Source organism: Camellia sinensis, chromosome 1 (assembly GCF_055761805.1).
Source record: "Camellia sinensis isolate YWXY chromosome 1, ASM5576180v1, whole genome shotgun sequence".
NCBI classification, from domain to species: domain Eukaryota; kingdom Viridiplantae; phylum Streptophyta; class Magnoliopsida; order Ericales; family Theaceae; genus Camellia; species Camellia sinensis.
In genome coordinates, this window is record NC_138961.1 from 190,934,037 (window position 1) to 191,006,125 (window position 72,089).

The window sequence follows — 72,089 nt, forward strand, 5'->3', positions numbered from 1 at the left end:
GTTGATATGCACATTCTGAAAACTTGGACACAATCGTCTCCCTAACCAAATTTGTGTTTCCACATGACAACTTATCCCTTAAATTCCTCTTTAGATGTTCAAGACAAAATCCATGAAAGCAATTAGGGAAAAACCTAGCAATTCCTTCTACAATACCACAATACCGGTCTAATATGAAATTTATCACCCTTTCTAATCCCAATACTTTACATAAATGTTCAAGGAACCAACACCAATTGTCTTTATTCTCAGCATAAACAACAACAAAAGCTATAGGAAAAACACCTACAAAACAAATAGGAATAAGCATATTAGATATACACATGTAGAGAAAATTAGAACAATAAACAACCAGAGAAATTTGACACTACCAACGTCCAAAGAAACTTCACACAGTGGCCAAATCCAGAGAAAATTCACACAATGGCAACCTCTAGAGAAAATTTACTTAGTGACCAACTCTAGAGAAAATTCACACATTGGCAACATCCAGAGAAAATTCACTTAGTGACCAACTATAGAGAAAATTCACACAATGACAATATCCAAAGAAAATTGACTTAGTGACCAACTACAGATAAAATTCACACATTGGCAACATCCAGAGAAAATTCACTTAGTGACCAATTACAGAGGAAATTCACACAATGACAATATCCAGATAAAATTCACTTATTGACCAATTACAGATAAAATTCACCCAATGACAACATCCAGAGAAATTTCACACACCAACCACAATCTAGAGAAAATTCACACAGTGGCCATAACTAGAGAAAATTCACACAGTGGCCACAATTAGAGAAAATTCACACAGTAGCCAAAACTAGAGAAAATTCAAAGTGTCAGAGAAAAATCATATTCACACAATTGCTACATGTATAGAAAATTTACAAACTTAGATAAAATTAGATATATTTACAATTACCTTCATTCCCATCTTTCCCCATCGCAGCAGGCATAACTCCTTTGTATCGTCTTTTCAAATATGTTCTATCAAGAAACAACAATGACCGACAACAACCAGCAATGCATGCATGAAAAGCCACAAACACTCTTTTGAAACACTAGTTATCTTCAAAATCTAACTCAAAAACGACTACCTGGATTGTTCTTCAATGCCTCATCAAAATACCACCGTAATTGATCGAATGACAAACAAAATTCCCCATATGTACTACATTTTGAATTTTCAACCCCCAACCAACCACAGTTATAACTAATTGAGACCTTATACTCGTCCTTCATTTCTTTGACAACATCCACTGGACGAGTTAAAGGTTTTGCACTTACCTCTTCAAGTATCAGCCTAGAAACTAAACTGGAAGTCATCCTAACATGTTTACTAGTACGAACCGCCATACCACACGTATGTTCATTTTTCAAAGTTCTTATGTAAAAGAACCCATTTATTTTTTCAACTGAAACATGTACACGCTACATACGTCTCCTTGATTTTTTATATGTACATTCTGCCGTAACTCTCAACTTGTCATTTTTAACATACGTAAACTGAAAACTAACCTCAATAGCATACTTGCATAAAACAGTACGGAACTCAACCACACCACCCTCAAACTTTTGTCCAACACTCGTAATATTATTTCGCCAATCAGCTGACAATAACACATTTTCTTGGTGAGAACAAAACTTAGAGAGTGAATTTCTCTCAATATTTACCAGCCTATCACATTCATCATGTACAACATCTACCCAATTAGACCCCACTTTATCCTCTTGATCAGAAGTACTACACCTAATAACTGAAACATCAACTATGTCAACACCACGTGCACAAACAACCCTCAACATATTCAGAAAATCAATATTATTTCGAACCATACAATTTGGATGGCCCATAATAGAATATGAAACACACATCGTCTCAGGTTTCAAATTCTCCCATGTTTTACACAAAATGCCAACTAATTCCTCAAAATTCAATTCGCATGAAACATTAATAACAATAGTATTATTCTCATATTTGCACAACAACAACACTGTACTGTCCATCGAAACTGAAAGAAAAAACAAGAAAAATAATTTGTTCAACATAAAAACACTTCACAAGAACAACATAAAAGTTCAGAGAAATTTCTAATAATTATAATTTTCTCTGGATTATAATAACAAGCTTATAATTTTCTTTGGACTCAAATAAAAGTCCAGAGACATTTACAAACGTATATTCACCTTCGAGATAACAAAAACAAAATCACAGAAAACTTAATAAATCCAGAGAGAATCACAGAAAAATTTACTGCTAACTATTAAACACAATCATAGACAAAAATCACATAGAAGATCTGTTATGAAATTATAATTTTCTCTGTGGTTTTTACTGAATTACAAGCTTACAATTTTCTCTGCGTCATTCTGCAATATTGCACTCATATCAAAATCCAGAGAAATTTACAAACTTATATACATTTTTAAGATAACAAAAAACGTTGCACTGTCTATCTAAATTGAAAGAAAAAACATAAAAAATAACTTTTACTCAGAGAAATAAAAACTTATATTCACTTTCTACAAACTTATAATTTTCTCTAAACTACAAACTGAAAGTGAATAACAAACTTATAATTTTCTCTGAACTACAAATAAGAGTCTAGAGAAATTTAAGAACTTACATTCACTTTCTGAGATTCTATCTGTATTAGAAACTTCTAATAATATGTTCATATGAACTTATAATTTTCTCTATAATTTTTGTTGGATTATAATAACAAATTTACAATTTTCTCTAGACTATACCAACAAAAGTGCAGAGAATGAAATTTCTCTGGTTTGAAAAAATAGAGAACAAAACTTATCATTGATCAGCATGTTGATGAAAAACAGAGCACGAAAAATGAACTTTAAACATCAAAATCAACTACACTGTCAACTCTCTTTGAAATTGATCAAAAAACAGAAAATGAAAAATGAACTCCAAAAATCAAAATCAACTCTATCAAGCTGGCCTCTCTCTAAAATTGATCAATAACAGAGAATGAAAAATCAACTCCAAAATGAAAAATCAACTCCAAAAATCATAAACAACTTCACTAAGCTAGCCTCTCTTTTAAATTGATCAAAACTGAAAACAAAAACCTAATGCAAAAATACACTCGAAAAACTAATATGAAATCGGAATCCTTACATAAAATTCAAAACGAAAATCAAAATCCATGTTGAAACTCCATCGAAAACATACCTGATTCAACTCCACTGAAAAACCTACAGGATCAACACACTGTAACACCTACATGATCGTAGCAATCTCTATGTCAAGTCCACTACAACACTTGCAAAATCCCTACGAATTCTCCGACGAAATCTCCACTGCAAAGTCAGTTTCCAAAATCTCTACCATGATGTCAGCAATAGAATATTCAGTTTGTTAAAATCCAAACAAACTTATGTCATAAAGAAGGGTAAATTAGGTATTTTATAACCTAAAATAAGGTTGAGAGACTTTAGTCATCAAAACATATTATTGTGGATCTCTCATCCTATCAAAAATTAGGGAGGGATTTTAGACCAATTTTTTTTTTTTTTTTTTTTTCCAGTTTTGCACATTAATATTCTATCATCATGCTTCTTTATAGACACAAAATTTTCAGTTTTACACAAAAAATAATTCAATTTTTTCAAAATTTTCAAAAAACAATATTATTTTTTTTTTGCACATAATTTTTTTAAAAAAATTTCAATTTAAAAGTTGATATTTTAAAGTTTTGAAACTTAAAATAAATGTCAAATATTATTTTTTTTTATAGATAATCATAAATGATGAACAATCATTATTTGAAGGGTAATTCTAACTGTTAAAAATTTAATAGGATTTGAATGTCCAAAAAATCTTAATTAAAATTTAATGGAATATAAGTTCATAAATTATGCCTTGTGTGTAAATGCTTATTTTTTTAATTTGATTTTTTAGTATTTTGGTTAATTTAGGTTTGATTAAATCATTTGTAAAAAATTTTGACTTTTTTATTTTTTTATAAAAAATATTTATAATTTAAATATAATATTTTATCTTATTAATTTATTTTATTTTATTTTATTTTATTTTTTAATATATATTTTTAGTGTTAACTAAAAGACAACTCACTAGCCATGAATTGAATTGTGATTGGATAATGTATACAAACCAAAGTTTAGTGCTGTAAAGCTAACATTCCACGTGGATTGCTCATCACAAGGGCCTCTGTCCCCACCTACCATTCCCATTCCATTCCCCCACTTATACAACTTCTATATCCTTTTTTATTTAATTAAATTAAATAATAATAAAAACTACATAAACAAATGTGCCAGTCAATGGTAGCCAGCCACTTGATTTATGTTCTGATTGGTAAGTGGGTAAAATAATTATAAAATTATAAAAAAAAAAGATTAAAAAATTTAAAAGTCATACAAAATATTTTTTTTCTCCTTTACTTTTTTGTGTATATATATATATATATATATTTTTTTTTTGTATGAAATCAAAATTATTTCCAAACATTAATTTTTTTCATCTCATATTTTTTTTATAAAAAAAAAACACTAAAAACACTACTTTCCAAAACAAACTTCTCATTTCAATTTTTTTTTTTTTGAAATTCTTATTAATCTTTTTTTAAAAAATGAGAAAAACTATAGAAGTATCAAATAAGGTTAAACATATTAAACACACAAATTAGAATAAATAGAAAATAAATATGTCATAGTAATGAGTAGAGTATATTATGGATAAATTACACTTTGCTCTATTTATGTTGACCACTTTTTCATTTTAGTTCTTAATTTTTTTTTTCATTTTGGTTCTTTATGTTCTAAATTTTTCTCAATTTATTTTTAAAGTTAATTTATGTTCAAAATTAGACAAAAAATATTATAAAATAAAAAAATATAGGATAAATTACAAATACACCTCATGAGGTCTACTTAAAATACAATTTGCCCCGCGTAGTTCTAGAAATTACATCCCGTCTCTTGAAGTTTTTAATTTTACAACAAATAGCTAATTTTATTAATAAATCATCAATTCACTTAATAGTTTTTAATGATATTAGGAATTTATTTCAATTAATAATTTAAGTAATTTTATTATTGTATAAGAGAGTTGTTAGAAATTTCATTTTTCAATTCATTCTGTTAAATTAAAAATTTTGACAATGAGATATTTGTAATTCTCTAAACACAGGGGTAATTGGTATTTTAAGTAAATCTCAGAGGTGTATTTGTAATTTATCTAAAAATATATTATTGCATTGGGGTTTATATTTATATCAGAGACGTGAGTTATATATAATAAAATATTTTTATATCACATGATTATTAATGTGTCATTTTCTGTCTAATTTTTAACAAAAATTAACTTTAGGAATTAACTAAAAAATACTTGAAACATGTAAGCCTAAAGTGAGGAAAAAAAATTTTAAGAATCAAAGTGAAAATATAAAGACTATTTTTTGGGGGGATGTGTATTGGAATATCTGTAACGTACTATGGCGGTGTTTAAGAAGTTCGTTTTTTGATTTTTTTGATTTTTCACTAAAAGACAAATTAGTTGTAAAAAAAAATAATAATAAATTCAAACAAAATATCACATCAAATCTCATAATTATTTTATTTTTTTCTCTCACAAATATCACATCTAACCACAAAAAAATTCAACTATCTTTCCAAACACAATTTTTTTTCTCCTATAATATCCTATAATCAAAAAAATTTACAAAAAAAATCACTTTCCAAACATGCACTATATGTCGAAGTATAAACAAATTAATGAGGGAATGGTTGGTTGGGTTAATATTGCAATGCCTCTAAAAGTCAATAATAAGTAATTTAAAAAAAATTGAAAATTGAAAATTGAAAATTGGTATCTTTCTAGAAAACTTTAGCTTTGTAAAAAACTATAAAAAAAAATCAATATCTAAGCTTTACAAAAAATGAAGTTCATCAAGAAATAAGAAATATCTACAAAAACAATTATCCAAATCTTCTTCAGTATAAAAATAAAAACTTTAAAGACTCAAAAAACCAAACAATGAAAATGATAGTAGTATAATTTTATTGTTAATTTTATTTTTAGCTCACGAGAGTTTTGGAGGCTTGAACTAATCTTTAAATATATGTATTAACTAATTATTGGACCTAAATATTAAGGGTGACCCTAAAGGACAGTGGGGAAGGAAAATTTAAATAATTGATCCATTCCTTTAAATTTCGAATTCATAATTTTTTATATGGAATCAAACCTAATTGGTTAAAAGTGATGTGTAAGTCAATGGGTTGTTTTGGAAAGATGGTAAAAAAGTGATTTTTTGACTTTTAACCAAGCTTTTGGCTTTTTTAGACAAATGATTTGGGAAGTTGGTAAAAAGTGACTTTTGACTTTTTTAATTAATATTTGTTTATGATGTCAAATCATAATAAAATGACTAAACTACCCCCATTTATTTAAAATATTTACAACTGAACCTATGTAACACATTGTGACCCATGAGGAGTAAAATTGTAATTGCACCGTTGGCTAAAAACCAACTTGTCAAATGGAAAAAAAAGCCAACTTTTGGCTTTTGCTACTAACCAAAAAAAGTAGCTTTTAGCCAAGTTCCCAAAATAGCCCAATATATACATTCAAACAAAACCACAGTTCTTGAAAATCAATGAAAAATCTTCTCAATTATCATACTTTTGTCATTTATCTCTTAGACTATTAGGGCTAGTTTGGCATGTAAGTCAAAAAGTCAAAAAATCACTATTTTATTTAAGTCACATATCTTATTTAAATCATATCACCTCTCTAACACATCACATCAAATCCAATCCAAACCCAATAATAAGTCAAAAAGTACACTTTTTTAGGACATCCCAAACCAACCCTTAACATTAATTTACTTTTTCTCAAACTGTCAACTAAGTTAATATTTTTACAAAATATCACAACTGGTTGACACGTGAAAAAATATTTGTACATGCGATTTATTTAGTGTAATTTTATCCAAAAAGCAGTAATTTATCACGATTGATTGCATTTTGAGTGTTTATTGAATATTTATAAAACATTTTTTTTTTGTGTTTTATTATATTATTGAATTTTTGGTCTCTTTATCTATTTTATTATCATTGAGCAAACTAAATACCCTCAATTCATAACGTGTGTGCTTACATATGTGATATTTTTTAAAAAATATTAACGTAATTAATATTTAAGATAGAGTGAAACGAGTGCAATGGTTTGTGGGAACAAATTTTTTTTTTTCAATATTCGTTAAATTATTCATATATATATTGAATTATATATTGTGTTTTTCATTTTTAAGGATAGAAGATAGACAACAAGACATGGTGATGTGCCCCCCTTGTCTTATTTTATCTTGTCATTCTCTTTTTTCGGGCTTGCACATGCGGTACCTTCTTCTTACACAGTTCATCATGTGTATTAATGTTATGTTGATATTCATAGATACATATATCTTCATGGTCCTTCTAGTATTAAACAAAGTTGGACTAGTCATGCCATAAATTGATCTTGTTAGGTTGCGGTCTCTGATTTATGTTTTTCAGTACACCAATTGTGTGGGTGATTTTCTGATTACACTGTCAAACAGGTACCTAGCTGAAAATGAGTTTCCGACGGTGGCTCGTCCACCCGAGAGCACTCCGACGATCAAGTCAGTACTCAATATCTCTCAAAGGTAACCAATAGTATTTAACTCACTAGACAGAATATCAAAAGCATACCTTAAACCTATGAGGATGCCTCCCTTTTATAACCAACACAATTCTAGTCCCAATAGAAGCCTAACTCTAATGGATTTAGGATTACTGCTAATCTTGAACTCCTAGTAGAATTAGGATAAACTCTCTAAGTGTCTCATCTTTACCCAAACTGAAGTCTTTTCCCATTCTAGAACTCTTGTCCCTTATCCGTTTATCCGGATTCCAGTATTGCCGCAGAATACCTCGACAGTGCCCCAAATATCTCGGCAAACATGATCTGCCCACGTAGCACCTCGGCTAATAACCTCGGCTAACAACCTTGGCCATGTGGACTACCCAAAAAATATGTCCCCACAACTACCCCTAGGTTCTATTACCTCGGCAAACTGAGGTGATGGAACCTATATTATCTCTTTCATCTAGCACATTGGCTAAGCTTGTTTCATCATTTATTGTCAAAGTCAGAACTCGTCGGCTCAATATGACCCAGACCTATAGTCTGCTTTCATCAAGACTTTGGAACCAACAACCAAATTCGTTCAAGTTTCTCAGTCGAAACTGTCCTTCTAGCCGAGGTATTTGTTTCATTAAATCAAGAACTTCAAGAGTTTTCTTCATGCACGTACAATTTTTCTACCGTTTCTGCCACGCATCTTTCCTCTACTGAGCTGTGTCTGATACACGTCATTAAGTCGCCTTGCATCTGTGTATTTTGATCAAAATCTCTTCACTCTCTCCGTCTTTTCACTTCTGCATCTTCGTTTTTGTTTAAACTTTCTTTTTCAAATTCTCTATTGCTGTTTTTACGAAGCTGTCTGCAACCAGTTTCACTCTCCCCTCTGGCGAGGCTTCTGCTGGACTTCCTTGCTTACGACCACTTTCTGATCCCGGCGAACTTGACTTCGGCTTCATTGTTTTACTTGTTCATGTCTTTTGATCATTTAACCTGTATCTTGAATTTCACCATGTACTGAATATGTATTGTCTTTGTACCTTGTACTTTTTTGTTACTCAAACAATTTATTCTTCAATGTCAAGCCGAAGTGCCTTCTTTCCTTATCTGAATGCATTTTTTAACTTCTTCTTTCAAGTGTTTTGAATATTTGCCCTCTTTTTAATGCCTTATATGATTCCATACTTAGAATACAATTTGCATGTCTTCAACATACACCTTAACTGTGCAATCTCCTCAGGTTAACATACCTCGGACAAAACTTCCGACCTTACTTATCTCGGTCTCAGTTTAACACTTGAAAATATTGTAACAAATATTTTCAAAAGTGTTGCTTTTACTTCTTAAGGCTTCTGTCTTCCATTATCTTCTAAGTCTTGGTAACATAGTCATCTCGGCATGTGTATAGATACTTCTTTCACTCATAACCTTAGATTTAATTTCAACTTGTAAATTTTCTCAAAATTTCAACAAGTGTTAAATCAATCTTCTTTCTCGGTTTAACTTCAACTTGTAAATTCTCTCATAATTTCAACAAGTGTTAAATATCATCTCGGTTTAACTTCAACTTATAAACTTTTTTCAAGTTTCAACAAGTGTTAAATATCATCTCGGTTTAACTTCAACTTGTAAATTCTCTCAGAATTTCAACAAGTGTTAAACATCATCTCGGTTAAACTTCAACTTGTAAACTTTTCTCAAATTTTAACAAGTGTTAAACATAATCTCGGTTTAACTTCAACTTGTAAACTTTTCTCAAGTTTCAACAAGTGTTAAACATAATCTCGGCTTGTGAAATTCCAACTCCCAAGCATCATTCTTCAGTCCTTTGCCCTCTAATGTGAACTTAAGTTCCACTTGGGTTCTCATTAGGCACGTGGCTTTGACCTTGATATTACTCTATGGACTCTTGTCCCTTATCCGTTTATCTCGGATTCCGGTATTGCCACAATATACCTCGGCAGTGCCCTAAATATCTCGGCAAACATGATCTACCCACGTAGCACCTCGGCTAACAACCTCGGCCAACAACCTCGGCCACGTGCACTACCCAAAAAATATGTCCCCACACCAACCAACCGTTCCAGTTCTGCATTTGTGGGTGGAAATCAGTGTGTTTGGTTTTAATTTTCTAAATTCAGTTTTTTGAAAATTAAATTTTTTATTTTTCGTGTTTTTTTAATTTATTTTTAGTGATTTTTTTTTAAAAATTTAAGTAATTTTTTTACTTTTTTATATACACCTTACTTAGATGTATCTAAATAGTAAAATTTTTGTGAAAAAATATTTTAAAAATTAATAAATACACAAAAATACGAAAAAATATTGAATTTTTATTTTTTTTTTGTATTTTTTGGTATTTAGTATATTTTTTAACGATTTTTTCACAGATATTATATCGTTTAAGTGTATTTATGTTAGGTGTATCTAAATTTTTGTTAAAAATTGTTTAAAATATTAAAAAAATTCATTAAAAACATTAAAATACGAAAAATTAAACAGTAAAATTTTCAAAAAACTATTTTTTAAAAACTGGAACCAAACAAATATTGTTGCCCAAGGTGAAGTTTGGCAATTTTTGTTTGGGATAACTAAATAATTTATCACTGAAAGATGGGGCAAAAAATTACAAGTCACTTGCACCCCATAATCGACATAAACTAACAATTGGAGGCCCCCTAGTCCCTCTATATTGTTGCTCCACACCCTTTTTCCTCAATTTTTTTTAGGTGCAAGTGTACTCCACACTTGTCACTTGTATTGAGCACACATTGCGCTTGCTTACAAGTAACACTTGTATTTAAAAAACATGAAAAATAAAAAAAAAAAGTAAGAAACGGGTGCGAGCTGTAGTAGGGAAGGGCATAGGGTCCTGTTGGCTAGGATTTGGGTTGATTAAGGGGTCTTTTGGAAAGTAGGTTATAATCCACTTCCCAGATTATGACCTACTTTCTCCTCTCACAAAAAATTGATTATAATCAATTTTTAACTAAAAAACTGATTATAATCATCTTCTTAAAATAACTCTAAGGTATTTGGTAGGGATGGAAAAAGGCTTGGATAGAGATAAGTGGGGTGAGGTAGCTGCGGAAATGGGTGGGGAAAGAGTTTGGAGTAGGAGAAGAGGGTAAGAGAGTGGCTAGGGTTGATCAGTAAATGATTGGAGGATGGTCGAATGGTGACCAACGACCAAAGCTGCTGGCCATGAAAAACAATGAAGAAATGGAAAGAAGAGAAAAAGAAGTGGGTATTTTGGTAAATTGATAAGGTGATTTCTACTTCTTGCTTAAATTTTCAACTTCTATTGCAATTGTAATTTTCAAAAAGGTCTCACTAGCTTGTAAAACGTTGTTCCCCTTCTTTTTTTAGTAAATTTAATTATTTTTTATTTTAGAATTTAGAAATCTAATGCATTTGGTAATTAATGCATTTTTTTACGGGGTATTTTAATACTTTTTTTTTTGGGGGGATAAATTATTATATTATCCTTATAACATTGTGGAGTCCTTTTAGGAATACTTATCAGCTTGTTTGTTTCCAGTTTTTAGAAAATAGTTTTCGAAAAATTTTACTTTTTTATTTTTCGTATTTTAACGTTTTGAATGATTTTTTAAAATATTTTAAGAATTTTTTTTTAAATTTTTAGACACACCTAATATAAATACACTTAAAAAGTATAATATTTGTGAAAAAAATATTTTAAAAAATACACTAAATACCAAAACATATAAAAAAATACGAAAATTCAGTATATTTTTTTATATTTTTGTGTATTTATTAATTTTTTAAAATATTTTTTCACAAATATTTTATTATTTAGATACATCTAAATAAGGTGTATCTAAAAAAGTAAAAAAATTACTTAAAATTTAAAAAATATTCACTAAAAACAAAAAAAACAAAAAACTCAATTTTCAAAAAATTAAATTTAGAAAACTAAAACCAAACACACTGTATAATTTTTAGCAATATCTAATCGTTTTCTCCCAAATTTACTAGACAAGTTACTTTAAATATATATATATATATATATATTACGCAGTAGTCATCTCAAACTGACTTATTTGCTTTGGTTTTATTAGCCAAAAAATTAAGGGTTGTTTGAGATAATCTAAATAAGTACATTTTTTTAATTTTTATAAAATATGAGCTGAGTATGGGTTGTGTTTGAAGTGATGTGATAGAGAGGTGATGTGACTTAACTAAGATAATGTGACTTAAATAGGATAGTGACTTTTTGACATTTTTAGGTTATGACAAATAAAGCCTAATTATTTAATTATTTACAAATATGGCTTAATATAAGAAATTTATGCCTAAATTTTAATAGTTAAGTTATAAAATGGGATATAAATGTAAGACAAAAGTATAGGGCTTGCATTAGTGAAATTTACACGTGAGGTCCACTTTTAATTTCGCAAGGTTGGCCAAAAAAAATGTTACAAGAAGTTAGGCACATAGAATTGGGTCAACCCAACAAATGACGGGTCAACATAACTATAGATATTGAAATAGTATAGTTGTGGGTTTCTATCACCCCTCTTTAGGCTAAATAATAAAATTTTAATTAAAATCTAAATTCAAAAATAATTAATCTAATTTCAAAAATAATTAAAAAAATTAAAAAAAAAACTTTAAATTTTTTTTCTCCATCACATTATTTGGTAATTTTTCTTTTATTTTTTTTAGAGATACCTAAAGGTTGAAAAAGTCTAGAGGTTCTCAATTGAAGGCTACAAGGAGGCTACAATCACTAGAGCCAACCCCATATGACCATAAGGCAGTCAGCATAACATTATATACATACATTACACATTTATTTAGTGTTATTAAGAGAGACTTCTAGTTTGGGAATAAGTTATTTTAATAATTTTTTAATTTTTTATAAAAAGATGTATAAAAAAATAAAAAGAGTGATTGGACAATTTATAATAATTTTTTGATTAAAATATATAATTAACAAACGAAAACTTATTAAAAAAATATAATAGTAAGGGTTTTCAATAAAACAATTTAGATTAACTCACAACATTAGATTGAAGTACAAGAACTTCAAGAACAAGTGATTGATTTCAACAAAGATTTGTCTCCTTTATTGGCCCTTACAATAACACTTTTTTTTTTTTTCTCTTCACTATAACAATGTCAATTATGTGTTACAAATCTAAATTTTTAGGAAATTGCTCACTTTTGCATAGAAATCAATTTTAAGTGGTGGTTTGGGGTGGGAATTTTAATACCTTTTTGCTTTTTTAGGAGTTTTAAAAATTTATTTATTTATAGTGAAAAAATTGATATGATATCTGACTTTTTAAACTAATAATAAACTAGCCACCGAAACTTTTAAACGTTGGTGTGCTAATTTAGCCTTAAAAGAGAAGGTAAATTAGCCACCATAACTTTCAAAAGAGAGAGTAAGTAAATCTCAGATAGTATATTTGTAGTTATAATTTATCATTTATTTTAATAATAAACTAGTCACCAAAACTCTTTTAGTGAAAAAGTTGATGTAATATCTAATTTTGGTTTATAATCACAAATACATTCTTTGAGATTTGCTCAAAATATGAATTGTTCATGTGGTCTTAAAAATTAAAAATATCTCATTGCCGCACTTTTTATTTAATAGAATTAACAAAATAAATAAAATTTCTAACTTCTCTCCTATATAACAATAAAATTATCTAAATTGTTAATTAAAATATATTTATGATATCATTAAAAACTATTAATTTATTTGATAATTTTTAATAAAATAAATTATTTATTATACGATTAGAAATTAAAGAAACGAGATGTAATTTATAAAACTATAAGGTGCAATCTTTATTTTAAATAAATATCAGGAGGGCTATTTGTATTTTATAAAAATTAAAAAAAAAATACAATAACCATCTTTGTTTTATAGCCTGTAGAAAATTTAATGTATAAAGAGAAATAGAGAATTGTATTATTGATTGATATTTGATTGTTATCTATTACAATGATTCATGATTCCTATATATAGAAGAGGGTGAGTGTGTAGTAGGTAAGTGGGTTAGGTTTAGTGGAGTAGGTTTAAGTGGGTGAAGGTTTAGTGGAGTAGGTGAAGTGGTAGTGGTGTGGTGGGTTAGGTTTAGTGGAGTAGGTTTAAGTGGGTGAAGTAGGTGGAGGGTTAGGTTTAGTGGAGTAGGTTTAAGTGGGTGAAGTAGGTGGAGAGTAGGTGGATTTTAACAGCCCCCCGCAAACTCAAGGGGGATAGGAACTAACCAACTTGAGTTTGGAGAGAGTAACAAAACAAGAAAATACATAAAAATAAAAGAGGATAAGAGACACTGTATGGTCGTGTCAGACCATTGGTGAAGATACTGGATGGTGGTGTCATAACGTTGTAGAGGACACTGTATGGGGGTGTCATAACGGTGTAGAGGACACTGGATGGCGGTGTCAGACCGATGTAGAAGACAGTTTATGGGGTCATGTCGGACCGTTGTAGCAGTCAATGTTGTGACAACAGTTGTGACAGTTTACGGAGTCTTGCTGGACCCTTGTAGAAACTAACCGGAATCAATGTCGGGACAGTTTACAGAGTCTTGTCGGACCCATAAAGGAGCTAACCGGAATCAATGTCGGGACAGTTTACAGAGTCTTGTCGGACCCTTATAAAGTCGTACCCTCAAAAGGTGTGCCCAATCTTTCAAAAGGCGTGCCATCAAAAGGCGTGCCCAATCCATAAAAAGGCGTGCCATCAAAAGGCGTGCCCATGTTTTCAAAAGGCGTGCCATCAAAAGACGTGCCATCAAAAGGCGTGCCCAATCCATAAAAAGGTGCGCCAGACACACGGCGATGCACGTGATCGACAGAACGCGTGTCGGCCTCTTTGTCATGGTCTTTATAAACCGAAGCGGAGGCTGAGGCTTGGAAGCAGAGACAAAAACCTGCTAGAAAAACTCTGAAAAACTCTTCGTTTTCTGAGAGAGATTTCTGAGAGAGATACTCTGTAACACTCTGTTTTCTGAGAGAGATTTCTGAGAGAGATACTCTGTAACACTCTGTTGTCTGAGAGAGATTTCTGAGAGAGATACTCTGTAACACTCTGTTTTCTGAGAGAGATTTCTGAGAGAGACACTCTGTAACACTCTGTTGTCCAGAAAATGGCTTCGTCTTCCCGTGGTCTGCTCACTCTCTTTCCAGACCTTAACGAGTCAACAAGAGAGATAACTGGTGCGGGGGCCAGTGAACCTCAACCAAGCGCCCCAGGGTTTGCTCCGTTGAACTTTCCTATGCGGTCTGTGGAGCAAAAAATGGCAGTGCAAACTGACATTGAAGCCAATCAGTATACTTTGAAGTCCTGTGTGGAGACGATGACGGCAGTCACAAACTTGTCGCACCGGCTGCAGAGTAGGACAAATGAGGTGCAGCATTTAAACGGCCAATTGGCTCTGCTCCAGCGCATGTATAAGGATGCGCGAGCAGAGATAAGTGTGCTGAAGGCGGAAAACAAGGAGCTGAAGCGGAAGGCTACCGTGATGTTCCGATTTGGAGGTCCACCATATGCTGTAGTGGAGGAGCAGGGTGGAGTGAACGTGCTCGGTGGAGTAGGTAGTATGGAGGCAGCGCCGGTAAGGGACACCCAAGAGAAAAGCAAGAAGAAGAGACCTGCAGCAGAGTAGAGAAGAAAAATCCCACTGTGGGTGCGGGTGTGTTGTGGTGGTTTGTTTGTTTGTTGGTTTTTTTTTTTTTTTTTTTGTGTAAAATTGTGATCGGGGTTGATCCCTGAGATGAATAAAATATGATTTGGTGTGCAAAGCTATATGGTATGAAGGGAATTGGAAAAAGATTAAAAAGAATGTGAAAGAAAAATAAAGAAAAAATAATAAAAATATATTTGAAATCAAAAAATGAAAGATGGAGGAAATAAGGAAAGTGGTTTGGAGAAAATAAATAAAAATAAAAATAATGGAGTTGGAAATCAAACGGAGGAGAGATGAAGATTTTTTTTTTTTTTTTTTAATATAATATAATAAAAAGAGATATATATATATATATATAATAAAGAAAGTGGGGAACAAGAGTGTAAAGAAAAGAAAAAGTATAGGTTGCATCGTGGGTCACATGGGTGAGTAAAAGAAAACAATAAAGAAATGAGTGGGTGCCCCCATGTGCAAGGATAGTGCTGGCACTTCAATAGGTGGTACAGCCTGCTGAGCATCAGCTTTGACAGGAGCTGCCTTTGGACCTTTTCTCTAATAAATGCGTCAAACTGTTGCTGTTGGTGTTATCAAGAATGTGGAGAAGAGGAGGCTTGTCTGATGGCCTCTTGGGCTGTGTAATCATATCGAGGTTGGTGGACCTCTCAATCATGTTGTCACCCTCAAAACCAGAGATGGGGACAAAAGGAATTTTGTCAGGGTTGTAACCAACCTTCTTCAAATAGGAAGAGACTTCCTGCACAATTTCATCATACCTTGCTTTTGAGTACTTAGGAGTGGTAGCATCCATCTTGTTACAGCAGCAAATCATCTGCCTCACTCCAAGAGTAAAAGGAAGGAGAGCATGTTCACGGAAGAGCTTGGGCTCCTTCTCAATCTCCTTGCCAGATCGACGATCAATCTCAGCAAACTTGACAGCAATGTGGGAGGTGTGGCAATCAAGAACTGGAGCATACCCATTACCAATCTGACCCGGGTGATTCATAATAATAACCTGGGAGGTGAAATTTGCAGCTTCCTTGGCTGGATCATCCTTCGAGTTGGATGCAACAAAACCACGCTTGAGATCCTTCACTGCAACATTGTAGATGAAGACGATCGAGACGGTGGTGTATGGGAAGACAACAGTGAGAGGAGAGGCAGTGGTGGTGGACTCGAAGAAATTTCAAGGTATGTGTAGAAAATTCTAGCAGATTAGGTTGAGGTCCGGCGGGCGGCCAAGGCGAGGTTGCCGCCCGCCGGTGAAGCGAAAAATACTAAGTGCTTAACCTTGCTCTGATACCATGTAGAAAATTTAATGTATAAAGAGAAATAGAGAATTGTATTATTGATTGATATTTGATTGTTATCTATTACAATGATTCATGATTCCTATATATAGAAGAGGGTGAGTGTGTAGTAGGTAAGTGGGTTAGGTTTAGTGGAGTAGGTTTAAGTGGGTGAAGGTTTAGTGGAGTAGGTGAAGTGGTAGTGGTGTAGTGGGTTAGGTTTAGTGGAGTAGGTTTAAGTGGGTGAAGTAGGTGGAGGGTTAAGTTTAGTGGAGTAGGTTTAAGTGGGTGAAGTAGGTGGAGAGTAGGTAGATTTTAACATAGCCTTTTTGGTTAAAAGTTGCTAAAAAGTAAAAGTTTGCATATTCTTTAAAAAATTACAAATAAAGACAACAAAACAACCGGAAAATATATAAATAAACTAATTCTAAACCCATCCTTACACAAACAAATTGATGTTTGACCCTAGCAGTTGGCATTAAAACTGTAATTCTGAGTTAAACATTGAGGTCTCGTTTGGAAAGTGATTGGTTTAGTTAAAAAATTATTAAAAAAGTCAAAAAATTAATAATTCATACAAAAAAATTAAAAATTCTCTTTTTTTCTCTACTTTTTGCACATCTTTTCATAAAAAGTTAAAAAATCATTTTAAACATACTAGTTTTTTTAGCTCATATTTTAGTCAAATAGTAAAAAAATTACTAAATTAATTTGTTCTCAAACGAGACCTGAATAACTTAATGAGTTAAACGTCAAAATTGCAATAAATCTATTCATATAAAAAGAGTTTCATAAGATTAAAATAAATTCAAATTTAATAATGGTCTCCAATGCGGAAAATTTTAAGGGTGTATTTGTTTATACAGATTAGAGTATTAGATTAGGACATGTGAGACTCGTGTTGTAAAATTTTGTCTCTCAGTCATCTTTATCAATTTTTTGTTTTATATATATAGATAAATATTTTTAATTGTTGGGGTTCAAATTAGGTATATTTGGACAACAATTGACTAACTTTTAAATTTAATTATAATATTTATAATTAATCTGCTATTGATTTGTCAAAGAATCCTTTTAGTCAGGCATTCGTTTAATCAAATTGCAAATTGCAAATTGCAAATCTGAATCATATTATCAATCTCCCACGTGGGTGATTATTGAATCTCATCTAATTCAACTTCAAATTATCTTGGATATATTATGCCATAGTCCTTCTAATTTTGAGTAAAATTTTATTTTAATTCTCATAATTTTAAATTTATTAATTTAAATCTTACACTTTTAATTTTGCTTAAATGTGGTCCCTTTTTCAGTTGCCATTAACATTTTAAACAGAATAACATTTGTGCAACAAAAGGAATCAAAGTAGAAATCAAAATAAACTATAAAGACCACCACCAGTGTAAATTAATTATTTTTATTTCTTATGGCACATGAGTTGCTTATGACATTTTTCTATGAAAAATGACATCCATAAAATTAAAGGGATTAAAGTAAAATTTGAATCCAATGGTAGGAACTACCAGTATAAATTAATTATTTATCTTTTATTGTATGAGAATTATTAAAATTTTCACATGAGTTGGACATGACTTTTTTCCCGTCAAGAATACTAATGATAATTGACATATGTATCACTAGGGATGGTAAAATGCTTCGATCTGTTGGGTCCCGACTCCCTTTGACTCTAATTTGATGGGTTTGGGAGGTGGTTGAATAAGGTAGGATCGGATTTGAAAAAACTTTAGAAAAACCCGATTAGGTTCGGATTGGGGGTGGGGAAGAGTATTTTTTTACCTAAACCCTACGCTACGTGGAAATATATAATAAATAATTAATATATTATATGTATAATGTATTATTGAATTTTTATAGAATATATAATATCTATTGAGTTTTTATTATGTTATATAATATAATTTTAATATATGTACAATGTATAGTATATATTTTAAATTATATATAGCATTTTTTAATTTTAATTATCAAATTTTAATATTATTGTTAAATTTCTTATTATGTTGGGAATCAGATAGAGCCAGGGTGGGAGTTATATTTGTAGGTTTAGGTGGGGGTGGGAGAGAATCTGTGAGGGTCGGGTTAGGAGTGAGGGCAAGCAGTGAAAATGGACCGGGGGGATCCCTATGTATCGCATTAAAATATAATTAGAAATATAGAGTTTAATTTATAAAATTAAAAGAACGTGAATCAAAGTGAAAATTTGGTCAAATAAAAATAACTATTACTGTAATTTATCCACTCATCTATTTTTCATTATCTTAGGTATCTCTAATTCTCTATTCAAACTTATATCAAATTTAAATAAATAAATCTACAGACCTCTAAACAATCACTCTTGACATAACTTAAAAAAGTCAAAAATGCACTATCGTATTTAAGTCATATCATCCTATTTAAATCACATCACTTCTCTAACACATTACATCAAACTCAATCCATATTAGCCAATAAATCAAAAAATACACTTTTTTAAAACATCCCAAACCAAACCTCAAATTGATTCACATTGACGTGGCTGAGGATTGCACTTGGTTGATTGTCAAAAAATTCAATAACTAGCAATGGTCTATGATATTGAAAGTCAATTTATTAAAGATATTTTAAAAGTTTAAAAATATTTTTCAATTTAAATTTAGATAAAAATCACTCAAAACCTAATCCAATCCTTATCCAAATTTACATTCAAATCAAGAAAGATTCAAATATTTACTCAAAATTTCAAAACCAATTAAATTTTATGCCTAAATTTAATTTGTCCATGATTCATATTAAATAAAAGTTTGACTAAAGATTGAAGATAGTCTTTACATTTAAAAAAAATAAATTAATCAAATGTTTTATTTTGAGTTTTCAAATATAATTTTAGATTTTTTTTGTTTTTGCATTTTGTTGTCTTCAGTGCTTTTTTTTTCTTCTCTCTCTCCACATTTTAGTAAGCTTTTTTTTTTTAACGAAAGTGCTGTAGAGTTCTAATTAGAGCTGCTACAGTGCAGCTCTAATGAACTGTCCACCTATAGAAAAAAAAAAGAAAAAGAAGTGAAGTAAAAGATAAAAAATGGGGAGAAAAAAGACAAATTAGTGCTCCATTAGAGCTCTCTTGGTCTAAATCATTTTTATTTTTTTAAATGCACCTAAACTAGGTACACTAAAAAAGTAAACTATTTATGGACAAATATTTACTAAATTCAAAAAATACAAAATGTATAAAATTTTTGTAATTTTTTTTGTTGTATTTGATGAATTTCTTAAAAAAAAATATAAATATTTTACTCTGTAAATACATCTAAACTAGTGTACCTAAAAATAAAAAAATTATGAAAATACAAAATATAAAAAATTCAAAATTCAAAATTCAAACAGATTTAGGCCAAGTTTGGCTACTGCCAAAAAAGTACACTTATTTCATCTTTTTATCTTTTTTGGGTCACATCAATCAACATCTCCTCTCTATTTTTTCTACACATAATACAAAAAAAAGTCAAAAAATACACTTATTTAGCCTTCCCAAACTAGGCCTTATTCAAATTTATTCCATTGTCTTTGAGTCTACCAAATAATTCTATTCTATAACAATATAAAATTTAATGCAACAATTCCATCCTAACCAAACAGGGCAAAGATAAATACAAAATTAGACCTGTCTCCTCCGCACCGCAAAACAGGAAGAAAAAAAAAAAAAAAAAAAAGTCTTTTTGACTCGTGAGGCGGTCCGGAGGAGACTGCACAAACAGGAGAGAGAGAGAGAGAGAGAGGAGAGAGAGAAACCAAACTAAAGGCCATGTCTGCTGGCCAAAGCTCTAGAGAGAGAAAGAGAAAGAGAGAGAGAGAATGAAATGAATCATATAGTAGAAAATCTAGAGGGGAGAGAGAGAGAGAGATTGAAGGAGGTCTAGCCTGATCTTCCCTTTTTCAATTAGTGTTTACAAAACACTTAACAATCAATCTCTGTTTACAAAACCCATGTCTTCTTCTTCAGATTCAACAAACCCACCACCAGGAATGGAGAAACCAGCCACCGTAACGCCACCACCAGCTCCACCACCATCAAAACCCATATGGGTCCTTCCCTACAAGACCCAAAGTCTCCAAAATCTTTACACAATCGGGAAAAAGCTAGGGCAAGGACAGTTCGGAACCACCCATCTCTGCACAGAGAAGTCTACTGGGATTAACTACGCTTGCAAATCGATCCCAAAGAAGAAGCTCATCTGCAAGGAGGACTATGACGATGTTTGGAGAGAGATTCAGATAATGCACCATCTCTCTGAACACGCGAATGTGGTTCGAATCAAGGGTACTTATGAGGATCGACTCTATGTGCATATAGTCATGGAATTGTGTGCTGGTGGAGAGTTGTTTGATCGGATTGTACAGAAAGGGCATTACAGTGAGAGAGAAGCTGCCAAGCTCATTAAGACCATTGTTGGGGTTGTGGAGGCTTGTCATTCTTTGGGCGTTATGCATAGAGATCTTAAGCCTGAGAACTTCTTGTTCCTTAGTACTGATGAGGATGCTGCCCTCAAGGCTACTGATTTTGGCTTGTCTGTCTTCTACAAGCCAGGTAATTTTTTTTTTTTTTTCATTGAGTTTGTTTGTTTTTCTTTCTTTACCTATTTATACTACTTTTTTTTTTTTTTTTAATGTGTGTGTGCTTATGTGTACATCTATGTGTGTATTTAAATTGATGTATTTTGTATGGTTGTTTTGAGTTTCCTGATTGATCTGTAATTTGGGTTTTGTAAAAAATTAAAAATTAAAAGTTAAAAGTTAAAAATTAAAAATTAAAAATTAAAAATTAAATTGAGTATTCTGAAATGTTGGGTTGTTTTGGGAGTGTGCTATCTATTGGGTTTGCAACTCGAGTACCTCTGGATTTTTAGAGGGATATTTAGGTTTTAAACTTATGGAGTAGTGTTGAATGCCCAAAGATTTGGAGTTTAAGCTTAAGGAGAGGCATTGAGTGCTCAGTCGTGCTAATCTAATTAACTAATCTGCTAACATGGTATCAGTGTAAATCTATACATATATAGGATGTTGGTAATGCTAGTTTTATTTCCTTTTTCATTTTGGACAAAATGAAATGGTTGTTTTTGGTTTGTGGTTGATTGCTAATTTGGTTAATTCAATTCCACATTTTCATGATTTTCAATGGGTTTCAGGTTTGGGTGTATTTCTCAACTCATTTTTATATCCTCTAGTAATGAAAGTCCTAATGTTGTCTTCCTTCTATTAAAAAAAAAAAAAAAAATGATTGTGTGATTGATTAGTGTATTGGGTATTTATGTATTTCTTCTAATTTGTTTAATTAATTAATTAATATATTTTGGTGGAAATGAATTGGGTTTTTGTGCTTGATTTGTAATTGTACATTTCCCGTGAATGCTATTATCTGATATTAGATTTTAAAATTAAAATTTCTAAAAATAGCCATAAAGTCAAGAAAAAGGGAAGGAGAAATGACATCTACAAGTAAAGTTTTCTCCCATTGTTGCATTATGTTTCACCTCTCTTTCCATGGGGGCTAAAAAGTGCCTAATGAAATGATTTTTTATTTATTTTTTATGTGCTTTTGTGAATGATATATAACTTTTCCTTCTTGATTCTGTTTCCATTTAGCCAAAGTAATTTATTGTATCTTTTGGGTTTTTGAATACTATTAGTCCAGTTTCTTGTACTCATTTTGATGTATGGAAAAATCATTGATCTTTAACTTGAAATTTTTGAGAGTGCAATTGTCTTTTGAGTTTTTTCATTTATACACTTCATTTTGTATTCTGACATGATATTGTTTTTTCAGGACCAGTTTACATGATTTCCTTTCTTCTTCTTCTATTATTATTTTTAATTTTTTTTTGGTATTGTTTGTGTGCATGGTAATATGTCCCCCATATAAAGGGAACCTTATTTTTGTATACTGCGTTTGCACTCTTATACTATTCCTTCTATCCCATTTTATGTGTCCAATATTCATTTTTGTGAATTCTCAATTTATGTGCCCTAGTTTGGAAAGTTAAAACTTTTAGCCATCACTTTCCCTTATTACTCTTCATTAAGCTTATATTTAAATACAATTTTCATTCCCAACAAAATTATTTAAACAAGACAAAGGACATTTTTATAAATTTATCAGTAAAAAATTACTTCTTTGAGGTTTGTGTGTAATCATCGGGGACAAATAAAATTGAAAAAACGGAGGGAGTATGTGATATCAATTATGGATAAGGGAAAAAAAAAGGAGAACGAAAACCAAGTGGGTCGTTTGTTACATGTCTTGCTTTTATACTCTACTAGAAGTGACGGCATGCGATGCGTGCACATATGATTATTTTATTTCAGAAAAATAATTATAAACTGTATGATTGAATTCAAAATATAGAAAATAAAATGAGTTTGGAAAAATCAGAAGTTAGATATTTGGGGGGGGGGGGGGAGGGGGGTGGTGTAAACTTGCTATAGGGGTATTTTGAAAAATACAAAAAGTCACATCAACACAGCCTTTACATATATAATAGTGTAGATAAACCAAAGGGACTTAATGTGGGTCAAACTGTGGAGGTTTGATGGAGAGGTGGCAAAACATGTCTTAAGGCACCAAACAAAGACCATGGGAAAGCTTAGGTGTGAGAGAAAGCTACCCTGTAGGAGAGAGAGACGATGGAGAGTCTAGAGAGCATGGAGTCTTCAAGAGTGTTGAAGCTTGTACAAATTGACTTAGGAAAAGTACGACCTGCTTTTAGAAAGAAGTCAAATTTTTATTGTGCATGATCTTTGGTTGTCTTGTTATTCATCCTATCGATTGTTTCTACACTAAATGAGACAACTTTTGCTTTTCCTCGCGAGTTGTTACTTGTTGGTTTGGCCTCATTTTGACATGACCTGCTGGTTGCTTCCTTTTTTTCTAGGTGAAACTTTTTCTGATGTGGTTGGGAGTCCATATTATGTTGCGCCAGAGGTGTTGCATAAGCATTACGGACCTGAAGCAGATGTATGGAGTGCTGGAGTTATTTTGTACATTTTACTGAGTGGCGTTCCACCTTTTTGGGCTGGTAGCTATCTTTTCCAGTTTTTTTTTTTTTGACTTAATATGCATGATGGAGGACACGTAATATATTCTAAAAATTCATTCTGCTTCAATACATAATATTAATGCTGATTTTGTACCTCTTTTTAACTCCAGAAACTGAATTGGGGATCTTCCGGCAGATATTACAAGGAAAATTAGATTTTGAATCTGAACCATGGCCTGGAATTTCAGACAGTGCCAAGGATCTAATACGGAAAATGCTTGACAGAAATCCAAAGAGAAGGCTATCTGCCCATGAAGTTTTGTGTAAGTTTCCTTCACCACTGCAAAGGAAGATGATATGTTGGAATTTTGTGGGAAAGTATGGTTTAATTGTGTAATAGCATGGTTCACCATTGCATCTCTATGAGGTGATTGTAATGAAGTGACTCTTTTATCTTTTTCTTTTCTGTTCTTTTTGTTGTTCTCAGGCCACCAATGGATTGTTGATGACAGAGTTGCCCCAGATAAACCTCTTGATTCCGCAGTGCTATCACGCCTGAAGCAATTTTCTGCAATGAACAAACTTAAGAAGATGGCTTTACGTGTAAGTTTACATTGACAGATTATGAGCTTATTATTATTTTTTTTTGAAAATGATATGTCAGGAACTTATTATCTTTTGTAATACTTGTTATTGATGAATATCTGAGACTCGTGGACCTATGGTACCGAAAATTCTACTAAGATGTTCTAAAACACAATCTTGGGAATATACTATTTCTTAGTGTTCTTATTGTTATCTATATATGCTAATTCTCAGTGCATTTGGGTTTACTAGGTAGAGTTTAAGGTGTACCAATACATCTAGAATTTGGAGTTCATTTATGAGCATGATTGTGGTAAAAGTCCTCGCATTTTGAGGAACAACACTAAAGTGTGTTGAGGCTACTGAATTACTTGGCTAGTAGTTAATTAGTATCATATCGCTGATCAGTTAATCTCTTCTTGTGAATCCTTCATGGGATTGGTTTACTCTGGTACCAAAACTCGTGGGATTTTTTACATGTAATACTAAAGTGTATGTTTATGATCCTTAAAAATTAAGAGCATGGAGTAAAACTTGTCAATGAAGTCGTCATAGGAGGCCAGAGGAGCTGTGTGCCTTAGCCTTATGGTGCCATAGAGGCTGTGCATCTCTCCAACAAGCTGCATCTGTGGACTGTATGCGAGTTGCGTGAATGAGACTTTTAGCCTTTACATATACATGGGTAACATTGTAAAATAGCTGTATATTCAGGGCGGGATGCACTCTTCCCGAACCCAATCAGGTTGCTTAATTCCCACCCCTCCCCTCCCCTTAAAAAAATAAAAAATAAAAAAAATTGACCCTACCCCAATGTTTTAAAAGGCACCCGCCTAAGCGAGAGGCGCAATGAGGCACAACCTTGCGTTTCGAACAGGTTGAGGTGAAGCACAATACGCAAGGCGCAGTTTAGGCGCTGATGCGAGAGCTTTTTTTTCGAGGAGCGAGGCATGGCTTTATAGGCTTTACCTATTTTTCTACTTCAATTGTTGATTAAGTGCTTTTTTTGTGGACATACTCACAGGGATTCAAAACTATTCAATATAAAATGACTAAACGTGATCAAAAGATAGCAAAAAGTGATAAAAGATTGAATGTTATGGTTTATACCTTTTGTTGGATATTATGTTTCTAATTTTTAGAAGATTGAATATTATCGAAAATGGTTATGATTTTTGAAATTATATATATATATATATATATATATATATATATTGTTATGTTGAAAAGTTTTCCTATTTTATAATTTTGCTTTTCTTCTTGTATGAGGGGGTCTGAGGATGTCACCGAAAAATTTGAAGGTCGCCGAAAAATTTGAATGTCGCTGGAATATTTGAATTCTCTAGAAGTGATGCGAGGCTTTGCAACTAGAAACACAATAACAAAGAGATGATGGAGATAAGAGATTGAGTGAAGAAGAATACAAAGTAGTTAGGGAGAGAATAATGGCAAGGCTCTCTCATGGATCTCCTACTTTCACTCTCAAGGTAGATAATAGAGAAGGAAAATTAGTTCTCTCTAAAAAATTCTCTCTCCAAAATCCCTCTCTTATAAATCTATGGTTGGTGTTATTTATAGGCACCTCATGATGTAGGATGGAGTTCATGTACAAGGCACATGGAGAATATTCTCTCTAACTACCTTGTCCAAGGAAGTGGCCTCTCCGAGGATGAGGAAAATCCTAAGAGGAGATCAATCTCTTGGCGAACCCTTCTTTTTAGCCATGTCTAATCAATGATCTTCAATCATCCCAAAGGATCAGAGGTAGTCCCAGACAACGCCTTGCCGCAGAAAGGTCAGGGTAATTTAAGAGAACGCCCTGCTGTAAATACTATCGAGTCTCAAAGACCTCCTAGATCGTGCTACCTCGACCCGGGTATAAGTTAGTTTAACCAAAGAGTGAATTTATTTCCACTCACTGTCTTCGGGATTGTGTCCTTTGTTTGAACTCCAGCACGCCTATGGTTCTGGTGCGTAGATCCCAGAAAGCTTTGAGCCCGCAAGTGTTTTGGGACTCGTTAACAGAACGACTTCTAGATTGTGTTCAAATCCGTTCGAAGCCAAGTGCTTCGGACAACTAGGTTCGTGGATCCAAACTCTTTCGAGTCTGAGCTCAAATAGGTCTCTAGGCTCGTGGTTCTGAGTCCTTTTGAGACTAAGCAAATATCTCAGAGAATGGATCTCTTCCGAGGGTTTCATCTTTTCTGAAAGCAACGATCAACCTTCTCGGATGCCCATATGATCTAGGCCACCTCAGATGGGATTGTTGGACTTTCTATAGAAATGTAAGCCTGATCGGTCTTTCTTGGACAAATTTGTTGATTTTCTTGTGGGTCCATTCAATAGAATTCATTTGGGCCCATTTGGTGGTAATTTCTTCGGACCCACTAAGTTTTGGGCTTTCTGATTGGGCTCTGATTGGACCCAATTAATTTAATGGGTTCAAGTTAACCCCTCTTACATTTTGCTCCTTGCATATATGGGAAATTTTGAATTTCTTGGACATGCATATTTTCACTTCTTCGGCCATGCTTCGTTTCATTTCCTCAGATGTCTTGTCTCATTCCCTCGGACATATTTTGTCTTCATGTGGCTTATGGATAAGATTGACAACTCATCATGATTTATGAATAAGGTTGACAACTAATAAAGATATGAAATAATCTTTTTTGTCCTTATGCTATGTTTGACAAACACAATTTTTGTGCCCTTTAATTTGTTTTCTCAAGATAAAATTAAAACTTGAATTCTTTAATGTTCCACCAAGAATGTTGGAAAATAATTCTGTCCTAGAAATGAACAGAAAAAGAAAAACAAAACTTGACTTTTTTTTTTTTTTTTTTTTTCCCGAAGTAAAATATCAAGTACCCAATTTTGTTCTTTCTCTAGAAAAAATGATGGCCCACATTTTTCCTCTTTCTAGAAATTGAATAGCTGAATCTTTCCTACTTGAAGTCAAAACAAAGAAACGAACAAACCCTTATTTTTTTTTTTATATATCTTGAAAAGTCCAACATTAAAGACCCATTTCTCATTTCTCTCTTCTGTAAATCAAGAATACAGTGACCACCAACTTCGAATTCTTCTTTTATATAAACATCGAACCAAGGCTCTGTTTCTCTCATGCAACCACCGAAGACCATCGCTGCAGCTCTGGACACGGGGACCTCCGCCATTGGTTGGCGTCGGGTGCCCTTTGCTTCGGTCTTGCTTGCGGCCTCTCTCTTTTTTAGAATCAGCAACGACCAACGCCAAATCCAGACTTCGCATTTCCGGTACTGTTTCGCGGTGGGACTGCCGCTGCTCGCTGCAACTTGAGCCGTTGATCTGCTCAGTCCCGAACACAGACGGCTCTCGCTTGCATTGTTCACGCCACGACTCGGTTTTTTTGTTGTTTTTCTTGGTTGGCATCGGTCTAAGCTTGCCAACTTCAGTTTGTGCTGGTTTACACCCCTTCTCAAGCTAACTTCATATATTTTGCTTCTCCAAATCTGAGTAACTATTTGTTGAAACCCGTTTTTGAATTCCTTATTTGTGTTTCGTATAAACTCTGATTTGTGTGATATAAACTTCTGGATAATGTAACCCATAAATTTCTGCTATTGCACATCTTCATAAGAGAACTTGATTTTTCCTTTGTGAAATACTGGAACAATCAATGTTGAATCCTTGCTAATTTTGTTGAAGAGATTTGGCTTTCGTTGCCCTGGAATGTATACTATTGAGCCTTGAAATTGTGTTTGATAAAATAGATTTGTAATCTTTTTACTTGGCCTTGCAATAATTTGAAAATTTGTTGAATCTTGGTGGGCTTGTTGAAAGCCATAGGGTTATTGCAATTTGTTGTTGAACACCATTGTTGAAAATCTGAAGAGAATAGAACAAATGTGTAGTTGTTGATCTCCGAAGGAGTGGGTTTGTTGATGAAAGCATAATGTTGAATATGGAATTTTGTTATCGAATGATTGATTGTTGTAACTCCGAGAATGGTAGACATCATGCCTGAATTCGTAATGTAGAATTCCTTTTAGAATTTGTTGATATGATGAAATACCTTGTTGAAAAATAAAAAATGATATATTGTTGTTTGTTGAACTTGTGGATAATCGAAGAAATAAATAGTTGATGCCGAAATTTTGTTTGAACTTTGTTGCTTTGCGTTGGCTTTGGAGGAACCAACCTGAAGAGACAAAACTTTGATTGTTGCATTTTCATGAACTTGCTTGGAGGAATAGAATTGTTGTAGCTTAAGTAGATCATTATTATTTGTTGATGTTGCCCTATTTCGATAATGCTCGAATCATGATCTAAAATTGATATTGCTTGTCTTGTTTGTCGGTTTACTATTTGAGGCGAATGAATTTTTGTAAGAACTCCACGACCACAGGGTTGTCAGAACCTGCACTAACGAAAGCAAGGGCTGTCCCTCAGAAGTTCGAACGAAAGCAAGGCTATCCCTTAGAAGTCCGAGTAGTAGCACACACCGTACTTAAGCAAGAAAGATCTCTTCTGGCAGGCAACTGAGTCTACCAAGCTCGCGCTAATGGAAGTAAAGATTGTCCCTCGGAAGTCTGAGCGGAAGCAAGGCTGTCTTTGGAAATTCGAGTGGAAGCACACACCCTACTTTGGCAACAAAGATCCTTGAAACTCGCACTAATAGAAGCAAGGGTTATCCCTTGGAAGTTCGAATGGAAGCAAGGATTGTCCCTCAGAAGTTCGAGTGGGAGCACTCTTACTTTAGCAACTAATGGAAGCAAATGTTGTCCCTCGGAAGTCTGAGTGAGAGTACACTCTACTTTGACAAGAAAGATCGTCGAAACTCGAACTAATGGAAAGAAGGTCTGTCCTTCGGAATTCCGAATGGGAGTACACTCTACTTCTTCGGCAAGAAAGATCCCTTCTAGCTGGCAACCAAGTCTACTACTACTATTTCTTCTTCGAGGGGTGACAAAAATTGAAAACACTTAATATAAATTGTAAATGTCATAGATAGACCCTTGCCCTTTGCCCCCAGAGTTGCAAGCTCATTCGGAAAGCTTTCACCAGTTGCTCGAGTTGTGGCTTCTACCTCTCTTGCATACATTTTTGGAGCCATTTTGGGCTTTATCACTATGTCCTTGTCGGGAGGTTCTTTCTTCAACTCGGGGCTAGCTATGGGAGAAACTGACCCCCCACACCTTCATAAGTAATACACCGTCATGCCTCTCTTTCGGACCTTTATCACCTTTTGAGGGACAAGAGAGCTTTTAGGCAAGGAGGAAAACTGGGACAACGGTTGGTTGCTTGACTCGACCTTTGGTTTGGCATTAGAGTAATAAGGCTCACATGTATCAAAGGGTCTTTCTGAAGCCTCTATAGTCACTATCTCATTTCCTCATTTGGCTTTGACACAATGATGATAACTTAAAGGTACGACACTGTACATGTGCCTTCAAATCCTCCCCAAGATAATGTGGTAGTTTGTCTCAGAGTCAATGATATGAAATCTAGTGGTCGAGCGACTCACCCCTATAGCTAAATCAACTGTCACATATCCCAAAGTAACTCTCTCTTCTCCTTCGAAACCTGTGGTGACTACTGGTTGTTTCACGATGTTGTCTTTGGAGATCCTAACTTTCTCTAGAGTTGCCCGGGTCATGATACTGATGGAAGCTCCGCTATCTAGCAAAGCCCTCTTGAATTCAACCTCATTGATGTAAGCGGTCACATAGAGTCATCGGTTGTGTGAAAAAGAGTACTTTCGGTTTGCCTCGAAAAAACTTATAGCACTAGCCTGCTCCCTTGTTTTCCTCTAAATAGATCTTTCAACTATCACACCTCCCTTATGGTGTGCCTCGGCAATGTTAATAATGGTCTTGGTAATTTCAGTTCTTGCTTCCCCGAAAAGCCTGAGTTGATCGAAGAATTGTTTGAACTTTATGTCATCCTGGAGAGTCTTTGCATAGTGATCCAGATCTTTCTCTACCCTCGGCGGTTCATAGTTAATCTACTCCTCGGTCTCATTGAAGTCGGATGGCATACAAACATGATACTTTCTTCTTGGATTGAAGGGTGCTTCGTAGCCAACTCTTTCTTCTGTATTGAAGGGCTCACCATAAGAAACTTCCTTGCCTTCTGGCTTGAGGGCATCTTTGAGGGAGTGCTTCTCATCCTCTGGCTCATGGCGTCTTCAAGGAAGTGCTCCTTACCCTCTGGCTCGAGGGCGTCTTTAAGGGAGTGTTTTTCATCCTCTGGCTTAAGGGCATCTTCGAGGAAGTGCTCCTCACCCTCTAGCTCAAGGGTGTCTTCGAGGAAGTGCTCCTTACCCTCTGGCTCAAGGGTGTCTTTGAATCCTCTGGTTTGAAGGAGTCTTCGAGGAAGTGCTTCTCACCCTCTAGCTCCAGGGCGTCTTTGAGGAAGTGCACCTCACCTTTTGGCTCGAGAAAAAGTGTCATCTTCATAGCTCTTTCTCTTTTGATCTCTGAATCCTTTCCCTGCGACTTTCAGGTAGAAGATGCGAAAATCGTAGTGACGGAAGGTCCTCGGGATGACTTGAAGTTGGTTTTACAACTAGATTCGAACTCGGTCTCCAAAGACTAAGGTATATTAATGTTCTGAGCAACTTCAATTAGTGCCAAAAAGGTGGGTAGCTTGTGATTAACAAGAAGCATCTTGTACCTGTTCAATGCCCCTTCAGCACAAATTTGGACCAAGTAGCTTTACGTCACAGCCTCATGACAGTCCACGACTTTGTCTTGGAACCTTTTCACATATTTGAGAATGGCTTCACCCTTCCGCTGCTTTTCCTTATAGAGAGTAAGGGTGGTGACCTTCTCGGTTGGAAGAATTTAGCATGAAATTTGTTGACCATCTCCTCCCAACTCTTGATAGAATTTGGGGCTAAGTTAACATACCAACTATACGTTTGGTTAGTGAGGGACTTAGAGAATTCTCTTAGCCAGAGGACGTGATTCAAACCATGGATGCCCAAAGTCTCGATGAACCGAACAACATTTTCCCGAGCATTTCCTTGTTTACCATGAAACTTGGTGAACTTCGGAACAGTGTACCCCTCTGGGTATGGGCAATTCAACACGTCGGCCGGGTGTAGATGTTTGATGTTTGGGTCAGGCAAAGAAGGTAGAGTTCTCTTGCTCCGTTCTAGATTGAACATGGCTTGTACATCTACAAGGGTGATAAATTGTTGAGGGAGAGAACTTGAAGGTGATACCTCGGGGACTGGACCTATAGACCCATAGATTGAGCTCGAAGTAACTTGAACATTTGGGTGTAGAAAATTCATCACCGGTGCAGGAACGGGGTGATACTGATTGTTAGCATCTATGGATATACAGTTTGGTGAAGGGACGCCAACTTAGGATTCATAAATGCGGTTATACGCAATGGGTACTCCGTGCTGGGCTTAGAAGGCTGTTGTTGGAGCCAAAGGAGACTTGCTCGGTACATGGGTAGAATTTTCAATCGGTGAAACAAAATTAGGCATAAGTGATGCACCGTTTTGTAGAGAAATTCCCGTGGGCCTTACTTGAAGACCCATTGTCATTGGAACACTGTTCATCGCGCCAGAAACTCCTCTAACCATATGTTGGCCATGGCTTGTTCCTCCTAGCACTTGATTTGCACACCATTTAGAAGAACTTCAAGGCAAATTGGGTTGGGTCTTGAAGATTTTGACCATTCCCAATATCACCATGAAGTCGTTGATGCTCGCCGGTGATGGTTTGACCTCTATTTGTTGCTAGTGGTGTGAAATTCGAACCCATCACCAACATGGTGTGGGTGAATTTTGAAAGGTCGTGAGAATTTCTTGTTGAGTGTATTGGAGTCCTTGAATGGCTTCAAGGATGAGAGGTGGGTCTTGAGCTTAAGTCCTCTCATCACAACCATTGGAAGAATCTTGTTGGTGAGTCTCATTATCTGTCATTTTTGCCGGTGTTTTATGTGTTTTAGATCTCGTTGCTGCCATTAACCAATTTGCCTCCCTAGGGAAGTCGCCAAAATGTATGAGAGGGTCTGGGGATGTTGTCGAAAATTCAAAGGTTGCCGGAATCTTCAAATGTCCCCTGGAAAATTCAAATGTCGTCGGAAAATTGGAATCTTCTAAAAATGATGAGAGGCTTAGATTCTTCAACGGTTGCAACTTAAAACACACAATAACAAAGAGATGATGGAGATAAGAGATTGGGTGAAGAAGAAGGCAAAGTAGTTAGAGAGAGAATAATGGCAAGGATTTTCCATGGATCTCCCACTTTTACTCTCTAGGTAGATAATCCATGGATCTCCCACTTTTACTCTCTAGGTAGATAATGGAGAAGGGAAATTAGTTCTCTCTCAAAAATGCTCTAAAAAATCTCTCTTGTAAAGTTATGGGTGGGTGCTATTTGTAGGCACCTCATGATGTAGGATGAAGCCCATGTGCAAGGCACATGGGGAATATTCCCTCTAACTACTTTGTCCGAGGAGGTAACCTCTTCGAGGATGAGGAAAACCCCCAAGAGGAGATCAACCTCTCGGTGAACCCTTGTTTTTAGCCACGCTTAACTAATGATCCTCAATCATCCCAAAGGGTTAGGGGTAGTTCCAGACGATACCCTGCCGCAGAAAGGTCAGAGGTAGTTCAAGAGAACGCCATGCCGCAAATATTATCAAATCTTAGGAACCCCCTAGATAGTGCCACATCGACCCAAGTATAGGCTAGTTTAACCGAAGAGCGAATTTATCTCCACTCACTGTCTTCGAGATTAGGTCCTTTGTTCGGACTCCGACACGCCCATGATTCCTGATGCGTAGATTCTGTAAAGCTCCGAGCCCGCAAGTGTTCTGGGACTCATTAACGGAGTGACTTCTAGATTGTGTTCAAATTCGTTCGAAGCCAAGCGCTTCGAACCACTAGGTTCGTGGATCTAAACCCTTTCGAGTCCGAGCTCAAATAGGCCTCTAGGCTTGTGGTTCCGAGCCCATTAGAGATAAAGCAAATACCTCAAAGAATGGATCTCCTCTGAGGGTTTCATCTCTTTTGAAAGCAACGATCAACATTCTGGGCCTTCTCGGATAGGTTTTTTGGACTTTCTATAAAGGTATAAGCCAGATGGGTCTTTCTTGGATCAATTTGTTGACTTTTTTTGTGGGTCTATTCAATATAATTCATTTGGGCCCATTTAGCAGTAATTTCTCAAGACGTATTAATTTTTGGGCTTCTCGATTGAGCTATGATTGAACCCAATTAATTTAATGGGTTCAAGTTAACCCCACTTACACTTCTACTACTCGTGCTTTGCTTTGGTAAGGCGCGCTTCTCGCGCTTAGGCTATAGGAGACCTTATCGCCTTGGTGCGCCTAGAGCCTTTTAGAACACTGCCCTACCTTATTCACAGATGATATTGTCATACTGGATGAAACTAAAGAAGGAATTTACACTAAATTAGAAATTTGGAGAGAAGCACTTGAATCAAAATGGTATAAAATTAGTAGAAATAAAACTAAATAAATGTAATGTAATTTTAGTAATAGTAGAAGTAGAAATAATGGAGAAAGGAAGATTGGAAACTAAGAGATAGATAGCAAATAGTGAACATTTTCATTGCCTAGGTTCAATTATTAGTAACGATAGTAATGTTAGGGATGATGTGATCCACAGAATCAAAATAGGTTTACTCAAGTAAAGGTGCATTTGACATATTATGTACGGATATTAGTAAAATTAAAAAGAAATTTTTTATAGAACTATAAGGCCAACAATGTGTTGTGGGACAAAATAATGGGCAACTAAGAAACATGTTCATAATATAATATGAGAATGTTCATATACATGTATGGTAAGACTAGGAAAGATAGATTAAAAAATGAATATATTCGTCAAATAGTAGGTTGTACACCAATTGAAGATAAGTTGAGAGATATCAGATGAAGATGGTATGGTCATGTACAATGAAATTTTATAGATGCAACGGTAAGGAAGAGTGATATGATCACTTTAAACGAAAATGTTAGGAGAATGGGAAGACCTAAATTGACATGGAATGCAATAGTAAAAAAAATCTATGAAAGTATTTAATTTAATTGACCATATAGCCCTTGATAGGCAGAATAGTGAAAAAAAATTTCATGTAGTCGACCTCACTTGAATGGACATAAGACTTGGTTTGGTTTGTTTTGTTACTTGTTGGACATGGGCTGTAAGGGTGGTGCATGAGTCTTCTATGGAGTCAAAGTTTTCTGTAGGCCAGCCCACCATCATTGCAAAGGGTATGCAAGCTCAGATCACTAGGCCTTCCGCCAACAAATTCACTACCCTCCTCTATACAGGTATTTTTCCCTCTTATCTTTCAAAATCATCCACTACTATCACCACCATGCCCAATAACCAAAAGAGTTTTGGGCCTGCAAGCAAGGCTCACAGACCTCTCAAAAGGGCCTCCTTGCGCATCACTCCCAGATAGGCATGCCCTTAAGACCCTATGTTTCATAAATTTGTACTTGCTTGTCGGCCTAAAATTTTCTATTGCTCATTTTCGATCAAAACTTCCCTTGCCCCGAATTTCAAACTTGTGTTTCCCAAACCCAATGCTCCACCACTTGGCCATGAGTCATTCCCCCACTCCTTTATTTGTATATACGCTTCCATTAATATTTAAAATTCAAACCACAAACAACGTTCTCATAATGTCAATGCAAAGCTTTTCTATGAATATTTATTTGCAATTGCATGTTCATTTCTAGTAGTTACATGTCACTTCTTTCTTTAGGAGCTGTTGACGTTTCACTTACATTGTTTGTGTTAAGTCACCAATTTTTCTAAAAATTTAAGTTGTTAGGAAATGGGCCCAACAATTTATATCAAGCTATTCAACATCCTCTCTCACGTGCACATGCAACCTCATCTTACTCGTGGAAATGCAAACATCCATACAACAAGAGAAGAAAGAATGCAAACGGGAATCAAATGCAAAGGGAGACTTGCACTGAAGATCTCTTCCAACTTGAGCTTTGATACCACGTCAGATCACCGCTAGTCCCAAAAGTTTTGGGACAATTGTTGACTTAAGCTATTAGGAAATGTGCCCAACAATATATATCAATCTATTTAACAGTGTGATCAATCTTGAAGGTCTACAATTCAAACTTTTGATTGGTGACAATGGGAGCCTTAAAACTTTCTAAAATGCGTGCATTACCCTAATTGTCCAATCAAAACCTTTGTACTTAACCTTGAGAAGAATATGGACCACGTACGGTGTGGGTACTGCTCATGGTTATCAAAATCCCGATCCGAATCGTAAGATTCTACGATTTTACGATTTCAATTGGGCCAAACAATCCGGATCACACTAGGATCTTAAGTTTAGTAGGATCTTAAAGTCACTACAATCCTAGTTATAAAATGATGTAGAATCACATACGATTCTGATTCTACTTTGATCCCAATCGTACCAATTTTTTTTGTTACTATTTATTTCTTATATATGTGTATATTTATATAAAAAATTTGACTATAAACTACGGATCACTCTAGGATCTTAAATTTAGTAGGATCTTAAAGTCACTGTGATCCTAGTCATAAAATGACGTAGAATCACATACGATTCTGATTCTACTTCGATCCTAATCGTACCAATTTTTTTTGTTACTATTTATTTCTTATATATATATATATGCGTGTGTGTGTGTGTGTATATTTATATAAAAAATTTGACTATAAACTCATTTTTCAAATGTCTTCTCTAATTTATGTTAACATAGAATATACATTATATCAAATTTATCAATTTTTTTAGTCTTTTTAAAATTATGTAACAAAGTTTATCATTATCGATAATTTTTCATTTTATTTTGCATTAAAAGTAGGATCTTACGATTCTTGATCCGATTCTACGATTTGATCCATTAGTCCCTCTCAACGATCCTACTTGGGATCCCGATTTTAACAACCTTGGTACTGCTAAAACATTCACACATTCACCAATGGGGTGTCATGGTTCTTTCTTTATATATTATGTATGTATGTATGTATGTATCTATGTATGTATGAATATGTTTATTTTCTAAATTCTGACAAGAACAGTCATTTGTTTTTCAGTTTCATGTCAAATTCCCATTTTTAGCCATGAAGCTATTTTTAATGGTAGTGATCATTTTCCTAGATGTCTTATTGATTCTTTTTCACTTGTAGGTCATTGCTGAGAGGCTTTCAGAGGAAGAAATTGGTGGTCTGAAAGAGTTATTTAAAATGATAGACACAGACAGTAGCGGAACAATAACCTTTGATGAACTGAAAGAGGGCTTGAGACGAGTGGGTTCTGAACTCATGGAATCCGAGATTAAGGATCTCATGGATGCAGTAAGAAGAATTGTCTACACAGCTTATTTAATACTCCTTCCATCCCAAATTGTTTGTCCATTGTCATTATTCATGCCCTCTAATCAAGTCAATAAATAATTTATTTTTGTTATTAAAAAAAATTCAATTTTTTCCACAAATTAAAAGACCTCAATTAGTTCTTGTCGATAAAGTTTTCAAAATTGTTGGAAAAAGAATAAATTAAAAAATATAAACATGTTTTTGGGATGTTTGGAATAGTGAAAATGGACAAACAATTTGGGATGGGGAGAAGTGTTATATTAAATCAAATGCTTTTCCTGTTTATTTGAATTTGATAGACAGTACTGTATCTTTTTGTACATCTGTGTTATGATGGGTTTTGCAGGCAGATATTGACAACAGTGGAACAATAGACTACGGTGAGTTTCTGGCTGCTACTGTGCACTTGAACAAGTTGGAGAGGGAGGAGAATTTGGTGTCTGCCTTCTCCTTTTTTGACAAAGACGGCAGTGGTTACATAACCATTGATGAGCTTCAAGAAGCCTGCAACGAGTTTGGTTTAGGTGATGTTCACCTTGATGAGATGATCAAGGAAATTGATCAAGATAATGTAAGTAGTTTGGCAACTGTGCAAATTCTTCGTTTGAATAGGAGGGAAAAAAAGGATAAATTGCATTGGTGGTCCTTATTTCGCCCTTATGCCAATTTGGTCCTTGTAGTTTCATTTGACTCTATTTTGATCTTGAATTTATAATTCTCTCAACTTGGTCAAATTGATTATGCCTGCTTTGCTTTTGATAGAAAATGCACACATGAGCAACACATGTCGTGTTTTTAAAGGCAAAATTTTAAATTTGCTCAACTCAACAAGTTAATCTGTACCCAATTCAGTTACCATTTTTCGTCAAAAATCCTAACCGAAATTATCAATTGGACCAAGTTGGCACAATTCAAAATTAAGGGTCAAAATCGAACCAATTGAAAGTGTAGGGACTGAAAAATAGTGTAATTTGTCCCCCCCCAAAAAAATTGACATATCTTATTTTTTATCTTAAATATCCTTGAAGAAAGCTTTAAGTGTACTACACATACGTGCCTTCATGAATATGTTTGTTCGTTTATACAGGCGTGTCCACTGTGTATATAGTTTAGCACTAATGGAAGCTTTTGTGGATGCAGGATGGACAAATAGATTATGGGGAATTTGCTGCAATGATGAGGAAGGGCAATGGAGGGGTTGGGAGGAGAACCATGAGAGGCAATTTCAACTTAGGAGATGCTCTTGGAGTTTAGAGAGAGACTGGAAAAAACTTGTCAACATCAACTGTAGGCCATCTCAAGTATGATTAGATTGATGAATAGCAGGGTTTTTTTTTTTTTTTTTTTTTTTTTTTGGAGAATGGTTTGATGGCTGCTGCTCTGATTGTACACCTCATGCAGGGTTGAATGGAAAAAAGCACATATATATGGACATTGGTCCTGTTTGGTAGGACTTATTTTTAACTTATTTCAGTTTTTAGCTTAATTTAAATTATTTTGATATGTTTGATTCAGCTTAACAATACAGCTTATAGTTTTTTGTAAGTCAAAAATCAACTTATTCTTTGAATGGGGGAGGAGAAGTTTAATTTATGTTCACAATTATAAACTATAAATTGTTAAGGTATAAGTTATAATTACTTTCTCACAGTTCTATCAAAAAGGACTATAGAGATTTTGTTTCTTGTTTTTTCCCAAATTGTTTCTCTCCTTTTCCTATGTTTTCTTTTTCTTCTCATTTTTTTCTTGGGGATAGGAGGGGAGGTGGTTGATCGGGAATCAAGCACTCAATTAGGACTTGACTAATATTTGACAAGGTAACTGTCAACATTTTTGTTTGTTTTTGCTTTTGCTTTTGATTTAACATATGGCAATTTATGAAATGTTCTAAAATCCAAATATATTTTGAAGGGAATTGAGAGAGGGAAGGACTGTTATTGTCATATCTAATACAAGACAGATCAGCAACAAGCAATTCTTGGTTTTATCCCATGGAAAACAGGAAATCTAGTGAGGATTTTTAATTTGCTCTGTGGCTATTAAGGGAAAAAAAAAAAAAAAAAAAAAAACTAAGAATATTAGTTTAAATTAGGCCAAGTTTGGGAACACCCCAAAAAGTCAAAAAGTCAAAAAGTTACTCAAAAAGTTAAAAAGTTATCATTATTCACCAAAAGTCAACAATTACGGCTGCACAACTCCCAATTTTAATTTTCTCCTACAAATCAATTTTTACAATTTTTTATTACACATTTTTTCATAAAAAGTCAAAAAGTTAACCCAAACATTCATATTTTCAACCTCAACTTTTTAGTCTAAAAAGACAAAAAGTGCACTTATTTAGTCTTCCCAAACTTGACCTAATTATTAGAGCTATGTACGAAGATTAATTGTAAGAGATCACGCGTTTGAACTTCTCTTTAATCTACGTGTATGTGTTATTTTCTTTGTATTTGTTTGGAGTTTTTCCACACCAAAATTGTGTTTATTTTAGCATTGATTTTTAATCTCTTGTGTGTGTGTGTGTCTCTTAGACTTCATTTATCAATGAGCTATTTGTCTTTTAAACTAAATAAAATATTCTTTAGAGGCTTACATTTTCTATGGTGAGCTTTTAAATTTTTGTTTATTTATTTCTTTTTATCAACCATCACTTGTGTGTGGCTTCAGCTCAACCATTGCTGCCTAAGAAAAAAAGCCCATTGACTTTGAACCCTATTGGATCATGACATAATTAAGGGTGATTTTATTTACACTTAAACAATAATTTAATACGTCCAGTTAAAATTTTAAAATTTTGTTTCTTATTATATTCTTATATAAATTTATTAACAAAGACAATATATATTAAATCTTAAAATAAAATATATTTTTATCTTCTAATATACCCTAAATAATTATACCTATTGATCATATTGAAGTCTCTCTATCTTCTTTTTCAAGTTTTAATTATTTTCTCTTCATCTCTTTCCTTATTCTGGAGAAAACACTACACCCGAAACACGACATTGATCTTAGAATTGGGCATCACTCCCAACAATGGCAACAAAATAAAGGTTCATAATTCTTATTAGTATCCAAAAAATCATCCTTGAAAGCCACCAACAGTTCCTCTGCATGAATAAAACTTGGCTCCGATGAACTCAATACAGGAATAAAACTTGGCTGCTACTTCAACAACGACGGCGGTTGGGGGTTTGCCAATGTCATTCTCCTTCATAAAAAGTATGTTTGATTGAATTTTCGTTTTGAAATTTTTTCAAAAATTACAAATTAGTTTTACAAAAATAAACACCAAAATTTTTTTCCCTGACTTTTCTAAGATTATTTTTGTCCCAAATAAAATAAACCCATACAAAAATAATGAGTTTTTGATTTTTTTTTTTTCCCCCACCAATCTAGTATTTGAAACTTTTTCAAGTACACATTCTGAAAACTTAACTAAACTGGTTATTTCAAGGGGAAAAAAAAACCCCAAAAAACAGCTTTCAGAAATAATTCATCAAAAAAGTTATTTCTTTTTTGTGTTTTCTAGAAAATGAAAATAAAAAACACAACAAACTTTTTTTGGTCAGCAAAAACACAACAAACTTGATAACCTTTCAGCCACCATATCTCTCCTAAGAGAAGGTTTTGAGTTCCATTTTTAGTAATAAAATTAAGAGGCAAATCTTAAGTGCTTGCAAAGAGAGAGTGAGAGTTAATTCTCCAAAAGTTGTTAATCTAACAATCAATCACTTTCATTTAAAAAAAGAAAAAAACTTTATAGTCCCACACTGGAATATTTATGAAGGGCAATCTAGGCAGAGAGTATTATGGCAATCATGTGGGTCGGGCTTTGGATCGGGCCGACATTACATAATAAGAATTTTGAATTTGTTCAAATCCGACCCGGTCCTAATATCAAGCCTTTATATTTGTCCAAGCTCGGTCCAAAAAATAATTATAAATCTCAAACTCACCCATCAGGTTAATTACATAATAAGAATTTTGAATCGGACCGAGCTTATGGCAATCATGTGGGTCGGGCTTTGGATCGGACCGACATTACATAATAAGAATTTTGAATTTGTTCAAATCCGACCCGGTCCTAATATCAAGCCTTTATATTTGTCCAAGCTCGGTCCAAAAAATAATTATAAATCTCAAACTCACCCATCAAGTTACATGTTAAAAAAAATTAAAATATTTCATTATTAAATTCAATCACACATTATATTTTTTAAATAAATCTAGTGGTATTATTCTAAATTGAAAGATTTTGTGTATAAATAGAAAGGTTTCTTAAATAAATTCAATCACATATCACTATAAATGTAAGTTTCAATAAAATCAACAAAGACAAAAGTCTAGATTCCCACAAAAAATATATATTTTAATGTATTATAAATAAATAAATAATTTAATAACAGGACAGGACGGGCCAGGCGAGCTGAGTTGAAAATATAAATCCCCAACCCAATCTATTAATATTCCGGACTGAAAATGTTAGCCCAGCTGAAAATGTTAGCCCAGCTCAACCCTGTAGGTTAAAATAACCTTCCCAAACCCTTAAAAAATAGGATTGGACCGGACGGGCCGGGCAAGCCAATGCGCCGATATCCACCCCTATAAGCTAAATAGGATTGGATCGGACGGGATGGGCAGGCCAATGTGCCGATGTCCACCCCTATAAGCTACACACCACACTTTCTTTGAGTCACACCATTCAACTATCAAAGAAAATTAATTATTCATAAATCAATTGTTGAACCATAAAATTTTGTTCGGAAACCAAAAAAATAAAAAAAATCGTAAGAATTGAGAATATTTGTGGTGGTTGATAGAGACTCCTTGGCACGGTTGAAGTTTGTAACATTATTCTGGATGCCAAACTATTATCAATAATTCTAAATACACACATCAAATAAAATAAATCATTTTAACCATACACATCAGGCAATAAAACCTACCATAAAAGAAACAGTTTTACTCATATTGCTCCATCTGTAGTTTTGTGACTCCCAATTCGTGGTCTTTTATGCAGCAATCATTCCATATCAAATGGCATCATCTGAGTCAGTCTCATCAAACCTCCAAACCAAAGGAGTTGTATTTTGCATTGGTTGTTTCGTACAAATCAGATTCTTTTAGTTGAATACATGGTGAAGAATACGTTATTGGGTCCAAATAATTAAAAATATATAATTATGTAGCTAAAAACTACTGGAGGAGGAGGTTCACATTTTACTGGAGACAGCAAGGTACTTGGTATGGCGGCCTTGAGCAATAATTTTCCCGGTCTTTTTCTTTCTCAGCTCAACACTGACAACAGCAATAGCCTTTCCAACACGCAAAACCTTGCTTTCTATCTCGATTTCCTCCTGAACAAAACAACACCACACAAGTTTTACGTGATTTAAGAGATGCAAATATTGTTGGTCTCACCAAAGACTTCAATAGAGAGAGAGGGAGGGGGGACAGCCAAAGCCAAGACCAACCGGCTTTAAACAATATAAAGAACCAAGTTTTCAACACATCAGAACATTTCAACTTGGGGAGGAACAAATTATGACCTGATCACGAACAAAATCCCATGCATACACATCTAAATTTTGATAGACCACCTGATCAGCAAGGAAATCTCACACAGGGTAGCAATCAGCCGTACAAGCAAATAGACATATTTAACCAGAGTATAAATCACAAGGTGGGGAAAACCTTAAATAACTCCAACACATGTATATTTATTATTTATTTTTATATACACAAATATATGGATATAGATATATACTCAGCTCAACAAGCTTTTATCCTCAATCTTGGGGTCAGCTACATGGATTCATTTCCTTTAATTGGCTCTATTTGCAGACATCTTCAGTTAAGTTTAAGATATCCATGTCATTTCTTATCACCACAGCCCAAGTTTCTACCTCTTTCTCTAACCACCTTTCACGTGGATCAAATTACTCCTTATAGGCGCATCAATTGGTCTATGACGCAATACATAGGTAGATAGATAGATAGATAGAGAACCAAATAAGCAACAGTCATTATTCACCCTCTACAATATAACATACAGAGTTTGAACAGAATGCTTCATTTGCTGTAGAAGTACACAAAATGGAAAATTATAACTTTAAACAACAATGATGGCAAGCTTCCAAGCAGTACTAGGATAATATCAATTGTTTGGAGTGTGTGAAGTGATTAGCAGCTTAGAACTCAACCACAAGACAAAGAAAGCCAGAGCATTTGGCTCCTACAACCAAATGGAGACTAAAGGCCACTAAAAGTGTTGATCCCACCAATATGAAATTCTTTGAGGGGTGGACTAGTTACAAAATATATAACGACTACAAAAAAAATTAAAACAGCTTCAAGCCTTACAATTTATGAAGGCCCAGAATTTCCACCCTTAAGTCTGGCCAATCCAAGTCCATCACATTTTATACTTGTGAATTGAATGATTTGTACCAAAAACTAAATATAACCAATCATTTGTATATATTGCATAAATTTACATTTTAGAAAGCCTCTAGTCAAGACATTAACTTTGGTACCATGATGGTTTTGTTCCCTTTTCCAAGAGATTGAAAATCCAAATTTTGTAGTAGAGTCCTCAGAATTAGGTGGCATAACAAGATGAAAAAAGCACACTCCCATGACTCAAGGAAGAATAAAACAAGTATGTTCCACGATAACCAACATATCAGTGAAATGAGATGTCTCAAAGACTTGCTATCTAGAGCTAGTAAAGAGACCTCAATGAAGTCAATTAGTTTGCTATTTCACAACATATAAGTGGTGTTTCATCCTAAAAGGATTTAAAGAAAAACTGAGTTAGATCAGAAGAATTTTCTTTCGGTGAGAAACAATTCCGCAGTGGGGCCCTCCCAGTTGTAACATTATCCCAAGAGGTATCAGCAACAGAAACAACATATTAATAAGAAGTTGCTAAATGACTACATGGGCCTGGATGTCAAACTTGGGAAACAATAGGCCTGTTAGTTGTGTTTTTGTTTTATGTTTTTGGACAAAACAACAAAAAGTTCACAAACACCCACCATTTTTATATCATGTTCATTTTTGTGCATAAACAATTTTCAAAAATTCGAAAACAATTATTTATTGTTTTCTAAAGAGTGAGTTGCTTTATAAAAAATTAAAAAATAAATAAAAAATAAGTGAAAACTATTTTTGGAAACGATTCACCATATAATTGAAAAAATTTTATGTCTCTCCGTTAGACTCATCCCTAGAAATGGGAAATGGTGAACATATCCACCATTTTGAGGCCATGTTTGTTAGGATGGACTGGATTAGATTGGACTAGAATGTCTAAGACTAGACCTAAGTTTATCATCAATCCTTTCGGATTGTGTATCACATCTCATGTTTGGATTGATTTAGGATTATGAGAAGTGATTAACAAAATTCAATCAATTTTGCAATTTAACTAATTAAAGTCTGAACTTCTCCTTAATCCTCCATTTTGTATCCTGTCCCCTCTTGGAATTCAATAGTCCCTTATATGGGGGATACTATGTCCAGATAGACTATTAATTTGGACTCCAATTTTCTGTACCAAACATCGGATTATGCATTTTGTGGGATTATTAATTCAATCCTAAGATCATGTCTGTCCAAACAAACATGGCCTAAGGGTTGATAACTAGGTTGTGTTAAATCAATATCCAATCATATCTTTAAAATTTATGGCAGAAAACAAACCTGAATTAAGATGCAGATACTTTAATTGAAAAAAAAAGAAAAAAAAAAGAAAGAAAAAGATAAGAGGAAAACCTAAGACAGATCCTTCAATTGATAAAATATGTGAATTTCTAGCCAAAAGAGAACAAAACAAAAATAAAATATGATTTAGCAGGCAAGCCAGGTACAAATAGGTAACTTGACCACTTGTCATAGTCCTAATGTTGTCCATACTCTGTTCAGGGATGACATAAGGTTTGTTTGTAAAAGCGATAAAATTAAAACTTAGGTTAATACTTAAGCTTTCAGTGAAACATCTTATGCAAAAAGAGCCAGGAATCCGCATGTATGATTAGATCAATGAAGTATATTAGACATAATTGTCCTGTCTAATATAACTACTTAGAGAGTTGAAAGAAAGGGATGATCTGTTTCAAGTTTTGGAAACCGGAAACCATACTCTTATAGCACTATGGAATAACTGTACGAAGTTAGTAAAAAGATCTAACAACAAGAACAACTCCATTTTGATTATAAAATATTCTACTCCATTATAGTAAAATATTCAATCCTGAACAACCAACACGTAAAAAAGTCGCTCAGATCTCTTATGACAATGAATCATACTTTGAATCGATTAAATGGTAGGTCGTTCCCCTCGAGTGACGCGTTGCGCCTACCTCCGGGTGTTTTGAAAAGTGAGCAAGGGGCGCCACATCGATGCCTGGGTGCGGTGAAAAATGGACAAAGATTTCTGCGTTTTTCTGGACGAGCACGAGTAAAGAAGCTAGTCTAAGACTATAGGTTTAGGATAGCCACGTGGAATATAGGAACTTTAATTGGTAAGACTATGGAATTAGTAAATGTTATGATTAGGAGGAGAGTTAGTGTAACAACCCAGATTTTTAATTATTTTGTAGAATTTATACTAATATTATTTAATCTCAGTTCGGAAAATATATAATTTATTATATATTATTATGCGTAATTTTGTAAAATAATATAATTATTAAAAGTTTAGGGGTCAAAATATAAATAATAATAATATAGATAATATAAATAATAACAATAATGAGTGTGATAGTAAAATAAATAATTAATTTTATGTCAGTATACGATAGAGTGTAATTTAATTAGGAATTAATTTATTTATATAATTATATTAAAATATTGGGTCAAATAGTAATAATCTTAAATATCTATTAAGGAAAATAACGAATCTGTGAAATTATTATTGAATCTACCACGTATGCGCCTTATTCCCTATAAATGGGGAGGCGAGGCGCTGATCTGGGCCGAAAAAAGAAGAAAGGAAAAAGAAAGAGAAAGAGAAAGAAAGAAAGAAATAAAAGAAAGAGAGAGAGGAAAAAGGAAAGAATAATGGAAGGTAAAAGGGTCTTTGACAGTAGAAAAAAAGAGTAAGGTATTAAAATTAAGGTGAGTTATATTATATCTTGAGTTACCAAAATATATTTTACTTATGTTTTGACTTACCATATTTATTTTATACAAGTTATGTTTTATAAGTTATTATAAACTATATAAATATTTTAGTTACATGGTTTAATTTATGAACCCTATTTATTAAAAGGAAATCCATGGATATGTTTGTTTTACTTTTAAAGAATATTTGACTATGACTTTATAAATAATTATGTTTTGTAAGTACCACCACGGGAGTCCCACGCTTTGGGGGCCTTAAATAACCATTAGCCTCTGTTTGACCACTTTGTGGTCTTCTGTTTGTCATGGATCCATTGATGTCTGTTCTGTGCGGAGCTAAATGCCACTTCTGTGACCTCTGTTCTGTTCTGTTCAGTATCGTGGTTATGGTTATATACTTACATAAATTCTCTATTTCAGTTTTGATACTTAAAGGATTATTTAATGATTTGTTTACCAATGATTTGTTTGTCAAACTGAGTTATGTAAATGTTTTGACCTAATTAACTATCCATGGTTATTTCGTGTCCCTTATACTCTTGGTATAATATTTCTCACTCTGCCATGTGCTTATAGCTGTTTACCAATTTTCAGGAAACATGCAATTCAGAAATAGCTTTTGGAAAGTCTTAGTCGGGGTGGCGGAATAGACACACACAACATTTTGATGATATTTCTCTATGTAAATATCGACTTTTTTTGTCAATAAATTTTGTAATAAAAATAGAAGCTCCAATGATTATTTTGGTACCCTCATTTAAATATTACTTCCGCTCGCGTTTATTAATTTGGTTAAGAATTGGCCGGAGGTAACCCCAGTTATTGGTCATCACGATGCTTAACCCTTGGGTACGGGGAGCGGGTCGTGACAAATGGTATCAGAGCAATGGTTTATAAAATAAAAAAAATCATCATTGGAGCATAGGACACAGGCACATTTAAGAAGTAGGATAGCGGGTAATTAGTACCTATATATTACATTTTGTTAGTCGATTTAATTATATTATAATTTTATATGATTATATATAATAAATTTTTTTTTTAGTGTGCCTAATTTGTGAAGGTTATTAGATATAATTTATATTTGTTATAGTAAAAGAAGGACAAGAAAAGAAGGATGTCGGGCTCAAGCACCCACCAAAATTATAATATAATTAAATACATATAATTTTCAGTTCAGTATTCAAAAAAATAAAATAAAATAAAATTATTTTGATGTTTTTTTTTAAAAGTGAGTTCAAATTATAAAGAATACTAATTTTGAAACTATTTCCCATCAATGAAAAGTTCATCTCAAAATTTTCAATTCTTGAATATAATTCTGTCATTGTGTTCTCAATTTTATTTATTTTTATCGTAAACAAAACGAGTGAAAAGTTTTTAAAGTCGCTCCTTATTTCTTATTTTGGCCCAAATCAATTTTTGGCAACTAGACAGTGAGTAGTTCTTCGTAAAGTTTTTTTTTAAGGTAATATTTTCTATCAGACTAATCATCTAATATATATTTATCAGGGTGCGGAGCGGATAGCTTACATGTGACAAATTTCGGGGACGAAATTTTAAAAGGAGGGAAGATTGTAACAACCTAGATTTTTAATTGTTCTGTAGAATTTATACTAATATTATTTAATCTCAGTTCGAAAAATATATAATTTATTATATATTATTATGCATAATTTTGTAAAAAAATATAATTATTAAAAGTTTAGGGGTCAAAATATAAATAATAATAATATAAATAATAATAATAGGTGTGATAGTAAAATAAATAATTAATTTTATGTTAGTATACGATAGAGTGTAATTTAATTAGGAATTAATTTATTTATATAATTATATTAAAATATTGGGTCAAATGGTAATTATCTTAAATATCTATTAAGGATAAGAACGAATCTGTGAAATTATTATTGAATCTGCCACGTATGCGCCTTATTCCCTATAAATGGGGAGGCGCTGATCTGGGCCGAAAAAAGAAGAAAGGAAAAAGAAAAGGAAGAGAAAGAAAGAAAAGAAAGCGAGAGAGGAAGAAGGAAAGAATAATAGAAGGTAAAAGGGTCTTTGACAGTAGAAAAAAAGAGTAAAGTATTAAAGTTAAGATCAATTATATTATATCTTGACTTACCAAAATATATTTTACTTATGTTTTGACTTACCATATTTATTTTATACAAGTTATGTTTTATAAGTTATTATAAACTATATAAATATTTTAGTTACATGGTTTAATTTCTGAACCCTATTTGTTAAAAGGAAACCAATGGATATGTTTGTTTTATTTTTAAAGAATATTTGACTATGACTTTATAAACAATTATGTTTTGTAAGTACCACCACGGGAGTTCCACGCCTTGGGGGACTTAAATAACCATTTGCCTCTGTTTGACCACTTTGTGGTCCTCTGTTTGTCATGGATCCATTAACATCTGTTTTGTGTAGAGCTAAGTGCTACACTATTGTGGGAGCCACCTCTAGAATCCGTACGAGGCACCTCTTGAATCCGTACCTGTGTTTTTGCGGAGCTAAGTACTACACTGTTGTGGGAGCCACCTCTAGAATCTGTACGAGCCACCTCTTGAATCCGTACCTCTGTTCTGACTGTCACTTCTGTGACCTCTGTTTTGTTCTGTTCAGTACTGTGGTTATGGTTATATACTTACATAAATTCTGTATTTCAGTTTTGATACTTAAAGGATTATTTAATGATTTATTTACCAAACTGAGTTATGTAAATGTTTTGGCCTAATTAACTATCCATGGTTATTTCGTATCCCTTATACTCTTGGTATAATATTTCTCACCTTGCCATGTACTTATAGCTGTTTACCAATTTTTAGGAAACATGCAATTCAGAAATAGCTTTTGGAAAGTCTTAGTCGGGGTGGCGGAATAGACACACACAACACTTTGATGATATTTCTCTATGTAAATATCGATCTTTTTGGTCAATAAATTTTCTAATAAAAATAGAAACTCCAATGATTATTTTGGTACCCTCATTTAAATATTACTTCCGCTTGCGTTTATTGATTTGGTTAAGAATTGGCCAGAGGTAACCTCAGTTACTGGCCATCACAATACTTAACCCTTGGGTACGGGGACCGGGTCGTGACAGTTAATATAGTATGTGTAGAAGAAACTAAGTAGATGGGTAAGAAAACTAGGGAAATTGAGGATATCAAGTTTAAACTATATTATAGTGGCAACGATAAACACATGAATAGGGTAGGAGTAATAGTTGCCAAGGGCCTTGTGGAAAATGTAGTGGCAATCATTAGGAAAGGTAATAAGATTATGTTAGTTAAACTAGTTATTGGAGGGAATATAGTGAACGTCTATGTAGCAGGGACACGGACATGACACGGACACGCAATTTTTCAAAAAATGAGGGACACGACACGCTAAGAACACGTTTAATATATATAATTTTATTTATTTATTATATGTCTAAAATAAAAAGAAAATCATTAATTCTTATACAATTACAATAATAATAAAATAAATAAACACATTTTTTAAATTTTTTTAATAAAAATGAGTTTTTTTAAATAAAAATAATTTATTTTATGAATTTTAGGTTTAACAAAAAAAAATAAGGATAAAAAAAGAAAGAAGAAAAAAAGAGGGAGAGAGAGAAACAGGATCAAGAAAAAGAGAAAAAAAAATAAAAAAGAGAAACAATAAAGAGAAAGAGTGAAATCAAAAAGGCAGAGAGAGAGAGTCAGAAAAGGCAGAGACGAAAGGGAGGAGAAGAGGAAGAAAATGAAGAGAAGAAGAATAACAGAGAAGATGAAGAGAAGATGAAGAATACCACCTCAGCTTCTTCGATTGACAGGTTTGGCTTCTTCCTCTCCCTTAATCTCTTTCTCTCTTTCTTTGTCTCCTCTCCTCCCTCGATCTCTTTCTCTCTCTCTCTGTCTCCCTTGATCTCTCTCTCTCTCTCTTTCTCTGTCTCCTTTGCAACAGTTACGGTTTCTCTCTTTCTCTGTCCGGAAAGTGTCCAACTAGAGAGAGTGTCGGACACATGTCTACTGCGTATCCAACGCGTGTCCGTGTCCAACACGTGTCCGACACTCGTACGTAAGGTCTGGGGACGTGTCGATGCTTCATAGGTGAACGTTATTAGTGCATACGCCCCTTAAGTAGGATTAGATAATCAAACTAAGAGGAATTTTTTGGAGCAAATGGATGAGATCTTGTAGGAGTTACCCGTAGGAGAAAACCTAGTTATAGGTGGAGATTTCAAAGGCCATGTAGTTTCAAAGGCCATGTAGGAATAGACAAACTAGGTTATGAGAGGGTGCAGGGTGGATATGGTTTTGGTGATAGAAATGAGGTTGGAGAGAGTATTTTAGATTTTGTATTGGCTTCTGACCTGGTGGTGGCCAATATTATGGATAAGAAGCGGGAGGAGCATTTGATAACCTTTAAGAGTGGGTCAGTTAATTGCCAAATAAATTACTTTTTAGCGAGGAAAGTGGACCGTCTAAAATGCAGTGACGGTAAGGTGATTCCTGGAGAGAGTCTAACGTCTCACCATAAGATTTTGATACTAAATTTATGCTTTAAAGGGCAATACCAAGCTAGGAAGGATAGTGGGCGTCATAGAACGAAATGGTGGGATCTAAAAGGGGATAAACTAGAAATATTTAAGAATAAAATGCATAAAGAAGGCACTTGGGACTTGGATGATGATGCTAATATTATGTGGAACTCGATGGCCAATTGTATGAGGAGAATCTCAAGGAAAGTTCTTGGAGAGTCGAAAGAAAAAGAACCCAACTCTAGGGAAACTTGGTGGTGGAGGGAAGAGGTTCAAGTGGTAGTTAAGGTAGAAAGGAGTGCTTGAAAAAGTGATAGAAATATAGAACTGAGAGAAACCTTAAGAGCTATAGATTGGATAATAAGGAGGTTAAAAAAGTAACAAGAGATGCTAAGTTGAAAGCTTATGATGACCTATACACTAGACTAAATAGTAAGAATGAAGAGGAGGGTATACAAACTTGTTAAGATAGGGGAGAGGAAAACAAGAGATTTTAATCAAGTTAAGTGAATCAAGAGTAAGGATTTTAAGGTTTTGGTGAAGGATGAAGAGATTAAGGAGAGGTGGAAGAGCTATTATGAGAAACTGTTAAATGAGAAACATGGAGGTACGTTGATAGGGGAGGTAATAGCCAATAATAAGGAAAACCAACACTATAAGTTCTATCGCAAGATTAGGAACCTTAAAGTAGAGATTGCACTTAAGAAGATGAAATCGAATAAGGCTTTAGGACCAATGATATCCCTATTGAAGCTTGGAAGTATTTGGGTAAGAAGAGGGTTGCTTGGTTGACTAGGTTGTTTAGCAAGATTTTGTTGATTGGGAACATGCCAGATGAGTGGAGGAAGAGTATTTTAGTGTCAATTTATAAGAATAAAGGAGATGTCCATAATTGCAACAATTATAGAGGAATTAAGCTAATGTGTCATATAATGAAAGTGTGGGAGAAGGTGATAGAATGTTGATTGCAAGATATATCAAAGAATCAATTTGGGTTAATGCCTGGTAGATCAATAATGGAAACAATCTATCTTTTGAGGAGAGTAACAGAAAAGTATAGAGAAAAGAAAAGAGAAATTCATATGGTGTTTATTGATCTTGAGAAAGCATATGATAGAGTGACTTGGGATATAATCTGGTGAGTGTTAGAGAAGAAAGAGGTGCAAAAGATTGCATTGATGTAATTAGGGATATGTATGAAAGGGTGTTGATCACTATTAGATTGCCTGTTGGAGAGACAGAAGAATTTCTAATTACTGTAGGGTTACATCGAGAATCTACCTTAAATCCTTATCTTTTTGTTTTAGTTATGGATGAGTTGACGAGAAATATTTAGGATGATGTGCCAGGGTGTATGCTTTTTACAAATGATATCGTGTTAGTGGATGAGATTAGAGAAGGAGTAAGATTTGGAGAGAAACACTTAAATCTAAAATATTTCGGATAAACAAAATTAAGACAAAATACATGGAGTGTAAATTTAGTAACAATAGAAATGAAAGCAGTGGAGAAGTGAAGATTGAGAACCAAGAACTACTTAAGAGTGAACATTTTCGTTATTTAAGGCCGGTTATCACAACGGTGGGGGAGATTGATGCAAACGCGGTCCATAGAATTAAGGTAGGGTGATTTAAGTGGTGAAGTGCGTCTAAGGTACTGTGGAATAAATGAGCACCCACTAGACTAAAAGGAAAGTTCTATAGAACGATTATTAGACAAGCAATGTTGTATGGAACGGAGTGTTGGGCAACCAAGAAACAACATATAGATAAAATGAGTGTTACTGAAATGAGGATACTCAGATAAATGTGTGGCAAGACTAGAAAAGACAAAATTAGGAATGAATATATTCCGGAATGGGTAGGAGCAGCACCGATAGAAGATAAGTTGGGAAAATAGATTGAGATGGTTTGATCGTATTCAATGGAAACCAACAGAGACAGTAGTGAAGAAATGCGATGCAATAACAGTAGATGAAAGTGTTAAGGGACAGGGTAAGCCTAGATTGACATTGGCTAGCGTAGTAAATAGAGATATGAATTTACTTAATTTGACTAACGAAATGGCATTTGATAGAGCCGCGTAGAGAAAGAGGATTTATGTAGCCGATCCCATTTGATAGGACTTAAGGCTTGGTTTGGTTATAAAAAAATAAATAAATAAGACTTATGTCAAAAGGAATTCTAATGGTTCTTATAAGGAGAATGGAGTAATGGGGAAATTTTTATTTTAAAACATCATAATAAAACTATGATTTGAAATTACATAAGTTCGATAATATGCAGTATTGGCTACTATAGTTGAATGTCACGGTCTTGGTTATTTCTAAGCACAAGCTTTACTTGATGATACTAAGTTAGCGTAACTCACAAACTTGCAAGAAAGACAAGTAACAAGACAAAGAGAGTTTGAAAGAACGCCTTTATATTCACTTTGAGAAAACTTGTACAACTCTTGGATGGATTGAAGCAAATAAGCCCCTCTCCTATTTATAGGCTTCTTTGGAGCATTCTAGAATGCACAAGAAAGTGGTATGTAGAAGCTTCCTATGGAAGCCTTCTTACAAGCTATAAGATCATTCTAGAATGCCTTCTAGAAATATCTATACAAATATCTACAAGTTTAATCATATGTACAAGTGTGTATGTACTTGAATTCTCTAGGGTCTTCTAGAATTCTCTTTGGTCTCATATGTGCTAAAGTTTGCTAAGAAGTTCTACATTTTTCCATTGGCTCCCATTCTTCCAAGCTCCCATGTAGATATATTAGGAGAATTCAGTAGAGATGTGACATGAAGCTCTTATGGATAAAGCCTTATGGCCTTAATAGGATATCCAAATTGAGGGAACCTCTACAATTGCAATGAAGTTAGTGCCATTAAATTTTGTGCCCCTTAGTTGTAATATATATGCTAAGTATCTACAATATAGTATCACTTAAATATGTTAACATAAGCTTTGTGGATTCTCATTGCATTGTCATCCTCATTTTGATTTGTTTGTTATGTTTTGCCCTTATTTCATTCTGATGTAGATGTTACACTATGAGAAAAAGTAACAGCGTGCACATACATAACAAGTCAAATATACATGAAGAGAAATAAACTGGGTTAATTTCATTTTATCCCCTAAACTATCACCTTTTTTTTATTATTATTTATTTATATCTATAAACTATCAATTCCATCTATTTAATCCTAAAATTTCTTATTTCAGTTTAAGTAGTACAATTGGAGACAAAATTTGAACAACTTTAACCTATACTACCTAGTAATCATTTTTCTTACTATTTTGAAGAAACTGATTACATGAACTGAACTGAAATCAAAAAAATTATCCACTAAATAATTAAATTGATAGATTAAGTGACGAAATATAAAACAATTTGATAGTTTTAGGTGAGAAAAAAGTGAAATTAAAGCAAAAAAACAAGAAGAGGAACTTACACCAACATAAGCAGAATCCAAGTAGGAGACATTAATCTCAACAGAAACGCCAGTGAAGGGAGCACCCACTGTGTAAATAACAGCCGAACCCACTATGTCCACCAGGGTCGCCGTGGCACCGCCGTGCAAGAAATTCCCAGTGTTCTTCACATCACAGTTCAACAACCCATCAATCAATCAATCGATAAGTAAAGACAACCCAGTTATTAGTTCCCGTAATAGATTTAGATTGTGAGAGAGAGAGAGACATTGATGATCTAGAATAGCATACCAGTAAACGAGGAGGGACTATCATGGAGCAGATGAGTCGGCCTGGTTCGAGGAGATCGATAGAGAGGCCTTGCATGACGAAGGGCTCGAAGAATTTAGAGGGCATTTCATCGATTGTTGTTGCGTTTCGGCTTCCATCTCTCTCCAAGTATTTCTTCACTGACTCCAAATCCATTTCCTTCCCTGTTCTGTTTCTGTTCAAAGTCCAAATAATGTTTTGTTTGTTTTGTCCAGGGTGTAGCATTGCAAATACATGTATGTATGTAATGTTTTTTTTTTTTACGGAGTGTCACGTATTTTTTCTCATCTGATTATTCATCAAAAAAGCGGTCTTCACATAGATCGGACGGAGCTTATGATCTTAATCTTTAATAATATTAAATAAAATATATTTTACTTTTTATATAAGGATGTTACCGGCCACTGTGATTAATAAGAAATATTTAAAATTTTAATACATTTTTTTATATCTTAAAATATTTTTATATAATTTTACATATTTTTCAACATTAACAACAATTTTCTATTGCTTTTTTTTTTTAATACAAATTTGTCATAAGTATTTACTGTGTTAAAATCACACAATTAATTTAATATTATAATATTAATTTAAAGTCAATATTACAAGAGAAATCAAATTTGTATTAAGTTACAAAAAATCATAAAAGTTATTGTCAAAATTCGGATTTAGTATAAATCTTGTTTTGTATTATTAATAGTAGGATCTTGTTTGGGAATATATTATTTTGGTTATTTTTTAACTTTTTAATTAAAATATGAGGTAAAAAAAATCATATGTTTGTGATAACTTTTTAACTTCTTATAAAAGGATATGTAAAAAGTAGAAAAAAAAAAATCTTTTGACTTTTTTATATAAATTTTTGACTTTATAATTTTTTTAATAAATTTTTGATTTTTAAGTTAAAAAATTAAATTGTCAAACAAGACCTAAATTTAAGTTATAGAAAGATTTTCATTTAGCCTTTTAGTTTTCTAATTATCACTAACTTCAATTAGATTTAGATTGAAGTTGAGACTTTTGGTTAAATTTTCAATTGTGATTAGAAGACATGTGAGAATTTCAATTTCTTTATTATTGAATTAATTATAACATAAGTTAAGGAGGAAGTGAGCTTCTCTCTCTAAACTTTTCTCCTGTTAGGGTTTCAAGAGTGCAGTGGCCATCGGGGTGCGAGAGGGGCTTTCGGCTGCCTCCAGCCTTTCCTCCTCTCCTCTTACCTCTATTTTCTTCTTTCCTTTCCTTGCTTTGGTCCAATGACTTAGAAGTTTTGGCTTTCCATCTTCTCCTTCCTCTGTGAGATATTTGTTTCCCTTTGCCTCAACTTTGGCTGTGGTTTTCGTCAAATCCACTCTCTCCCCTCCATCCCACCTCCATCTAGCGTCGTCCATCATCTCCAGATTTGTTGCCCTTTATCGTCTTATCTGTCGCCTTCTCCTGGCCTGCTGGACACCGCTTCCCTTCCCCTGCTCTGCCACTTCTTTCCCTACTAGATTTGCTTCGCCGTTACTGAAGTTTTGGTTTTGTGGATTTGTTTTTGCCTTTGTTTTCCTAACTTGCCTTGCTTTAGGTTTGTCTTGCTGCTTTGTTGCTTTATTTGATGGTTTGTTTGTAGGTTTGTTTTTCTATTGTCTAGTTGTCCATGTTTTGTGGGTTTTCTAGTTGTTTTGTTTGTTGGTGAGTCCATCAGTGGTGATGTTAAACTTACCCTCTCTATGGTGGGGGTCTATAAATTATTCCAGACATGTTCTATTGTCGAACTTTTATGATCGACTCTGTTTCGCAATACGAGCACGTGTACGAAATGTGCGTTTGAATATTTTTATAGATTATTTCCTTTGTGCTTCTTGCTATATTTTTTCTTTGTTTGGTGTAAGTTTTGGGTTCAATAGATTCTTGTAAGTGCTGTTTGAGTTTCCTTAATGGATTTTCTTCAGATCAAAAAAAGAAAAATTAATTATGACATAATTAATGTATAACTATAGTTTTTATTTAAAAAATCAACTAGTCAAAGATGTTTTATAAAATATCATGGTCCTATTTTAGCACAACGTATATTACATTATTAAAGTAAATATTTTATATTGAGCAAGGATCCTCTAGAGTTTTTTTTCCCTAAAGTTTTTTAGAGTTGTGCATTGTGTGGTTGAGATTTAATGACAAGTCACATCAATTTTTCAACATTAAATCTCAACCACACAATACACCACTTTAGAAAACTTTAGAAAAAAAAGCACTCTAGAGGATCCTTGGTGTTTTATATTGTGCTGTGTTATTTTAATACTACAATACTTAAAATAACAAAGAGTTGCTCTAACCCCTCTATTTCGTTTATGGTCTTAGCTCAAGTGCAAATGGTAATACAAGTGGTTTTATTTACCCCATGGTTCCATTCTTATTCACACTATTTGTCATTACAATCACTTTAATTTATTTGCAAAGAAATAAAAATTATTTGCATTCCCATAAATTTAATCATACCTTCATTATTAATCTCTTATCTTCTCTTACACCCAATAACTTTCCAAAGGAAAATGAGTGAGAGCACTAATTAGTGCTACCACTAATGATGTGGCAGTGGACCCCACCATGAATGATTTAATGTTTTGACCTTGGTGTTGTATTTTTTTTATTTTTTAATTGAGTGCCATGTCATTAGTGATCTTTTTAGAGCTCCAAAATTAGTGGTCTCTATCATTGTTGCTTTCCAAACCTCAATAGGATGACATCTATTGCTTTTTTCATCCTTACCGATAGGGATGTAATCGGATCGGTACGATTGATATTTAAGTAAAAAATTTTACTAAATTGATAATATTGCTTTTATTATTTTGAATATCGATATAGACCGCTCCTCCCATTAAATCGTACCGAACTAAAACAAACCAAACCGATTAAAATAGTTCGGCTCGGTGACGTTTAATCGACCTTTCAAACTTGAGTCACTTTTAAATATAATCACTAATTTATATAAAAATATTAAATTAATTATTTATCCACCATTTCAAACATATCTAATTCATTCATTTAATAAATACTTTCAATTCCTAGATTAACAAAAATACAAATAAAAAAAGTTAAAAAATACTAAGGTTTCAAGAATAATGAGTTAGAATTAAGATTCTATATAATAAGAGTTTACAAACTTAGATTATAAAAATAATAAGGTTAATTAATTAAGTTTAATAAGTTTTTATACTTATTAATATAATTATATTATTAGATTATATATATATTATAAATACAATATATGTTGAAGCGATCGATTTCAGTTTAGGTTTAGTTCATTGCACAAGATGCTTGAATCAATACTAAACCGAAAATCGCATAGACCGATTCTTGTTAAAAGACCAAATATAATCAATTTGATCCAATTCAATCGATTTGATTAATTTTTTCGATTTTTTTTACCTCCCTACTTACAGATACAACTACAACCTACTCCATATTTGATCGCCATCTTAGCAACTTTTCTACCCTGTCTCATTAACCCCCACAACTATGACATCCTCAACCCTCTTCTGCCAACCTTACCACCTCCATCTCCCTGTTTGCATCATCGAGAAATCCTTACCCCCTCGATTTTGTAGATTGTGAGTGAGAGTTAATGGCGAAAGTGAGAGTGAGAGAACTATAAGGTTTCGTAAATTTTGAATTCATGGTTTTTCAATGGTTTAGTGATGTGTGAAAAAAGTCATGGCAGAAGAGAAGGGAGGAGTGGAGGCAGCAAAGAGGGGCTGAGTGACATTGAGAGGATGAGGGCCTTGACAAGTGTGGGAGAGACCTATGGGTGGGGAGGCAAAAAGGAGAATAAGAAGCAAGTTAATGGTCATAAATGTGAAATATGGGCTGCAGGTGGAAATGAAAGAGATAAGTAGATGCCCAAGAAGTAGAGGCAATAATGAATGGTGGAAAGGTGGAGGAAAGGGGTTTGGGGCTAGCAAGAGAAAAATAATGGTGGTGAGGTGATGAGCGACTGGCCTTGTTTGGCTAGAGGTTATTTTGTTAAAATAGTCAATGTAGGCAAGATATATTAAAATAGTTAATAACATAAAATGTCACATTCAATTCATAATTATTTTATTTTTTCTCTCACAATCATCAAATCAACTATCATCTTAAGTACAACTTTTTTAACCAAGTTAAAATAATTTTGAAAAATCAACTAAAATAATCTATTCTCAAACGGAGCCTGAATGGTCGTGTAGTTGCCAACAAGGGGAGGTTGGAAAGAGGGGTGGATGGTTGTAAAAATAAAGTTTGACTACTAAAATTTTAAGGTTTTAAACCTTGGTGATAATTTAAACAATTACAAAATGGTAAACACAAATAAAATAAAAATTAAATGGTAGTTGTAATAAAACAAATGCGTGGTTTAAATATTATTTTCCAAAATTTAAATAAATAATTCAGGGGTTATTGTAATAACCCTCACCACTGATTACTGATAACCCTGCTGATTACTGCTAAATTGAGACTGATTATGAAAAGTAATTGAATCGATTGAAATACTGAACTGACTGATTGAATGTGCTAGTTTAAATGCATATCTATCTGTTGACTGTTAAACCTATTTGTCCATGTTTTATGTTTAAATTGCGAATTGAAGGCCTTATCGGCTGCCGAACCCGAAATTGTTTAGCGTTATGTACTAATTAGAATTTATGAGATTTTATGGCATATTTATCTGAAGTGTGATTTGGTATGATTAAATTGGATCAATATTGATAAATTGCAAGAGTTAACCTTATTTACCATAATGCCATTAAGTAGGCCACTTAGTCAAACACATATCGAAGCCTTATTATTCATCCAACACAACATTTGTTCAGCCATATTCCTTGTTAAAACCGACTGAGAGAGAAAGGTAGAGGAACTTGGCTTCATCTTGAATTTTGCTTGGAAATTTGAAGGAATTGAAAGATTGAGTGCATATTTGAGCTTGTATATCTTGCATCCTAGACCTAAGGTAAGAACTCATCTTCTTGATTGCTAAATTAAGTCTTATGTTGCATGGTTCATGGAAGTCTAGAGATTAAGGTCATGAATTAGCTTAATTTGGTGAGTTAAAGCTTGAATCATGTATACATGTTATATCCTAGCATTTCGAGGTTCACTACATGGAAATTTGGTGCATGCATGTTCATATTATTGGTATAGCCCATGATTTCATCATGTTTTGGAAAGAATTGGCTCAATTGAGCCAGCTTTTGAAGCTTTGAAGTTGTTGAATTCATGCATGTTACACATTCATCATGTTATTGAAATGTTGGTTGAAATTGGGTTTAATTCCCTCACCTTTGGGCCTTGATTTTACAAATTGAGCTTTGAATCATGTCATACTATGTATTTACAAGTGTTTTCCAGGAAATGGGCCCAAAGGAATTGAATTTGTTACATTTGAATTTGAATTTGAGCTTGAGGTTCAAATCTGGGAATTTCAGATTTTGAACTCACGCTCGAGCGGGGTGACTGGCGCTCAAGCGTAAAAATCGTGCTCCCAGCATTTTGTTGTGTTTTGCATTCCGCTCGAGCGGGGTAATTTACGCTCGAGCGGGACATTGTGTCTTACGCTCGAGTGGGTGTCAAGCGCCCAATTGAGCGTGACTTTCACCTATCCATCACTTTTGACTGTTTTGCAGTACGCTCGAGCGGGTAAGTCTACGCTCGAGTAGAAACCTTTGTCTGCATGTCCGCTTGAGCGGAGTAACCTACACTCGAGCGGGACCCCTATTTTCTGAAAATTCTGAAAATACTTTTAAAGTGCATCTTTGCATCCTCATCCCATCCTAGGCATTCTTAGGCCTAGTTTAAGGCATCTTAATGAGGATATTGATGTAGAACCACACCGAGTCAAGATAGGGATTAAGTTACTATTTTTCCAACTGTGTAGCTTCGTGTGTGTTCACTCTGTAACTGTGTAGGGTTGGCATCTGAGGACGCGCTCTAGCTTAACTGTAGCCCAGAACTCTGTGAGTAACAACTGTGTAAAGATATGTTCAAATATGATTATCTTCTGAACAATTGAACTGTACTGTTTTCTAAAATGATACTGTTACTGAATGAATGATGTCTTAATTGTGAACTGTATTGTGGCATCCTTAGCAACCTACTGTTATTGTGTTATACTGCTACTGTCACAGAGATCTCTGTCGGTTCCCATGTTGGAACCACTACTGTTTACTGATATGATGGCCATCAACTAACTGTTCGGTCTGATAAGACCTACTATACTGTTTTGCTACTGGATGTACCACATATGACTGTAATGACTGAATAATTGATATACTGATTGAAGTGACTGTTTTCAAAACTGTAAGGACATTCATTCTTAACCTCTTTACGCATTATGTTATTCACTGGGTTTTAGCTCACTGCTCATATATATATGTAGGTGTACAGGCATCGGACTGTTGCTAGAAGCATCGGGGTAAACTCCAGTTTTGTCAAGCTAACCTATGTGCCTCACTGCGAAGTTCCGAGCCTGTTTTGGGGTGTTTTAATTTTTTCCCTTTTTGTATCTGTTATGTAACTACTGCTTAGACTGAATGTTTTTGTACTGTACTGTTTAATAGGGATTAAGTCCCTGTCCTGAATGATTGTATACATTGTACATACTGTCTTGGTACTGATTGTATATATATATATATATATATCTGAAAGTCTTTTTGCATACAGATTGTCACAGCTCATTGGATATTGTCTATTTGCTGTTTTGGCTTCCGCCATGCCCTTGTACTCTGTATTATTGTTTGACTGTTAAGCAAGCCTTCGGTAATCACGGATTATTGACCGGTTACGGTGCTAAACCCATAGGGGCGGGTTTGGGTCGTGACAGTTATCCAGACATTTTTCTTAACTAAGCATAAGATTAAAGATTGCTCATTCAATGGTTATTTCCTAACATCTTCAATTCACTTCAAGCATAACTAAGCATAATTAGGGGTGTAAAAATTGCCCGTAATCTGTAGGCGGTCTGAAACCCACTCGCAACCCGGGATGGGCCCGACCCAGTTAGGTCCAGGTCTGAGCCCAACCTAAGAGCCTGGGCCTGGGCCGTCATTTTGAAGCTCAGCCTGACTTGATTGGCCCGACCCATCGATCGACTCAATGCCCAACCTGAGGCCTAGTGTTATTTTTAGTAGAAAATTATAAAATTTTGATAGAAAAAATAGAAAAATTTTTTTTTTAAATATGTTCAGGCCCACACCAAGCCCGAGCCTAAGCCTAAGCCTAGGCTTGCCCCGCCGCGCAAGGCCCGAATACCCCTAGGCCTAGGCCCGGGCCTAATTTTCTAGTTGTTACTCGGCCTAAATTTTGGCAAGAGTAAGAGCGGCCTGACATGGGTTGGCCTGAGCCCGGACCCAAGTGGGCCGAGCCAGGCCCAATTTACACCCTTACGCATAACTTAAGTATGTTTTCATTAATTATAGTCCTATAAACATATAAAAATAATTATATTACAAATAAAGTGACCAAAATTCATGTTCAAAATGAAGAGTATTACATTGAATTCAAGCAATACAATGATTTACTTACCTTTCTTAATTTTTCTCTTCTATTTTCTGAACTTTTTTCATTAGCCAAATGAGAGGGAGTTTTATATGTGCATTACGGCCGAGCTAGGCCTAGGCATAGTAATGGGCCGTTTTGTGGGCTGAGGTAAAAAGGGCTTTGTGAAGTGGACCATGGTGTTAGTGTTTAGCTCGGTCCAGGTGGTTACAGTCACCGCAGTCGGGATGGTGGGCTCCTTAAGCTAGACCTCGCCTCTTTAGCTCGGTCAAGGCTTGCTGCAGATTAGCCCGGTCTAAACTGGAGAAAACCGAGGTACATGTGAAACATGAGCCGAGCTACATGTTGCATATAGAGGCGTCGGCTTAAGTATGAAAGAGATAGCGTTAGCTCGGTCATACTATTGTCCAAACCGTGGTAAAACCATCTCACTTGGTTTAAGCAGTGAGGGGGTGTTGAAGGATAGGCATTATCTTTCAGGAGTGTGATTCCTAGGAGGACTCTACATGGAGGAATAAGAGTCCTACTAGGATTGTGCTACGCGGAACCTATAAAAGCTCACAACATAATCTATGTAGAGGTAACACAACTTTGATTCTCAAATACACAGAGCTTTTGTCTATTTGTCTATTTTGCTGACTTAGGCATCAGAGAGGTATCGGGCACACACCCGCCAGCTAGCTCACTTTTGTGTTTTCAGGGAGTAAAGCGACGACGTTTGAAGGAGCGCAGACTTGATCAACAGGATTATACGAGAACATTATTTCTTGCTCGTACAATTGGCGCCGTCTGTGGGAAGTCTAGAAGGAACAAAACCTCTTGATCAAGTTTTTCCTCTCTAATTAGAAGCAATGGCGCACAATGAAGATTTGTCGCAATCTGTTATTGACGGACAAACCCCAGAGGGGGGTGGGAGGCGCGAAGGCTTCCCTTCTATCCCTCCCATTACGGATTTAGAACCCCAGCGAGAGAACCCCCAGAGGGATGCAAGGGGGAGGCGGGCTAACAACCCCCGTCGCTCTCAAAGTCCTGAAAGACAGAGGCGGAGGATGGATCCTCAAGTTCTGGAGGATCACGTGAAGAAGCAGGATGAGTTAATAAGGAAGATGGCGGCAGACATGGAGTCAATGAAGCGCCAGATAAAAGGAAAATGGGTGGCGACAGAAGAGGGGCGTAAAGACAACACGTCTCCTTGCCACTCGGAAGATCATGGTAGGCGTACCACACCATCGCAAGCAAAAAGTAGGAGCCTTAGAACAGGTGACACTCAATCAAAGACTTCTAGGACTCGTTACTCTAGGTCTAAGAGAACGAGAAATGAGAGGTCATATATTGAGGGAAGCACCTACCGGCCCTCGCACACACACCAAACGTCATTTAGGCACACGGAGTTGCCTAGATCATCCGACTTGCGAACTGTGCTTGAAGAAAGGGCACGATTGAATGAGGATACCAGGGCACGCGACCCACGCAGAGTTTCATCCCTTCAGCGGTTGGCCCCTCGGACACATGAAAGCGTCGAGGTAGGAATGCCAATGCAGCGCCTTGCATACGAACCAACAGACAAAGCATTAACAAGGTTACAGAGCTCGCCGTTCGTTCCGGCAATAGAGAACACATCACTATTGTCAGGCTTCCACTAGCCTAAATTCACTACTTATGAGGGGAAGACAGACCCCTACATGCACTTGAGTCACTTTCGCCAGGTTATAGCAGTATACCGGCGAAACGAGGTTTTAATGTGCATCCTGTTTCCATCCAGCCTTGGCGACCTAGGTCTAACCTGGTTCGAAAGGCTACCAGAAGGCAGCATGGCCTCCTGGGCACAATTGGCAGAGGCGTTCGTGACTAGGTTCAGAACGAACACCAAGACACCAGTGGAGATCGATTAGCTACTCTCTATTGACATGGGCGACAAGGAAACGTTGAGATCCTACAACAGTCGCTACTGGGAAACCTTCAACCAGATTGGGGATTACCCTACAAACCTCGCCATTGTGCAATACAAACGGGGCTTGCCAGTCGGCAATAAATTGAGGGACTCAATTACTATGACACCACCCCTCACGATGGAAGCCTTAACAGAGAGAGTGCACCAACATATTCGCGTGGAGGAGGATGGCGCCCGTGCTAAAGCGAAATCTGGCACAACATCAATACCAGATAAAAAGACTTCAGCAAAAGTCAACACGGTAGAACAACCAAGTAGGAATGGGTGAGGCAGGCAGGCTAACAGAGAGGACCCAGAAAAAAAGAAGTTGAGAGTTCGCACTGCCATTACCACAGTGTTCAAAAAACCAATCTACCAAGTTCTCAGTGAAATACGCAACGAACCCTTCGTCCGATGGCTAGCCAAGTTGGGAGAAGCACAAAAAGACTATGACGAAAAGTCCCGGTGCACCTTCCATGATGAAAAGGGGCACCGCACTGAAAATTGCACGCCGTTGAGACATCATTTGGAGGAGTTAATGGCGGCTGGGCACCTGGACCAGTACATAGAGGGAGGAACATAACCAGTCCCCCAGAACCACAATATCCCAAACGGGATGCCGGACGACGCTCCACCTCAAGGTGTAATTAATGTAATACATGGAGTATTCGAACCTGAGCGGGTATGTGAGCTCAGGGGAATGCTCAAAAAGGTTGAGCAGTTAAGGGAGGTATTAAGTGCACAACCTGCCATCAAAAAGGGGAGAGCAGAGCCACAAATGTCATATCTTTTTCAGACAAAGATTTAGCAAGGATATATTGCCCTCACAATGATGCACTGGTTGTCACTCTACGCGTCAAGAATTTTGACGTCAAACGGATTTTGATCGACCAAGGAATCTCATGTGAGATAATGTATTACGAAACCTTCAAACAACTAAAACTGGAGGATAAAGACCTAGCACCTGCAACATCTCCCCTGATCGGATTCAACTCAATGCCAGAGTGGCCAGTGGGCAAGATAATCCTCCCAGTCAAAGCAGGAACCATGACAAAATAGGTGGAGTGTTGGGTATTGAAAGTCCTTTCCATCTATAACATAATCTTGGGGAGGACATGATTGCATGCCATGCAATCGGTAGCGTCAACCTACCATCAAGTATTTTGATTCCCCAATGAAGCCAGAGTGATAGAAGAGGTCTTTGGAGACCAAATTATGTCAAAACAGTGCTTCGTCACAGTAAATGGCAGTCGCACTGCTAAAGGCTATGTACAGATGGTGGAAGAACTTGAAAGCAATGAACTGTTTGCGGACGTTGGCAAGGCAGCTGAACAAAAGGCAGTAGAAGATTTGGTACAGGTAAGGATAGATGAAGAAGACCTAGAAAAGTTCTTTTTGCTTGGCTCGTCTTTGTCCAGCACTGAGAGGATATAAGTCATGGAATTCTTAACCTCTAATATCGAAGTGTTTGTCTGGACACCGTATGACATGCCTGGCATTGACCCAAACTTCATCTGTCACCAACTGAACATCCACCCAACTACTCGACCAGTTATACAGTGCACTCGCAAATCAGTACTTCACCATGCCGAGATAGTGGCGGAAGAAGTGGGAAACTTATTAGAGGCAGGAGCTATCAGAGAAGTGCACTACTCCAGGTGGATCTCCAACACCATAGTAGTGCCAAAGAAGAACAAAAAATGGCGTGTCTGCATGGACTACAAAATAGTCAACAAGGCATGCCCAGAGGACAGCTTTCCCCTATCGCGGATAGACCAACTGGTAGGCCTGATGGTAGGACACAGTCGACTTAGCTTCCTTGATGCACACAGAGGTTACCATTAGATCGCTATGTATAAACCAGACTAGGAGGTCACATCCTTTACAACACCAAGAGGATTGTATTGTTACAAGGTCATGCCCTTTGGCCTAAAGAATGCAGGGGCAACATTCCAACGAATGGTCACCAAGATGTTTGAGCCATTATTAGGCAAAACAATGGAGGCTTACATAGCCGACATGGTGGTCAAAAGCAAGGATGAGAAGGACCATCTCAGGGACCTAGATGAGATGTTCCAAATTCTGAAGAAGAACAAGTTGCGCTTAAATGCATCCAAGTGTGCATTCGGCGTAGGATCAGGCAAATTCCTAGGATTTCTGGTGACCAACCGAGGTATAGAAGCAGACCCCTCTCAGATCAAAGCAATCTAGGATCTTGAGAGGCCCAACACAGTCAAAGAGGTGTAGCATCTCATTGGCCTAGCAGCCGCGCTCAACCGGTTCATAAGTTGGTCGTCAGACAGATGTCGACCATTCTTCCAAGCACTAAAGGCCAAATTTGAGTGGAATAAAGAATGCGACCACGCCCTAGAAAGCCTGAAAGAATACATGTCTTCTCCACCGTTGCTAGTAACCCCAATACCTGGAGAAGAGCTCTTTTTGTATTTGGCAGTTTCACAGCACGCAGTCAGCGCGGTGTTAGTCAGAATGGAAGGAATCCAACACCTACCCATCTTTTATGTTAGCAAGACCTTGTTGGACGCAGAAACCAGGTACTTACCATTGGAAAAATTTGCCTTAGCCTTGATGATGGCCTCAAGGAAGCTGTCGCATTACTTCCACGCCCACACTATAATCGTCCTAACAACTTTTCCCCTAAAAGCTTTGTTTGAGAGGGCGAAATTTTGTGGGCAAATCTTGAAATGGGCGGTGGAATTGGGACAGTTTGATATCAAGTTTCAGCCCAGAACCGCAATAAAAACCCAAATTTTGACAGACTTTGTGGCAGAGTTCACACCAGGAAGTCATCACATATGCCCAGTTAACTTGACTGGTACAATCGAAATAGGGACGAAAAGTGCTGCAGGAAATGCGCAACCCCTAACACACGACACCTCGCCACATTGCAAATCATATAGGCTTGAGGATTAGAAGGAGGAAATAAACCATGCCATTCTTAGTGAGGATTCATCCGCAAGTAAAAACTTGGGGCAGTTAGACAGTGAAGAGCAAACCCCAACAGCAGGCAGGGACTTGGAAGAAAACATAAGCAACACGCACGACCCCAAGACATCATCTGACCCCTTCACTTGCTGGAAGCTATTTGTTGTAGAGATGTGGAAACTCTTCGTGGATGGAGCATCCAATAGGCACGGCGCAGGACTTGGCATAGTCCTCATCTCACCAGACGACTTAGTAGTAGAACAAGCAGTCAACCTTGGCTTCCCAGCATCAAGCAATGAGGCGGAGTATGAAGCACTCTTAGCAGGCCTAAAATCAGCACTCTTCATACAGGTCACCGAGCTAATGGTTTACAGTGACTCCCAGCTGGTAGTAAACCAGATTTCAGGCAATTACGAAGCAAAAGATGAGAGGATGACAAAGTATCAAGAGTTAGTCAGAAGGGAAATCATGAAATTCGAAGTGGTGTGAATAGAGCAGATCGACCGGGAAGAAAACAGCAAAATAGACGAACTAGCAGGCTTTGCTTCAATGGCAGATACATCCATCCCACATCCATTAGTGATCAACTTCCTACCAAGACCAAGCATTAAAGAAGCCCAAGTAACTGAGGTATGTTGCGCCGAACTAGGCCCTTCATGGATGGATCCCATTATAGTATTCTTAAAAAATGGCGTCTTACCTGAAGAGAAGAAAGAAGCTAACAAGATCAGAGCCAAGTCACAGCGATTTTGGCTCTCCCCATCAATGGCCTTGTACAAAAAATCCTTCACAGGACCTTACTTAAAATGTGTCCATCCCAGCAAGGTCGATGCGTTTTTGTTCGAGATACATGAAGGCATATGCGGAAGCCACCAAAGGGAAAGATCATTGGGCTACAGAGCAATTTCGCAAGGATATTGGTGGCCTTACATGCAAGCAGATTCAGAGAAGTATGTCAAGAAGTGTGAGAAATGTCAAAAGTTCGCACACCAAATACATCAACTAGCCAGAGAGCTTCTACCATTAACTAGCCCATGGCCCTTCGCAATGTGGGGCTTGGACATAGTGGGACCACTTCCAATGGCGTCTGGTAATAGAAAGTTCTTTCTTGCAGCAATAGACTACTTTACAAAATGGGTGGAAACAGAAGCACTCGCCTCAATAAAAGAGAAAGATGTGAAGAAATTCGTCTGGCAGAATATCATCACTCGGTTCGGCATACCCAAGGCTTTAATATCAGACAACGGCACTCAGTTTGATGGCAAAAATTTTAGAGACTTTTGTGAGGAGTACAAGATAGAATTCTACAATTCTACACCAACATACCCCCAAGCAAATGGCCAGGCGGAAGCATCAAACAAAGTCATTTTAGATGGATTGAAGAAAAGGTTAGAGAAAGCAAAAGGCAAGTGGGCTGAGGAACTCCCTCATGTTTTATGGGCTTACCATACCACACCTCGGCGATCTACTAGAGAAACACCTTTTACTTTGGCCTATGGCATGGAAGCAGTAATCCCACTGAAAGTTGGTCTCCCCACTATTAGAAGTGAAAATTTGGACCCAGACTTAAATGGAGAAGCCATAGCATTGGAGCTCGACCTTGCAGAAGAGAGAAGAGAAAGAGCACTAGTTTACATCGCCTCATACCAGCAAGAGTTATCCAGAAAATATAACAAGACAGTACATCTGAGGTAATTCAAGATTGGAGATTGGGTGCTGCGCAAAGTAATGGGAAATACTCTGGTACCCGGAGATGGCAAGTTAGGGCCTAATTAGGAAGGACCTTACAAAGCGGTTGGATTAGCAGGCAAATAGGCATACCACTTGGAAGATAGAGACAACAAGGCCATTCCCAGGCCGTGGAACACTGTCAATCTCAAACTATTTTATTTTTAGCTTTTCTTTAACTAGCTTGTAGTTTTTTATTTTTTTAATAAAACAAGTAGTTTCCTTTTTAGTATAATTGTTTTCTTCTGTAAAAGTAGTTTTAGTGAGCTAGGGGCAAGGAAATCAGAGTTGGCCAGAATAACCAACTTTGAGCTCTCTTTAGCCGAGATCAGGATCTAGGCTGAAGAGGTTGGCTGGAAAAACCAACACTTACTTCTCTTCAGCCGAGATCAGGATCTAAGCTGAAGAGGTTGGCTGGAAAAACCAACACATACTTCTCTTCAGCCGAGATCAGGATCTAGGCTAAAGAGGTTTGGTAGGAATAACCAAACACTTGGCTCTAGGTTGGCAGGAATAACCAACACTGAGCTCTCTTCAGCCAAGATCAGGATCTAGGCTGAAGAAGTTTGGCAGGAATAACCAAACACTTTGGCTCTAAGTTGGCAAGAATAACCAACTTTGAACTTTCTTCAACCAAGATCAGGATCTAGGCTGAAGAAGGTTGACAAGAATAACCAACACTCTGGCTCTAAGTTGGCAGGAATAACCAACTTTGAGCTCTCTTCAGCCAAGATCAGGATCTAAGCTGAAGAAGTTTGGCAGGAATAACCAAACACTTAACTCTAAATTGGCAGGAATAACCAACTTTGAGCTCTCTTCAGGTGAGATAAGGATCAAGGCTGAAGTGGTTGGCTGGAAAAACCAACACTTAGTACTCTTCAGCCAAGATAAGGATCTAGGCTAAAGAGTGGTTGGCCGGAATAACCAACTTTTAGCACTCTTCAGCCGAGATAAAGATCTAGGCTGAAGAGTGGTTGGCTGAAATAATCAACTTTTAGTACTCTTTAGCCGAGATAAGGATCTAGGCTGAAGAGTGGTTGGCTGGAATAACCAACTTTAAGTACTCTTCAGCCGAGATAAGGATCTAGGCTGAAGAGGTTGGCAAGTATGGAAAAATAGATTACAAGGTTAAAACCGAGATAGGTATCTTGGTCAGAAAATGTTATACTTCATGTATTTATGGTAAGAAAAGAAGTGCAGGCATAGAGTTAACCGAACAAACAGTTGAACAAAAGAATATTTCATTGAAAATTCAAATCAAAGGTACAAAAGATGGGGCCTCAGCCCGGTTACACATTCTTTCCAAAGAAGTAAAAAGAAGAAAATACGGGATCATGCAAAAAGGTCGTCAAGATCCGCATCCAGATCAACTCGAAGCCTGGTTTCAGCAGGTAGCTCGGTCACATTTTCAACCAAGTCTTCCACCAGGGGCTCTACCCGAGCTGACTGAACAACGGGATCATTGGCGACGACCGAGGCATTGTTGGGCTCTGATGCTTCTTCTTCCTCAACTTGAAGAAATTTTTATTGAATGGCGTTGGCATACTCCGCCATGTAGCTCAGTATGAAATGTGGAGGAGGGTTCAGGAAGACCTCGGTCTCTTGGACATAACCGAGCTGCGCCACGGCTGCCTTCCATCCACATTTGAAGAATATATCCTTAGCAGCTTCGCACTGCAAGATATAGGTGGCTTCACTTTCTTTGTAACCGCGGTCTTCCACGTCCTCCATTTTCTTCTTAAGCTCCGTTATCTCGGCGTTCTTCTTCTTCTCGACTTTAGTAAGCTCGAACAGATAACGGTCTTTCATCTCGGTCAAGGCCTTTTGTTTGTCCGCCTCCGCCGAATCTACTAGCCCGGTAAGTCGGGCGACTTCTGATTGAAGCTCAGTCATTTTTTGTTTGGCTTCGTTTAGCTCAATCGTCTTGCTATCGGCCTCAGCCACGGCTAGCCGTGTCGTCTTGCACAGCTCCAGCACACGCTTGTGTGTAATATGGTTCTTCTGCATGGCCTACAAGAAGGCAGTAAGCAATTTTGAGTGAAAACCAAGCGAACAGATGTCCAAAATTGGGAAACAAAGGAAAAATACTCACCAACACCATCGATTTGGTGGCCGAGTGGATGGCTTTTAGCTCGGTGAGATGATCATGGTGTTCCATCTCAAGGGGCAAGCACACGCTCTTAGCTAGGTTGAAGACGAGCGTGTGGTCTTTGTCTGCCACCACTGAATCAGTGTCTCGAATGGCTCGGTTCCAGTATGACAACTTCGGGGCCCACTCAGAGGAGCTAGCCCGGTCAGAACGCTCAGGCTGTGGGCTCGGTGGCGTGTTTTGGGGAAGCACAGATTCATCTTCGTCGACGAGGCGGGGCTCGGTGGTGGAAGTCCGAGTACGCTTGCTTGGCCGAGATGAGGACGGCTGAGCGGTTGGAAGGGCTACCACGGCCTCTTGTGTCTGGCCGCCTTGTGGTACCTCGGCCTGATTTGTTTCGATGATGAGGGCTCTTACTGCTTTTTTTTTGGTCATTTCTTGTTCTGCAGTCAATGGGATAAGGTTGATTTGTAGAAGGGTTGGATCAGGTTCAGGAGAGGGTTCCAGAAGAAAATCTGTTACCCTAGTCTTCCTTCTACTACTATATCTGTGTGTCGGCTCAAAGTTGAGTAGCTCGGCCCAACCTCGATCGCGATATCTTAGTGCGGCGCGGAGTGCGTCTAGGTTGGGATAACTATACTGCGACTTTAGATGGTCCAAATCTGCATAAGGAAAAAAGCTAACGGTTAGCACGGTGCCAAACTTATAGACAGAGTAAGGAAATCAGAAAACTAAGCCAAGGTAATTATACTGGCTACTCCTTTGTTCCAGTTGATGCGGTCTCCTGGTATTTGGGCTTCCTGGTCCTCAAAGTTACCAAAAACCCAGAAAAAATCGTCGTCATTTACATCTTTGTCTGGGGCGTTCTTTATTATTTTTTCTCGACGGCGTCTTATTCTTAAATAATATGCCCAGCTGTCTTCATTCTAGCCAAGGGAGTATTGGTGGAATAGCTCGGCTAAACCGAGGTTCAAGCCAAGGCAGCGATTTAGTTCAGCGGTACAGGGAATCAGAGTTCGGTTTCTACAATAGAAAGGAGGGTGAAGGGAATGAAGCCCGATTTTTCCTAGGGAGTGGTGTCTAGTTCGGCTAAACTAAGATGAACATCATCATCATCAGGGATGTTATAGTCCCTTCGGAACTAGGCCATAGCCCCTGGAGAGTTTACTAAGAATCTATATTTACCCATGTGGACTTAAATTAGGTATAAATTAGCTCGATGTTGAGAAGGTGTTGAGTATCTCGGTTGAAGCATTCAAAGGAGTGTCTGGGCAACCTAAGTCAGTCTGCAAAGTGAAAAGGAAAAGTGTTAAGCACAAATCGTTGGACCATGCTAAGTACAAAGGCAAAATAAGTATAAGCCTAGCTCGGCTATGAGGAATACTATCTATTCTTAGTTCGGTTGTTGTAAAGGATTTTAGCTCAGCTAAATGAAACTAAAGGTTTGGCATGAAGTTTTAGTTCGATCATTTAAAGAGTTATCTAGTTTGGCATGAAGTTTTAGTTCGGTCATTTGAAGAGTTATCTAGTTTGGCGTGAAGTTTTGGTTCGGTTGTTGGGGAAGTCATCTAGTTTGGCTGGGTGCACACCTAGAAGGTTCCCTAGTTCGGTTGAACCTAAGCCTTAAGTTGCCCAAACAGGTTTTTAGCTCGGTCACACCACAATTCTAGATTCAAACTTCATGATTTTTGAATCCAGAGGGTGTGCTTTTAAACACGAACCTATGGTTTGGGGGTTTGGTTTTTGGTGCTATCTATTCTTACTCATAACCTGTTTATACAGAATATGTTTTGTGATATATATAAATATATATGTATCTATATTATGCATATTCACAGAATGAATAGAAAGAAATAGAGGATTGAGCCACTTACTGTTTGAAGACAGGAGGACG

At 35.5% G+C, this 72,089-nt stretch overlaps 2 protein-coding genes across 3 annotated transcripts; one reads left to right on the forward strand and one right to left on the reverse strand.

The window, feature by feature from the left end:
* Positions 1-20,285: 20,285 nt before the first annotated feature.
* On the forward strand, positions 20,286-38,177 carry CDPK9 (calmodulin-like domain protein kinase 9). Its single transcript, XM_028204700.2, has 7 exons — positions 20,286-21,198; positions 23,540-23,683; positions 23,815-23,967; positions 24,132-24,247; positions 36,396-36,563; positions 36,931-37,155; positions 37,725-38,177. The coding sequence occupies exons 1-7, from the start codon at positions 20,598-20,600 to the stop codon at positions 37,836-37,838; spliced, it is 1,521 nt and encodes a 506-aa protein (XP_028060501.1). The 5' UTR covers positions 20,286-20,597; the 3' UTR covers positions 37,839-38,177.
* A 3,468-nt stretch (positions 38,178-41,645) lies between these two features.
* LOC114264094 (Thioesterase superfamily protein) lies at positions 41,646-54,313 on the reverse strand. Of its 2 annotated transcripts, none has more exons than XM_028204702.2 (3): positions 53,976-54,313; positions 53,705-53,848; positions 41,646-41,944 (listed from the first exon to the last, which is right to left on the reverse strand). In XM_028204702.2, the coding sequence occupies exons 1-3, from the start codon at positions 54,216-54,218 to the stop codon at positions 41,801-41,803; spliced, it is 531 nt and encodes a 176-aa protein (XP_028060503.2). In that variant the 5' UTR covers positions 54,219-54,313; the 3' UTR covers positions 41,646-41,800. The 2 variants fall into 2 exon arrangements, with proteins under 2 accessions (XP_028060503.2, XP_082779795.1); XM_082923669.1 differs by having other exon boundaries at positions 41,646-42,187; positions 53,976-54,245.
* Positions 54,314-72,089: the final 17,776 nt, after the last annotated feature.

Coding starts and splice junctions, on each gene's coding strand:
- CDPK9 (XM_028204700.2), top strand. CDS start 20,598: ATGTCTTCTTCTTCAGATTCAACAAACCCACCACCAGGAATGGAGAAA. Junction 24,248..36,395: donor TTAAGAAGATGGCTTTACGT/GTAAGTTTACAT, acceptor TTTCACTTGTAG/GTCATTGCTGAGAGGCTTTC. Junction 37,156..37,724: donor AGGAAATTGATCAAGATAAT/GTAAGTAGTTTG, acceptor TTGTGGATGCAG/GATGGACAAATAGATTATGG.
- LOC114264094 (XM_028204702.2), bottom strand. CDS start 54,218: ATGCTACACCCTGGACAAAACAAACAAAACATTATTTGGACTTTGAAC. Junction 53,849..53,975: donor TAGTCCCTCCTCGTTTACTG/GTATGCTATTCT, acceptor TGTGATGTGAAG/AACACTGGGAATTTCTTGCA. Junction 41,945..53,704: donor TGGATTCTGCTTATGTTGGT/GTAAGTTCCTCT, acceptor TGTTTTGTTCAG/GAGGAAATCGAGATAGAAAG.